Raw genomic sequence first — 72,089 nt, forward strand, 5'->3', positions numbered from 1 at the left:
CTCTTTAAGGGCACAGTAATTAATGATGTTTGCTAAGGCACGTATTACTATCACTCCTGCTAATTATTAAACTTCTGTGCATAACTCATCCACACTGTTTGTGCTACAGACATGAATGATGACTCAAATCATGTGACTTAGCTGTGCTATTACTTTTAGCAAGCTGATCAACAATAAAATGGATGGATAAAAATCCCACAGATTTACATTGAATAAGAGACCCAGGCCATATCTAGAGACTTTTAACTATCAAAAAATAAATAAATCAAATCACTTTTATTGTCACACAACCATATACACAAGTGCAATAGTGTGTGAAATTCTTGGGTGCAGTTCCGAGCAACATAGTAGTCGTGACAGTGATGAGACATATACCAATTTACAATAAACATCAGATTTACACATCACAATTTACTTATCTAATATACACATAATTAAACACAACACAATATACAAATAATAATATACAATGTACAGTATACAATACACACAATATAGAATATTGTACAGTATACAATATACACAATATAGAATACACATTTTACAATAAAAATAGTATATATAGTATATATAAAATCTACAGTAGGTTGTATTGTACTGTATTGATATTCAGGCTGTCGGTTGATAGTCAGCTGCCAGTGTGTTGTTAAGAGAAAATGTAATTTATGACAGTCCAGTGTGAGATAATAAGATTAATAAAGTGCAGTGCTGATGTATATTGATTGTGAGAAATCAAGAGTTCAAAAGTCTGATTGCTTGGGGGAAGAAGCTGCCATGAAGTCGGCTGGTGCGACTAGTAAGCAATACCTAGCAACCATCTCGTAACTGTGTAGCAATGCATTAAAAACATCTCAGGACACCTTAACATCTACAGAGCAGTTCCTTGGCAACTAACGGTAACCAGCTGGTATGTGATAGCTGTGCAGTGTGTAAACCTCACTAACGACAAGGCTAGATGTCATGGCTTTTATAGCATCCTTGTTAAAGCGTCTGATGGCAAGTTTTGGATGGGTAAGTAAAGGTCACATTTTCTTTACAAAATGTAAAAATCTTAGTGCTTAGGTTGCTACTTTTGGAATTTATCCCAGTTTACTATGGTAACTACATTTACAGTGAAAAAATAATACAGAAGGCATCAAAAGAATAGTGTTAAAAGTTTTAAGTAAAATTAGGTTTTCGGCTTTTGGCTCTTTGTAAATAAAATGCCACATCACAGCTGCTTTGCCGTTGTCATTACACTCAAACTTTTTAGTTTCTGGTGGCTGTGCAATGATTTTCAAACTGTAATCTTAAATTTGTTAATTTAAAAAATTTCAGTACAGCGCTTGCCTTAATACCAAATGATGAAAGCTGTTCAATCATGACGTCAATTTGTAGGCGAATGGGGTTTAATAATGTTTTTTTTTTTTTTTTTAGTTTTCAATTTATGAGTAAAAGTTTTGGTAACACTTTATAATAACAGTACATGAATAATCATGAATTAATACCTGAAATAATAGTTACTTCTGCATAAATTAATGATGAGTTAAGGAATGGACTAATCAGGAACTAATGAAGAGCTAACATTAACCACAACATGAGTCATTTGAATTCATGCATTAATAACGGTCACCTTAATTCCATGTTAGTACATGTTTTATAGTTAATGCATTAATTAACATTAGGAAATAAACTAAATCAAACAGACTTTATAGAAAGAATATGAAGTACTTCAACCTTGAATTAAATGTGCATAATTCAATATGGTCATAATAAAAAAATAAAAAAATAAAAATTATACTGCATCATTCAGTGACGTTTGTGGCAAAACTGCAGACAGCTAAAAGTATAAAATATTTTAATTATGACAATATTAAATATGAGGGCCGGCCCCTTTCATGGCCGGCCCACCGGGAAAAGTCCCGGTTCTCCCAATGGCCAGTCCGCCACTTACCGTGGCCATTCTTATGGGAGATATTCTAGAATTATGGACAGGTGCCCAGGGGCGTATTAAACTCCAGAAATTACTCCAGCAATTACTCCAGCAATTTTACAAGCACCATCCATGTGTGCTAACAGATCAGGCCAGTCATATTTGTGAATAAAGGTAACAACAGCTAAAAAAAATTATCAAAAGTTACCACAAAAGCAAAAGTGCATTCATTTTTGAAGCAGAGTACAAAATAAATTTGCGAAACTAAAACGATCTGCGTAACTCTACAGCACTACTGGAGTTTGTTAGATATGTAATGTAAAGTTTAGAAAACATGCAAGCATACCTCTAAATGCTGTCAAATATAGATTCGACATGGAATCGTTTACTGGATATTAAGTTTTGGAAGGCAGAGTTTACATTGCACAGTCATGTTTTTGCCCTTTGTCTCCTTAAAAGTGAAATGATTTTTGTAAATCCAGAGGCCAAATGTTGAGTGAGACTGCTCCATCTTTAGTGTAATTATAGTCACCTGGCCAGTGGCTAGTATCAGGTGTGTGTGTGCAATTCAACAACCTTCCTGTCCCCCCCTCTTCCGAAAACACTCGAAGACTTGGCTGATTTATAATAAAAAAAATGTAAAGATCAAAAAAAAGTAAAATTCGGTGGGATCAATAAATTATGAACAATTTACTGCTTTTTCCTGATTAATATGTAATCATGTACTCCATAAAAAAGTAACTGTAATCCGATTATGAGTATTTTAAAATGTAATTTAATCTGTTTGCAAGTACATGATTTTTGGAATCTGTTACGTAATCCAGATTAAATGTAATCTGTTACTACCCAGCACTGATTATGCAACACTACCCTTACAAAAAATCTAGAGTTCTGGCAAACTAGCCACAAACTTGCCACAAATTTGCCACACAAATTTCAGACGCAAATATGCTGGTGTTTTGCCGTAAATGTTTGCCAGACGTTTGCAGCTCTTCACCAGTAATGGTGAACTTGCAGCAAACCTTTGGCAATAAAGGACAATTTGCTGCAAATTTGCCGCAAAGCTCATTTGCATGTGAAAATGATCAGTGGCAAATTAGCAATGAACTCTTGATTTTTGTAAGGGCACACATCATATGGCATGTTTTAATTCAGTGAGTGCTGTCCAATTATCATTTCTTTAATAAAAACTATTATTTTACATTTTTAATCCAATGTTGTGCGGAAATGTCTTAACAGGTTGGTTCACCCAACAAAATGTTCTGTTCTCATGCTGTTCTGAACCTGTATGACTTTCTTGCTTAAAATAATGAACATAAATATCACCCTGAAAGTGTTTATTTTGGATAATGACTGGCTAATTGTACATTATCCTGCTTATTACAGAGCTACTAATCAAACAAATCAATAAATGGACATGAAATATTGATTTGTGTTGAAATTGTGTTATTATGAGAGGAGAGAGAAATTGTGGAGTCAGCTGGATTCCACCTCTGCTGTGCATTAGAGTACTGTTGGTGTTTATTTTTTGAAAATGACAGTCCGACTACTCATTTCTCATCTTATAACATGACTACTTGCCAAATGGACATGAAACATTGATATGAGCTGCAGTTGAATTTTTAGTTAAAATAATTTTATTAGCTTACTTGAAGAGAATGCAGAGTGATACAAGGAGTAGGAAAGATAACTGTCAATACCCGGATGACTGGTCTGATATCACTTCATCCCAGATGTGCAGTTGTTTTTCAGAAATATCAGACTGCTGGATGGTGCAATTGACCAATCAGAAAAGAGTATTCTAGAAATCTGTTTATTATTATTTATTACATGCTGCATGGAGAGACTTCTCTGCCTCTATTGAACCTTATTCACAGCAGTGCCATATTTTATTTTTTTACGGGAATTAAAACAAGGCTGTGAGGGATAGATCTACCGTCTTCTCAATGGCATCTGCTGTAGTCTATAAAGCTATCAAAAGCTCCTAGATCACATCTAATTGAGTTTTATGTCTTCTGAAAATTTTGGATAGAAGTTTTTTTTTTTTTTTTTCAATCTTTTGTCAGCGGAAAGAGCCAAAAACTCTTTAAACAACAACCCATTAAAGAGACAGCATATATCCCTCACAGCTTCGTTATTATTACCGTCAAAAATTAAAGAAGGTGCTGCTGTGAATAAGGTCTATGGTCAAAAAAACTAACAGGGAAGCTCTTCATATTCCTTACAAGAACCTTTGGTTAAGTGTTACTGGGATTTAACATGACAAAATGCTTCCTTATGTGGAGGTTGGGTGAGAATGAAGTGTGGGGATGTATTTGATGTCAAGAAAGATCTGCCATGGGTGATACTCTGAGGCCTTAAGATCAAGTCAGACATCATAAAGCAGTTGACTGTAACCTGTTGAATCTCAAACCGTGCTCAAATAAGAAAATTCTATCATTATTTAATCACTCACACATTTTGTTCCAAACCAACTTGACGTTTTTCTTCAGTGGAACACAAAAGAGAATGTTAAAACGTTCAGTCTCAGTTACTATGCACTTTCATTGTATGGAAGAAAAAAAAAAATGCAATGGTGAATGAGGCTGATGGTCCGTCGCTAACAGGGGCGGATTTAGGCATGGGCGACATGGGCAGCTGCCCAGGGCGGCATCTTGTGGGGGGCGGCACAAGATGTAATTTTTGGATAACAATTCCTTTAACATGACTGTAGTGATTATTCCTCATATAGGAATAACCAATACGGTTGTCACACTTTTTACTTCAGTGAATATTTCTCAGGGTGTGTTTAATTTTGAAAGTTTCCCCAGATAGCACACATACATCTCCGAGATGTCTGTTTTAGATCTTTTCATCTGGAAAGCATTATAGTCTAATTAACATCTGCTAAACATCTTTAAAAGATCAGATTTACAAACATAATCAGAAATGATTCAAAGACATCTGCTGAATGTCTTATTGACATCTGAAATGAAACATCTTAAAGACGTAAGCAGAGATGTGCAAACAACTTAAAAACACACACATCAAATAGACGTCTGTGTGATGTATGTGTGCTGGCACATATCTTAATATAGTAAATAAAAATGTGTAATGCGATATATTTAACAGAACAAACATTTTACTCTTAAAAAAATAAACAAGTAGACTACATGTGCAGCATCTCTGTGTGTAACCCTAAAAGGGCAAAAACGTAAAGATAGCCTACTTCAGAAGAAAATCTTATTTATATTTCCAACACGGGCCCACATAATACATTTACATGTTGTTGTTTTTTTTTTGCTTTGTTTTTTCTCAAAATATTGCTTTTATTATCCATTTTACAGCTTGTAGAAACCATGAAAATGCCTCAGTGTTATGTTTTGATTGTGTGTTTTTTTACGGTTAAAATTTACAGATAGACCTTTTTCACAGACTGTGAGGACGCGTTTCCGCCTTATTTAGCAGCGTAAATCTAGCACCCTTTTTATATAATTTTTTTAAAGATTGAGTGTAATTTTATAACATTATGCTAATGTTATAAATTAGCATAATATTATAAAATAACAGCTGTCAGATGCTGTTATCCAATCAGATTTCGAAACGCCCTCGGGGGCGGAGCTTCATACTGGCGGGTTTGTTGCAAAAGAAAAGAGTCTTTAGCATTAATCAGTCTATCGCGAATTCATCGAGTTCATTTGTATTAATTAGAGTGCAGATCACGGTCAATTTCTAAAAGTTGGGTTGTTGACCACCAGTGACAGAAATTCAGCAAGAAAATCGGCGGCTTTCCCGGTAAATATTTGATATTTTGTGCGTGGTATGTGTGCTGTAGTTTAGCAACTGTAGCATGTTTAGCCTCGTTGTTAATAATACAACTCATATGTTGTTTTTACATGACATTAATGCTATTTAAACAACTGCATATAAAGCTAGAAGGTTCGGTGACATTTATGGTTTTATGATTATATCTAATAAACCACCTTATTAAATAACTAATCGATCTGGATTTTTAGAGCTCCAGATGTTCTCATATATATATATATATATATATATATATATATATATACACACACATACAGTGTAGTGTGATAACATATAGTTCATATTTTAATTTGTGATCTAGCAGGGCATTTTGCAAACTATTGTAATTCTCATAATAGCGGTACAACAGGTGCACGGATGTGTCCGTATTTCCTGTTTATTTTAACACTGTTTCTTGAGTAATTAACCCTTGTGCGTCAATTTAAAAAAGTAACTCCGAGGTCCAGTCAAAAAACTGCCATAAAAATATTATATATTAATATATTTTTCAATTTCACTGACTTGTATTTTTTTTAACCAACATCAGTCCTGATCATAACTACCAAATATTCATTTATTATCAGGATTTTAACCCTTTAAATGCCAGTTTCTTTACATAATGCCACTGTTGTTTTTTTATACACACACACACACACACACACACACACACACACACACAAACATTTCTCAATACACACATACAAAACACACTCTGGCATCCATACACACACATCCACACAATTTTAACTGCATCATTTATTCAATTGTCCTGCAGTGCTCTATAATACAGCAAACAGAAAATAGGAAAAAAGCATGTATTTGCTCCATAGGCTAAACATGAGAAAAAAGGCGCCATCTGGTGGAAAATATTAAAAATGTAAATTTTGAAGCCAGGGCTCCAGAATGAAAGCATAATATCATAGAATTCATGATTTTATGCTTTAATGGCACTAGGATCAAATATTGCAGTTTTAATGGGTTTCAATGGGGACATTTTTGTCCTGAAAGTCCTGAGTGTAACTATTTTGTGTACACAGTGTATTATAGATGTATTATAGGAACTGAGGTTGAAATATCAAAAGTTCCCCAAAAATACACACCTTTGGCAAAATTTATGCCATTGGCATTAACACAGCCAAAATGATCGAAAAAACAAAAATGAAAAAGACAAAAATGTCCCGAAGGTCGCACAAGGGTTAAGCTGACCAGCCGCAAGGATAAATCATATATAACAAATGAAACACAGTGCAATAATAAACACGCAAAGGCTTTAATTTTCACTGGAAGTAGCCTAGGATTCATCTAATAAATAACACTCCATTAAATTGTGTTGGATTATTGCAAATTATCTCACTTTTTTAAGGGTCAATTCATCCAAAAATCATTTACTCAACCCTCATTTTGTTCCAAACCCATATGACTGACTTGTGTCAAACACAAAATGAGGTGTTGGGCTAAATGTAGTGGTTGGTGACTGAGATTAACATACTGCCTAACATCACCTGACATTTTATGTTCCACAAAAGAAAGTCATATCAGTTTTGAATGACACAAGGGTGCGTGTATGATGACAGAATTGTTTTTTGTGAACTATTTAAGTCTTGCCTGCTGTGTCTCCCACAGAATATATTTGAAGATGGAGGAGATGGAGGTGGATTTGCACATCGAAATCTCTGAATCTGACAGCAGCACAGAGGTGGATGAAGATGAGGAAGAGGAGGATGATGTTGCCATGCAGACTGCAAGTCCCTTTGATCGCCTTAGGCGTCTGGCCTCTCGGGTGGGCAGGAGGAGACAGGCAACTGGGTGAGAGAATGCAAATGATGCACTGACAAATCATAGCACTTTTATAGATGTGTAAAACACCCTGGGTGCTTCTCATTTCTTAAATTGTACATCTTCCTTTCCTCGCTCCTCCGTCCTCGAGCCCATGTGCCGGAAAGCGATCAAAGTCCACTATCATGAAGAACGCACAAATTGTCTAAATGCACCGCAAGGACGAAGGAAGCTTAAAGAGGATGCACAGAAGCATCCTTTGCGGAAGACTTTAGCATTGAAACACCAGCGCACGCATAAGTTCTCCACCCCCTTTACATCTGACACAACGGTTTTAATACTTGTTTCACCTTTACGGTTCAAATGACCATAATTGTCACATTTCAACAGTGCATCTTGAATTATTAAGATTTATTATGAATACAGTACTGTGCAAATGTTTTAGACACTTGTGAAAAATGTTGCATAGTGAGGATGTCTTCAAAAATAATGACAAATAGTTTTCATTTATCACTTAATGTTATACAAAGTCCAGTAAACATAAAAACGCTAAAATCAATATTTGGTGTGACTACCTTTGCATTTAAAACTGCACCAATTCTCCTAGGTACACCTTTTTCTTGGTTGTTTTTTTTTTTCACCCAATTTGGAATGCCCAATTCCCAATGCGCTTTTAAGTCCTTGTGGTCACATAGTGGTTCGCCTCAGTCTGGGTGGCGGAGGATGAATCCCAGTTGCCTATGCGTCTGAGACCATCAACCCGCTCATCACGTGGCTTGTTGAGCGCGTTGCCATGGAGACATAGCGCGTGTGGAGGCTTCACGCCATCCACCGCAGCATCCACGCTCAACTCGCCACGTGCCCCACCGAGAACGAACCACATTATAGCGACCACGATGAGGTTACCCCATGTGACTTTACCCTCCCTAGCAACCGGGCCAATTTGGTTGCTTAGGAGACCTGGCTGGAGTCACTCAGCACGCCCTGGGATGCGAACTAGCAAACTCCAGGGGTGGTAGCCAGCGTATTTTACCACTGAGCTACCCAGGCCCAGTTTTTCTTCTTGGAGAATTCACCACAGTTCTTCTGTCTGTTTAGGCTGTCTCAATTGCTTCGGTCTATTTATATAGTCTCAGACTGACATGATGTTCAGTGGGGGCCATGACATCTGTTGCAGGGCTCCCTGTTCTTCTATTCTAATCTTTTCTATTTGCAAAAGTAATGTTTGGGAGTCTAACATTTATATTTCCTATTGACACACTAAAGCTGAAGATATAAATAACCGTCTTAAGACAAATGCTTTTGTGAAACATCTTATGTGCCTAAGATTTCTGAAGTGACGCTTGAGTGTACATTCCATTTACAATACATCTAGCTTAGATTCCTCTGTCCTCGTTTCCTTGTATCCTTTCCTCATTTCCTAAGAGGGTGGAGCTAGGATGCAAGGAAAGTAAATGAGGATGCACAATTTCAGAAATGAGAAGCACCCCGGTCTTCAATTGAAGCAAACCATGTGACATGATGCAACAAACCAAGATCTCTTTTGGTGAAGGTCTCTTACAGTATTTGCTCTGAATTGGATTAACAAGGGTTTTTTTTTTTTTTTTTTTTTTTTTGTCAAGAGGAATCATCTTCAGCCATTAATGTGTAAAAAAGCACATTCAAAATGTTGAAGCCAAGAAGTAAAAAAAACAAAGTTAAAACCAAATCTAGTTAAACATTTTTAATTCTGTTTTTCACCTAATGAACCCAAGGAAGAATTATATAGAATCCTTTTTATTTATATGCATGCACCAATGTAACAATCCATAGTAATAAACAACATTATACTTACATCTGTTCTAAATACAATATATAATTATAAAGAAAAATGTTTCAGACTTCCATGAACATTTGAGTCATGGCACAAGTAAATCAATTAATCAAACTGGTTTAAACTGATCCACCAAAATGGAACAAATGTAGTACCAACTCTAACAGTGTTTTAAAGTTTAAATTGAACACTATTAAAACATGTCTGTAGTAACACACTAAGTCTAATAATTGCTAGTCACAAGACAAGGAGACAACTATTCTTAGACCTGGGGCCTCATTTATAAAGTGTACGTACAATAAAATTTGATCCTAAATTCCTTGGATTTGATCCTACGTCAAAAGTGAGGAACAAATCGGGATTTTTATTTTTTGGGGGGATTTTTTCCCTTTTTCCTCCCAATTTGAAATGCCCAATTCCCAGTGTGCTTTTTAAGTCCTCATGGTCGCGTAGTGATTCACCTCAGTCCGGGTGGCAGAGGACGAATCCCAGTTGCTTCCGTGTCTGAGATCGTCAACCCGCGCATCTTATCACGTGACTTGTTGAGCGCGTTGCCACGGAGACATCACGCCATCCACCGCGGCAACCACGCTCAACTCACCACGCGCCCCACCGAGAACGAACCACGTTATAGTGACCACAAGGAGATTACCACATGTGACTCTACCCTACCTAGCAACTGGGCCAATTGGTTGCTTAGGAGACCTGGCTGGAGTCAACAAATCAACAGAAATTATAAAGGCAGAAACTGACTTGAAAATGTTTTTATGCATACGTCAACTGACAAGCATGCGTACAAAAGCTTTTTTGTGCTTATTTTCTGCTGTGCCAGTGCACACTGACTTGATTTGTTTTATTTTTAGTGATGCAAATACGAATAGTCTGTGACTCACTGAATTTATTAATAAATGATGTAGCATGTTTACATGAACAAGAATATTCCAATTATTAAATTATGGATGCAAAATGTAAATGCTTTATTTTAGATATCCGCTGTAACAGAATATTTTTTATAGCCCTATCTGCACATTTCTATAAATACATTTGCAAGAACACGGTCAATGAATGGATTTATTATTGATAATGAAAATGAATAACTGATGAGTTGTTGAATAGGCTGCATTATACGGGCAGAAACTGTTAGTTGCACTCACTTTTTTAGAACACCTTGCCATCCGCACAAGAACATTTCATAAATGAATGAAAAAATAACTTGTGCATGTGCTTTTATTGTATTATGTCTCACCATATTAGGATATTTGTGGCCGTTCTGTAGGTGGTGTCCATGCGCTCAATCACAAGCGTATGATTTTAAGATGAGTTGCGATTTTGTAAAGTTGGATGCATTTAGGAACACGAGGCCCCTGGTCGTTTGGACACACATAGCCCTTTTCCACTGACATGGTTTGGAGGGGAGTTTCTGGGCCAGTGCAAATTTTCAAACTGTACTGTGCATTTACTCTGCAGAAAAGGCCCCAAAAGCTTGCTGGTCTCAAACACAGGAACCAATTATGCCAGGGGGTGGAGGGCGGGATAATGTGTAGCCTATTATCCAGATGAAATCTTCCAAACAACAACAACAGTTTGTCTAGCTTCTGTTTGAAGTGAGGAGTACTTCACTCTATAACAACAATTAAAAAAAAAATGTCAGACATCAAAAGAGTGGATGAAAGGAGCTCATTAGTTTCACAAAGGGGAAAAAAAAAGTCTACAAGAAAATACGGCAAGAAATAATGCACGCCGGCATCAATCGGACGAATGACCTAATCATAAACAAATGAACACAACTTTGAGTACAGAGACCATAAGAAGGACCTAAACAAAAGCGACAGTAGAGGGAGCAACAATATCTTGGATTGTAGCCAGCTAAATAACCGGGGCATTGAGTTCAGTCATGTTTGAGACAAACGTAAAATCTTTCGGTGTCTTCTGCAGCTGAACTTGGCAAATTTTTACATTTGCCAACTTTGGTAGCTTTCCTTACACTCTTCTCATCTGATTGTGTACATTGTTTTGTTTACCAAAGGGACTACTCACTTAGATAGGAAGGTCGCAGCTATCTGTTTAGTCTTTAGTCATTTATATTTGTACAGCACTTTTCACAAAACACAGTTTCAAAGCAACTTTATAGAAAATCATGCCTTGTATGATAGGGTTGTAACGATCCATTGATCTGGATCGGTGCATCGATCCAATAACCAACGATCCAATGTTATTGATACAATGCATAAATATTGATGATAAATTTATTTTTAAGATGCACCTTTTCATGTCAGCCACATCCGTACGCATTTCCTTCAGGAGATGAAGCAACCTTATTACGTTCATTTCACTTTACGAGCGCTAGATACGCTTCATGTGGGACAAGTATGTGCGCAGTTCTGTGAAGCCAAATTGCACTCTGCTATCCGTGCGTGCGCATCAACCGGGTGCTCCTTAAAATGCGAGCTCTTGTGACAAAAACAGAGCGGCTCACATGCGTGATTAATTTGGGCTTCCATCGATATCATTGCGCATGCGACCCATTTGAATTATACATGAGAATTTGCTATTTTAAATCACCATGGAGCAGTTCAACCATCATGTGAAACATCTTGACAACGCCGACATTCTGAACAGCACTAATGAGGGAAAGAGAAATCACCTGCTGCCCAGTACCAACATCAGTTATAAGACTTAACACATCAACACCCCTACTAACATTTATCCCAGTTAACTGTAACAGAATTTTTTATTTCAACTGTGGAAGTTGTAGCCAAGAAAACAGCGGATAGCACGGATAGTTAGAAACAAGTCATGGGCATGTAAGTACTTTGAATTGGATTAAATTGAAAAATTAGCTGTCATCAAATGATTGATGATCACTTGTGTGTGACGTTATATTTTATATTATTATCTGTATAATTGTTTTCAACATCTGAAGTACCTTATTTTGTTGTAGATGTCCCAATGTGGATACTAAATTTGCACTTCAGAGGGAAAACTATTTTAATTGATTGTGTAAAATAGGCACATAATTTCTGAATATCGATCCCAGGGCCCTGAGTTGATCAAATCGGAATCGTATCGTGGCAGACTTTGAAGTATCTGCAAATATTGGATCGCAGGCCAAGAGAATCATTATAAGAACGTGTCGTGATGAAACGTCTGATTTACACTCCTATTGTCTGAAAGTCCCCTGTGAACAAGCTGAAGTGACTGTAGCAAGGAAAAAACTCCTTTAAATGTTATTTATTGGTGAAAAAAAAAAAAACTAGAGAGGAACCTGACCTCTACAATATATGTACATAATCCAATATTATTTAGTGGCTTGAGAAAAAACCGATCGGCACAATTTTTTTTGCTCTCTTTCCCCGTTCACTTTGCATGTAAACTTAACCAAAATTATAACTGGCTTATAACATGTGCGCAAGTGTTGTTCTCAAAGCTGTTTACATTTCGAAGTCAGAAAGCGGTTTCATGTAATCGTGGGTTTCTTAAGTTGTCATTTTTTTTTTTTTTTTTAAGTTGTTTTTGATAGTTATGATTCATAAATTACGAGCGCTTTGCTGTGCATGTCACGCTCTGTGTCGGCTGGGAGAGGCAGCTATTAAACTTGCTGCTGTTTCTGCCTCACAAATCCACCGATTTTCGGCAAGCTGTACCGCTACAGTACAATCTACTTGGCATTTGCCTTCGATCTTCTCGCCTATGTACTCCGAGTGTGTTGCTCTGTTTTCCTGTGAGCACTCAGCGCCACCTCTCCGGGGAGGAGACTGTTCCACAGCTCTCGTTGTGCTGCCTGGTTTTAATTACACTATAGTGTGTTTATGTATCGTACGATACATACAGTTGTGCTCAAAAGTTTGCATACCCTGGCAGAAATTGTGAAATTTTGGCATTGATTTTGAAAATATGACTGATCATGCAAAAAAACTGTCTTTTATTTAAGGATAGTGATCATATGAAGCCATTTATTATCACATAGTTGTTTGGCTCCTTTTTAAATCATAATGATAACAGAAATCACCCAGATGGCCCTGATCAAAAGTTTACATACCCATGAATGTTTGGCCTTGTTACAGACACGCAAGGTGGCACACACAGGTTTAAATGGCAATTAAAGGTTAATTTCCCACACCTGTGGCTTTTTAAATTGCAATTAGTGTCTGTGTATAAATAGTCAATGAGTTTGTTAGCGCTCACGTGGATGCACTGAGCAGGCTAGATACTGAGCCATGGGGAGCAGAAAAGAACTGTCAAAAGACCTGCGTAACAAGGTAATGGAACTTTATAAAGATGGAAAAGGATATAAAAAGATATCCAAAGCCTTGAAAATGCCAGTCAGTACTGTTCAATCACTTATTAAGAAGTGGAAAATTCGGGGATCTCTTGAAACCAAGCCAAGGTCAGGTAGACCAAGAAAGATTTCAGCCACAACTGCCAGAAGAATTGTTCGGGATACAAAGAAAAACCCACAGGTAACCTCAGGAGAAATACAGGCTGCTCTGGAAAAAGACGGTGTGGTTGTTTCAAGGAGCACAATACGACGATACTTGAACAAAAATGAGCTGCATGGTCGAGTTGCCAGAAAGAAGCCCTTACTGCGCCAATGCCACAAAAAAGCCCGGTTACAATATGCCCGACAACACCTTGACACGCCTCACAGCTTCTGGCACACTGTAATTTCGAGTGACAAGACCAAAATAGAGCTTTATGGTCACAACCATAAACGCTATGTGTGGAGAGGGGTCAACAAGTCCTATAGTGAAAATAATACCATCCCCACTGTGAAGCATGGTGGTGGCTCACTGATGTTTTGGGGATGTGTGAGCTCTGGGGAATCTTGCGAAAATTGATGGCAAGATGAATGCAGCATGTTATCAGAAAATACTGGCAGACAATTTGCATTCTTCTGCACGAAAGCTGCTCATGGAATGCTCTTGGACTTTCCAGCATGACAATGACCCTAAGCACAAGGCCAAGTTGACCCTCCAGTGATTACAGCAGAAATAGGTGAAGGTTCTGGAGTGGCCATCACAGTCTCCTGACCTTAATATCATCGAGCCACTCTGGGGAGATCTCAAACGTGCGGTTCATGCAAGACGACCAAAGACTTTGCATGACCTGGAGGCATTTTGCCAAGACAAATGGGCAGTTATACCACCTGCAAGAATTTGGGGCCTCATAAACAACTATTACAAAAGACTGCACACTATCATTGATGCTAAAGGGGGAAATACACAGTATTAAGAACTAAGGGTATGCAGACTTTTGAACAGGGGTCATTTCATTTTTTTTATTGTTGCCAAGTTTTGTTTTATGATTGCGCCATTCTGTTATAACCTACAGTTGAAAATGAATCCCATAAGAAATAAAAGATATGTGTTTTGCCTGCTCACTCATGTTTTCTTGAAAAATGGTACATATATTACCAATTCTCCAAGGGTATGCAAACTTTTGAGCACAACTGTATGGTATTGTATAGTGAGCATTGTATCGTACAATACAATATTTTTTTACACCCCTAATGTCCTCCTGAGCATAGATGTCATCTGTCATCTTGTTGAGCAATGTAATAACGTTGGATTGCATTTCTCTGTAAGTTTACATATGTCCTCAAAAACAGGATTAAAAGCTGTACACAAACACTTTGACACGTCATGTTTGTTTTAGGCAGGTGATGTAACCCATTACGTCATCATTCAGCTCTCAAGTTAGTGGAAAAGCTCAGCCAGTTTGTGATAGGCTCCAGATTGCCCTGGCCGTGAACCAACTGGGCACATGCTCTGCACGAGAACCATCGCCATTTCGTTGGAAAAGGGCTACATAATGGCCAAATAATGACCAGCTTTGTTGATTATAATAATGACCAGCTTTGTTGATTATAACGGGAGTGCTTTGGGTTTGTTGCAGTACTCGCTCAGAATGTATTCATGGTATTGGGCATATATAATTTGTACAATATTAATCAGTTACATTTTTTTACAATTTTCTTTGCTGATTTAACTGCTTTTCTGTCCCAAGTTTGCGTTTCCACAGCTTTCCAGTGGAAGAAAGAATGCAGATTTTACAGAGAAGTTTACAGGCTCTGGAAGAGCATGACAGGAACCGTGTAGACAACACAAATCCACAACCAGTGCAGTCTACGCCCAATTCCAGCCACACCGCTGCTGTGATCCCGACAATGTCAGAAGAGTCCACAACAACAGGTTATTTTATTTCTCCTGTCATCTGTCCTGTCATTCTTTATCTAACCATCATACACCTCAGCTGCCTCTTCCAAATATTTCAAAGGCGCTATATTGTACACTTTTATTTATTCTTTAATGGTTTATTTACTGAAGTCCACTTATGGTGTTAGTCAAGTTGCTTGTACCAAAACAGTCATAATTAGTTTATCATGACCATTTTCCACAGTAGATAATTTAATAAATTAAACAGTTAATCATATAAAAAGCTTTATTTCTTGTGTGTATGTGTGTATGTATATATATATATATATAAAAAAAAAAAACTATATTCCACATTTTGCCCAATGTTCTTCTTCAAATTTGCAAATTGAATGCTATACAACAATGATAAAATAAAAAGCTGTCCAAAGTTTGAAAGCCACAGGACTGTTTAAATCACTGGATTATAATCAGAGTTTTTCCTGCATTGACATTTTTAGGCGGTCGCCCAAGCGAAATTTCGGGCTGCCAAAACAAAATTAATGATATACCTTTCGCATTAGGTGCTTTATACATGCTAAATGTTATTCTCATCTGATACGTGCATTTGTGCAACACCATTAAAGCTTTATTTTCGTGCTAGTGTTCTCAGTGTGACGTGACTTGCATGAGCCATCACAGAACCACTCGCGCAAGGGATCCACTCTGTTGGATTATTTTGACATGCTCCAGACTAAAGGTTTTTCAAATACACAACGCCACCTTTAGTATCTGTGGGTGCATCTCAATCAGCTCCCTATGTCGTGAATCAGTATATCGTGAACACGAATTCAGGCACTGGAAAGGGTGTTCCTCCACTTAACACTGGGACATTTTTGACTCGATTATCTGAAACACGATAACAAGCTTGCGCAGTCAAGCGCAGCTGTTATCGATCAGCTCCATCGCTGTATAAATGACATTATCATTCCTTTTCCTTGAAGATATTAAAACGTACAGTGTTATAAAGAAATAAAAATGTAAAGGAATATATAATAAACCTACTTTTAACAACTCTAAAATGTAAAAGATTATTTCACTTTCATTGTTATTAGGGATGAAAGACATTACAACATCTCTTAAGGTGAAAATAAGGCTTTGACATCATACAGTTGAAGTCAGAAGTTTACATACACTTAGGTTGAAGTCATTAAAGCTCACTTTTTAACCACTCCACAGATTTAATATTAGCAAACTATAGTTTTGGCAAGTTGTTTAGGACATCTACTTTGTGCATGACACAAGTAATTTTTCCAACAATTGTTTGTTCCAACAACAGACAGATTGTTTTACTTTTAACTGACTATATCACAATTCCAGTGGGTCAGAAGTTTACATAACTGTGCCTTTAAGCAGCTTGGAAAATACAGAAAATGATGTCAAGCATTTAGACAATTAGCAAATTAGCTTCTGATAGGTGTACTGAATTGGAGGTGTACCTGTGGATGTATTTTAAGGCCTACCTTCAAACCCAGTGCCTCTTTGCTTGACATCATGGGAAAATCAAAAGAAATCAGCCAAGACCTCCGAAAAAAAATTGTGAAGTCTGGTTCATCCTTGGGAGCAATTTCCAAATGCCTGAATGTACCACGTACATCTGTACAAACAGTAGTACAAACACCATGGGACCACACAGCCATCAAACTGCTCGGGAAGGAGACACATTCTGTCTTCTAGAGATGAATGTAGTTTGGTGTGAAAAGTGCAAATCAATCCCAGAACAACAGCAAAGGACCTTGTGAAGATGCTGGAGGAAACAGGTAGACAAGTATCTATATCCACAGTAAAACGAGTCCTATATCGACATAACCTGAAAGGCTGCTCTGCAAGGAAGAATCCACTGCTCCAAAACCGCCATAAAAAAGCCAGACTACAGTTTGCAAGTGCACATGGGGACAAAGATCTTACTTTTTGGAGAAATGTCCTCTGGTCTAATAAAACAAAAATTGAACTGTTTGGCCATAATGACCATTGTTATGTTCGGAGGAAAAAAGGTGAGGCTTGCAAGCTGAAGAACACCATCCCAACCATGAAAAATGGGGGTGGCAGCATCATGTTCTGGGGCTGCTTTGCTGCAAAGGGACTGGTGCACTTCACAAAATAGATGACATAATGAGGAAGGAAAATTATGTGGATATATTGAAGCAACACCTCAAGACATCAGCCAGGAAGTTAAAGCTCTGTCACAAATGGGTCTTCCAAATGGGAAATGACCGCAAGCATACCATCAAAGTATTGGCAAAATGGCTTAAGGACAACAAAGTCAAGGTTTTGGAGTGACCATCACAAATCCCTGACCTCAAGCCGATAGAAAATTTGTGGGCAGAACCAAAAAAGCGTGTGCGAGCAAGGAGGCCTACAAACCTGACTCAGTTAAACCAGTTCTGTCTGAAAGAATGGGCCAAAATGCCAGCAACTTATTGTGAGAAGCTTGTGGAAGGCTACCCAAAACATTTGACCCAAGTTAAACAATATAAAGGCAGTGCTACCAAATACTAACAAAGTGCATGTAAACTTCTGACCCACTGGGAAAGTGATGAAAGAAATAAAAGCTGAAATAAATAATTCTCTCTACTATTATCCTGACATTTCACATTCTTAAAATAAAGTAGTGAACTGACCTAAGACAGGGAATGTTTTCTACGATTAAATGTCAGGAATTGTGAAAAACTGAGTTTAAATGTATTTGGCTAAGGTGTAAGGAATATATTCAACTGTATATTTACACATGTGGTCTTCTAACAACTTGAGAGACTTCAGAAGACATGACAACATTTCTGGTAAGGGAACATGGTGAGCAACGATGCTCCCTGGTTTTTACAGTGCATTGTGTGTAAAAACACACAATGCACTCCCTTTTTATAAGGGAGCGAATGTTTCAGTGCACTGGAACGATTTTGAGATTGAGAAAGCCCTAAAAATATCAGAGTCGCTGATCATTGCTCTGACTACTGAACTGGAGAGCTAATTGATACACCCCATGTAACTGTGGTATTTTGACCAAAATATGGCAGTTTCATATTAAAGATGCTAATCTATTAGGTGGAATCTATTAGCCTTTATTACAACTATGGCTGTGTCTCGTTTGGAAGGATGCGTCCTCCGGAGGTCACATTTGTCAGCCGCATACGTCATCTCGTTTCAGAAAAGCGAGTAGGACACTTCGAATGCAGCCTTCAAATGCGACCTTCTTTCACGGGAATTCGGAGGATGCATGAGGTGTATCCTTCGTGGGCACTCACAACCCATAATTCTTTGCTTCAACGGAAATGTCTAAAAAACATTACGCCAATTTGCCCGTAAATATGATGTTCAAACGCAAGTAATGGTAATTCCCAAGTTGAAGTACCTCAGTAGATAGGAGCAGAGTGTATAATTATGTTAATATATAATTAAAATATTAGACAAAGTACACCTGTAAAATCTATTTTCTTTTCTCTTTACATCATTATAACTCTCCTAAAATGTACCTCATACATTCCCTTCCAAAGCGACTTTGCTCCCTTCTCGCTTGAAGCGCTCGCGCTTGTCAAAGAGTGGCGTGCTGTCATAGCAACCATGTTACATTCCATTTCCGTTTGTCCTACGAAGGTCGTCTCGTTTAAACAAGATTTGTTTAAAGGAGGACGCTCGGTATACTGCAGCCTTCAAAGGATGCGTCCTACCTAGCATGCAGCCTTCCAAACGAGACACAGCCTATGGCAGTTGTAATTTAAGTTTCTAAATGTGTTTAAGCTGCTATTTTTCCATAAATATTTTTCAGCAAAATATATTTATCATTTAAAAACAAATCAGCTAGACTTACTATAATATTCTGATTAGTAGAACACTTTACTGAGTTGGGACTATGCTAGTGAAAATGTCTGTTTTCTATTCCATAACAGATATTGTTTAATTTTAATTTAAATTATTATTAAAGATAATAATTTAAGCAATCTTTAGGAATATCTGAAGGCAAACAAGGCCAGTTTATTTCCTAATATCAAACATCATTCAAAGAGAACATGTAAAAGACCGGAGGTCCAGAATTTAAACCCCTTTATATACTTCCCCTTATATTTACAGTGCAATGTCATAAGCATAGGTAAAACCATGGATGGTTCCTCATTTCTGTGTTTAGGTCCTGTTTTAATTATTTTTCCTGTGGAACTTTGTAGTAATCCCTTATACAGTTACTGCTTTTACAAAAATGTAATTGCTTGCTTTAGTCTACATCCACATTATTCTGAATTAATTTGAAAACTGTGTTATCGGGGGCCTGGGTAGCACAGCGAGTATTGACACTGACTACCACCCTGCAGTCGCGAGTTCGAATCCAGGGCGTGCTGAGTGACTCCAGCCAGGTCTCCTAAGCAACCAAATTGGCCCGGTTGCTAGGGAGGGTAGAGTCACATGGGGTAACCTCCTCATGGTCGCGATTAGCGGTTCTCGCTCTCAATGGGGCGTGTGGTAAGTTGTGCATGGATCGCGGAGAGTAGCATGAGCCTCCACATGCAGTGAGTCTCCGGTGTCATGCACGGCGAGCCACGTGATAAGATGCGCAGATTGACTGTTTCAGAAGCGGAGGCAACTGAGACTTGTACTCCACCACCCGGATTGAGATGGGTAACCACGCCACCACGAGGACCTACTGAGTAGTGGGAATTGAGCATTCCAAAAAGGGGATAAAATAAAAAATAAAATAAAAAATGAAAACTGTTATTTTCTAAATGCTCTCCGTCCATACTGCCGTTTTCAAATGTTTTCCAAAACTTGCTTGTCCACACTGAACCGTTTGAAAATGCTTAAATCCCCTTACTGCACATGAGTAAAAAAAAAAAAAATCAATTGTCCTTGTTCTGCCGCCGGACATCAATTCCGAGGAAACTTCCCGTCATCTTTGAAGGAATGCAATGTGAAGGTTGTACAAAGTAATATCTATCTTGAACAATGCTATCTAAGTGCATGCACAAAAATGCCACTACAACATGGGCCGCCATCTTGATTGTTTTGGGTTGAATGGCTCGCATGACAAGAAATATGTCTTTGAATATTTGTTTTTGAATGTATCCGTTTTCTCTGTCCACACTACAACGTGAAGACAGCATTTTAAAATGTACCCACTTGGGAGAGTGTTTTCGAAAAGCACCATTTTTGCTGGACAAAAACGGCATCTCAGTGTGGACGGAAGGCCAAAACGAAGCAAAATTAATGCATTTTCAAAAGAAAACGTATTAGTGTGGACGTGGCATCACATGTAGGATTAAGAATATTAGGGATGCACCGATCGATCGGCCACCGATCTAAATCAGCCAGTCTTCGTCTTTATTCTGTGATCAGCCGATCATGCCTAGAATCGGGCCTATCTTTTTTGCAGCACACAGGGAATCACACATACCCTGCTACTCTAATGAATGAGCGCTTTCTCAGCCCTTGATGCATGACAGTGTGGCCTCTGGAGAGTGAATTGTTGGCAATTCTAAGTTTTCACGAATTTAAACTTTCAGACATGCTGTTATTCAGATGAATATGCAAATTATGCACGTATGAATATTAAGTTGCCCATTTTCTAGGGTCATTACGGTAGTAATTCTGACTTGCTGTACTGTGAGCACGGAGAGGATACAGATACTGCAAACGGGTATAAAAACGAATTAAACAACAAATTAAGGCTGCACAATTAATCAAACTAATCACGATTACGGCTCTCACGATGATGTAATCGTGTAAACTGATGATTACAGCATTCAATTTAAGTCTACTCCTGTTGCGTTAATTGTTACTATTTAGAATGTGTGTTTTTGCAGCAGTTGAGTTTCTAACTAATCCCAGACTTGTGCGTTGAGCAATGAAAGGCAATGGCCAATCAGAGACGCAGTGTATCTATAGCATAGTCCCATCTGTAATGACAACCAATCCTTATGTGCAAGTTTTGAATAGTCAGATGTCCAGATACTTGCTTTAAAGTATATTTAATCTCGGTTTGCGATGGCACGTGAAAATTAGTGCTAAAGAAACATCACCTGATACTCAAAGAAGATGTAGAATAAAGGTGAGCAGTTTTGAATTTTTCAATTCGTTAAATGTCGCCCCGTTTTATTTATCATAGGTAAACAACTCGCAAACGAGCAACGTGACAAATCTAAAACGATCCCTGACCATTATAATCAAGGTACAGACAGGGTCTAAATAAGTGATTTATTGTGTTGTTTAAACAGCTATATTTATTAGAGCATTTGTGAGTGCAGAACAGGAGAGTTTTAATATTGTTGGGTTGCTCGATTTTTGTGTACAACTTAATAAAAAAAATAACAGTTGTATTTATGTACTAAATAGCTACAAAGTAGCTTTTTTTTTTTTTTTAAGTCGACTTGTTTTGGATGTTTTAGACATAGAAAAACTCTCGAACTTCAAATTTCATAGACCATCGTAATTGTTATCGCGTCTGCTCAAATGACTATTTGACCCACAACTGCTGTTGGTAGATTAAAATTTTAATGATCACACAAAATCACAAACGAGCTGATCTTACTTTCCAAAGTGCAACCGTTGTGACAGATTTGAGGCCAAATATGATTTAACGATGATCTTATGCAAACAAGATCATAATACGGGATTTTAAATGCAATAAGGAAGTTCAATCTAAATCGGCTGTTCAGTATGACTATTGAATAGGTCAAATATGATTATTTACTGTATGTGGACCAATAATTTAAGCAGTAAAGGCACATATTGCATGTCTGACGGTAGTTTTTGATTTTCATGCCACATTTTTCAGGCTTTGGAAGTGTTAAATGTGTGAAGATGTGTATACATCAACCTGTTACATGACACACAGGCATATTGACTAAAGTTAAAACTGGTTTTGTCAGTAGTTCAGAAAGAACCTACATACATTTCTTCACTGTAAACCATAGATATACCTTTATAATAACCTTTAGTAACATTAACAAACATTATTACAGCATTTAATGCTTAAAATAAACTGCAGCCCATAACCACCTGATGTTCTGAAGAACCTGCAAGCACAGTTGCCTGCTTAGTGACATCACAGTAATTTAATGTATTAATTGTCATTAATAATCGTGATTACAATATCAAGGGCAATAATCAACAATTAAGATTTTTGTTATAATTGTGCAGCCCTACAACAAATAAACACGCGTATATGTGATGTAACGTGAGTCGTAACATTCAGACGTTGTTTTGAGCGATAGAGACTGTTTAAGCGATCATGAGCACTTTCAGCTTCACTTCCTTCAAAATGCTCACTCGTGGTGTCAATCAAACATGTGCGCACTCCAGGTGCTCTCTATCTCATCAATCACTCATCTCGGCACTGTAGACCTTGTTCACACTCGGGTTTTGGGAACACGGAATTAAACGTTAGCAGGGTAAACTTTGACAGCGGTGAATGGGTGATCACATCAAATATTATTTTCACTTACCCATTTGTTCCAAGACCAAAAGAAAAAATCCACTATTACGATTGAACGACTTTCCAGAAGTTAAAAAAGAAATAGAGAAGGGTGGATTAAGACAGTCAGATGTGAGTAGATGCCAAATTTACTGTCACTCTCTCAGCAGCTGTAATAGAATCCCCCTCGCAGCTGTGGTAATTCGCTTTTTAAAACTAATTCCAGGATAATATTACAATAAGCATAATGTTACAAATTTACACTCAATATTTAAAAAATGTATAATATAAAAAAAAGAAAAAATTGGGAGATTTACGCTGCTAAATAAGCGGAAACGTCATCACAGTCTGTGAAAAAGGTCTATACTGTGAGGATCCCAATTTAAATCAGATTAATGTTGGTCACATTACCACTAATCACAGCAATTACATTTTAACCATAATGGCACTGCGTCTTCACGCATTTGCTTAATAATTAGTGATTTGTGTTACAGCAAAACGTCAAAGTCAGTAAACAAATCATAGATATTAATGATTTCTCACTGGAGCAGTTTTAGAGCTTGTAATGGATATATTTTTCTTATTTTTGAGAGTACAGTGCATCCGGAAAGTATTCACAGCACTTCACTTTTTCCACATTTTGTTATGTTACAGCCTTATTCCAAAATGGATTAAATTCATTTTCCTCAATTCTACAAACAATACCCCATAATGACAACGTGAAAGAAGTTTGTTTGAAATCTTTGCAAATTTAGTAAAATAAAAAATGAAAAAAAAGTCACATGTACATAAGTATTCACAGCCTTTGCTCAATACTTTGTTGAAGCACCTTTTTTGCAAACATTTTTGTGCCATATGATTACAAGCTTGGCACACCTATTTTTTGGCAGTTTCTCCCATTCTTCTTTGCAGGACCTCTCAAGCTCCATCAGGTTGGATGGGGAGCGTCGGTGCACAGCCATTTTCAGATCTCTCCAGAGATGTTCTATCGGGTTAAAGTCTGGGCTCTGGCTGGGCTACTCAAGGACATTCACAGAGTTGTCCCGTAGCCACTCCTTTGTTATCTTGGCTGTGTGCTTAGGGTCGTTGTCGTGTTGGAAGATGAACCTTCACCCCAGTCTGAAGTCCAGAGCGCTCTTGAGCAGGTTTTCATCAAGGATGTCTCTGTACATTGCTGCATTCATCTTTCCCTCGATCCTGACTAGTCTCCCAGTACCTGCCGCTGAAAAACATCCTCACAGCATGATGCTGCCACCACCAGGCTTCACTGTAGGGATGGTATTGGCCAGGTGATGAGCGGTGCCTGGTTTCCTCCAGACATGACGCTTGCCATTCAGGCTAAAAAGTTCAATCTTTGTTTCTCATGGTCTGAGAGTCCTTCAGGTGCCTTTTGGCAAACTCCAGGCGGGCTGTCATGTGCCTTTTACTGAGAAGTGGCTTCCGTCTGGCCACTCTACCAAACAGGCCTGATTGGTGGAGTGCTGCAGAGATGGTTGTTCTTCTGGAAGGTTCTCCTCTCTCCACAGAGAAATGCTGGAGCTCTGTCAGAGTGACCATTGGGTTCTTGATCACTTCCCTGACTAAGGCCCTTCTCCCCCGATCGCTCAGTTTGGCCAGGCGGCCAGCTCTAGGAAGAGTCCTGGTGGTTCCAAACTTCTTCCATTTACGGATGATGGAGGCCACTGTGCTCATTGGGAAATTTTTCTGTACCCTTCCCCAGATCTGTGCCTCGATACAATCCTGTCTCGGAGGTCTACAGACAATTCCTTGGGCTTCATGGCTTGGTTTGTGCTCTGACATGCACTGTTAACTGTGGGACCTTATATAGACAGGTGTGTGCCTTTCCAAATCATGTCCAATCAACTGAATTTATCACAGGTGGACTCCAATCAAGTTGTAGAAACATCTCAAGGATGATCAGTGGAAACGGGATGCACCTGAGCTCAATTTTGAGTGTCATGGCAATGGCTGTGAATACTTATGTACATGTGATTTTATTTTTTTAATTTTATTTTTTCCGTTTTTTATTTTTAATAAATTTGCGAAGATTTCAAACAAACTTCTTTCACGTTGTCATTATGGGGTATTGTTTGTAGAATTGAGGAAAAATAATGAATTTAATCAATTTTGGAATAAGGCCAAAACAAAATGTGGAAAAAGTGAAGCGCTGTGAATACTTTCTGGATGCACTGTATCTCTGCTGTGTGTGATGCTCTCATTGTTTTACTGCTTACCAGTATTGCTTACCTTTTGATATTGACAACGGAACTATTCATAACTGTTTCAAAACAAATAAATGTTAGCGATTCACAATTAATGTAATTTAAATGTAATTTAGGTAACTTTATAAAAAGGTTCCATTCGTTAACATTAGTTAATGCATTAGGCATTATGAACCATGAACAATATATTTTTACAGCCTTTATTAATTATAATGTTAGTTAATAAAATTATATTTGTGCATTGTTAGTTCATAGTGCATTAAATGTAATAGTATATGTTGTAATGGGGTATCCACGGGTCATAAATTTTTTTTAAAAGGTATTAAATCAATTTGGTTAAAGGCCATTAAAAAGTATTAAAAAGTCTTAAATTACAATACCTGAGTTTTTTGGGGGGGTCGTAAGGTTGAATGAACCTTACGAATGAAAATCTTTCACGCCTCGCAGATAGCAGAGAATAGAATGGGCGTGGTGTTTTCACATGTACGTTCAGTGCAAAAACTTTCTAGTAAGTCTGTCCACTGTCAGCCATCTTTGGAATGCTCCCGGGAGGCTATTTCCAGACATGCCAGTGCAGCTCCTGTGTACTTGGAGAAAGACCAAAATCTCAAAAACAGTTGGTCAAGATTAGGATCAAAGAACATATTTCAAATCAGCAATAAAATCTGACAATACTGGTATCATAAATTGTGATTCTTTACCTCATATTACGCTAAAAAACACAATTTTCCCAGCTTGTATAATTAATGCGCATACGCGTTTTAAAGGTGATTGACAGGTGATGTCTGTATCTAAAAGGTGATTGGCTCTTAACTGTAAGGCGGGACTTCCTTTCTACATCCGTTGACTGTTGGGCGCTCAGAGCTCCTTGGGTGAGCGTTACCATTTCTCCCTTTCATTTTAATAGAAGTGGCCCATCTCTGCTAAATAATCTCTGGTTCAGTGTACATGTGCGCTGGTCCCGTGAGTGCTGCTTCGGGGCCCAAGATATTACCCATTACTCCATTGTCATTTCAACATTAACATTTCAGTAAGTTGTACCATATCTTTCAACATACCCTCAGAGGTTCATTCATGTTTTTTTCATGCTATAAGTTGGAGAGTGAGAGCGCAGTGCTCACTCTGTTTGAATGGCCAGCTACCGCAATCTGTCACACGCACCATTAAAGAGTATAAATACAACATTTATTGTTTTTACAAAAAATTACATCTGACTCAAATGATGGAGCGTGACACAATTTGTGCATTTGTAGCTTTAACTGGCACTGTCCTGTGCTTTCACTCTGCGTTGGTGTGTGTGTAGATGAGACGAGATGCCGTGACACCATTTTTCAAAATAAAAGTCCTACATTGAAATAACTAATTTTGAAATTAATATGAACATGAATTAGTGGAAAAAGTTAGTAAAATATTTTACCACAGAATATTTTAGGATATCACACGATATGGTGAAATTACTTTATATTCAAAAGCTTTTTATATAAAAAAAATACAAATAATTGAAGGTGAGTATTAATATCTGCTACATAGATAATGGTAAAACTGTACATATTATACACAGTCTATATGCAATTTGGAACAAAAGACAGCTATGTTTGTGATATCTGGAGAATATATCTGATATCTGGTGGAAGCGCTTTTCACCACTGAGGAACAGACTACGTACCACTACCCCTGGGGTCGTCTCGATATGGTGTTCAATGAGATTCATACGACCGGGAAGAGGCAAGAACATGTCGGAGAATTCTCCTTGCAACCTGGCAACCTCCAATGATTTGGGATGATGAGAGATGGTCTCCACAAGTGACGGGTGACTCGATCAGTGACTTAAGTTCACCTCCAGTTCGAGCTCCTCCCTCTCTGGATCCACCGTCGTCAAAGTCACTGGGACCACCTCTATGCATTCGTTTCACCTTATAATCGATCTCCCCAACTCGCCGTGTGACCTCAAATGGTCCTTGCCACTTGGCGAGTAATTTAGAGCTCGATGTGGGGAGCAATACAAGGACTTCATCTCCCGGTTTAAATTCCCGTAGCCACGTACCCCTATTATACAGCCAGCTTTAAAATTCTTTATTTTTTTTATTTAATTTCTTTTATTCGTTTTATCCCCTTTTCTCCCAATTTGGAATGCCCAATTCCCACTACTTAGTAGGTCCTCGTTGTGGCACGGTTACTCACCTCAATCCTGGTGTCGGAGGACAAGTCTCAGTTGCTTCCATAGCTGAGACAGTCAGTCCGCGTATCTCATCACGTGGCTCATTGTGCATGACACCACAGAGACTCGCAGCATGTGGAGGCTCATGCTACTCTCCTCGATCCATGCACAACTTACCACGCACCCCACTGAGAGTGAGAACCACTAATCGTGACCACAAGGAGGTTACCCCATGTGACTCTACCCTCCCTAGTTACCGGGCTAATTTGGTTGCTTAGGAGACCTGGCTGGAGTCACTCAGCACGCCCTGGATTCGAACTCGTGACTCCAGGGGTGGTAGTCAGCATCAATACTCGCTGAGCTACCCAGGCCCCCCGGCTTTGACATTCTTGAGCCTGGAGCAAATTATCTTGTGTTAATTGCCCCAGTGTGTGGAGTTTTGCTCTCAGGTCAAGAACATATTGAATTTAATTTTTGCTGTTTGAAGGTCCCTCCTCCCAATTTTCCTGTAGGACATCGAGCACACTGCACAGTCAATGCCCGTACAGTAATTCAAATGGGGAGAACCCCGTGGAGGCTTGTGGGGCCTCTCATACTACAAATAATAGGGACTCGAGCCACTTGTCCCAATTTTGAGCGTATTTGTGCACAAATGTATTAATCATATTCTTTAGTGTCTGATTAAATCGTTCTACCAAGCCGTACGTTTGTGGGTGGTAAATGCTGGTCTGAATCAATTTAATTCCCTATAATTTGTACAGTTCATGTAGTGAACGTGACAAACGTAGTGCCCTGATCAGTGAGAATTTTTTTCGGAATCCCCACTCGGGAGATAATTCTGAAGAGTGCCTCTGCAACACTTCACACTGAAATGTTGCACAGAGGCACTGCTTCCAGATATTGCATTGCGTAGTCCACCAGAACCAAAACAAAGTGATGTCCGTGTGCTGTCCACTCTAATAGCCCGACGAGGTCCATACCAATTCTTTCGAAGGGGACCTCGTTGAAAGGAAGGAGGCGCAATGGCGCTCTTGGGGTGTCCGGTGGATTCACCAGCTGACATTCACGGCATGCCGCATACCACCTGCGAATATCCCCATGAATGCCCAGCCAATAGAAATGGGCCATTAGATGGTTCAGTGTCTTTTCCTGCCCTTAGTGACCCGCCATCGGATTACAATGAGCCGTCTGGAATAACATTTCCCGACGGCTCCGCGGTATTAAAAATTGGGTCGTATCCTCCTTTGTCTGTGTCCGGCATCACTCGATGCAACCGATCCTTGATAATTGAAAAATACTGATATGCGAGTGTAATGTCTGGCTGGAGGCGTTGACCATCAATCACTTTCACTTGGTCAAATGCGTGCCAAAGGGTATCGTCTCGCATCTGCTCCAGAGGAAAATCCCATGGTCCTGGAGATGCCCAGGTTCCCCGCAGCTCCAGCAGACCAGCCCAGACTTCAAGCCCACACCCGTGGCAGCAGATTCACCATTCTGTGGGGGAGAGCGCAGAGAGTTAGGGAAGACCGGCAGGTTGAACGGCCCACGGGACCATGGAACCAGGTTTTGGGTCTGTATCTCCCATTTTTGGGGAATAGGAACAGGAGGAAGGGAAGGAGAGGAGGAGGGAGGAGAGAGAGGGAGAAGAGGGCATGCCGGCCCCCAAATACGCCACCATATGGTCCTCAGCCAAGCTGGACCGCCCCATCCAGCGATGTCGGTTGGTGGCACTGGACACACTCTGCTGCCCCTTTCGGTAACCGAATGCAAACGGGTGGCAGAGCTCACAAATGGAAGTGTTGTCGTTGTTGCTCTGGGCTTCGGCCGACCCGTTGCAGGTTGGCTTTCTTCAGATCTTTGTACACCAGGAGGTTGGGCCGCGAGTTGGGTTTCTCTGGACAACAGCGGCATGAGACGGGCCGCCTACTGAGTTTTGGGCCTGCTCCATGCTCCTGCCATCCGCTCGAAGAGCTCAAGGAATGCCTCCGGGTCATCTTGAGGCCCCATCTTCGTCAGCGTGACATGCGGTACACACGTAGGTGGGTCCAGGGTCGTGGCGGAAGACTCCTACTGGTGTACCAAGCTCCATAGCACCTGCCGGTCCTCTGCTTATGCCTGGAAGAGCACCTGGAACTGCTGCTCCTGTTCCAGACGCAGCTTAAGCAGAGACTGATGTTGGGCTTGGGGGAAGTTGGCAAGGGTCTTAAATACTTCGGCCAGCTAAGACTCCATGATGGCATTTTCTTCCTCCTAATTCCCGGGTTTTGGCACCACTGTGATAAGTCACTTGTTCAGGCAGGAAGGAGGAAGCAGGAGCCGGATAAAACAATATATGCAAGTTTCCGTAAGTTTCTTTATTACACTACTTTTCAGTATGACACACACGGTTTGCTTTTCAGCAGGGCACACGCACACTCAGGTCTGTCTCTCTCTCTCCTCCGGCGGTCTGGACTGTCCTTTTAACCCCCTCCAGCTCTCACTGCAACACAAAATAGCTGTTAGAGGTGATTTCCCAGAGGTGTCAATCCTTACCGCTCATCCTCTCCCAGCCTTACTCTCCACAGGCGTCGCTCGGCCACACCTAGGCACTTAGATCCGCCGATCTTAGTGTTAAACAATTGGAGATTAGTATCGGCCTCAAATTTCCTGATTGGTGCACCACTAAAGAATATTGTTCAAAAAACAACTTTGATAATGTGAAAGTGCCATATGTGCAGTTTATATTGTTGCATTTACATGTTTCACTTTTCTTTTTTTTTTTCATTATTCTTTTTTTAATGCAGTTTAATTAGTTTATTGGGAGAGATGTGGAAAAACTTTTTCTATCTTTAAAATACAGATTTGTTTTTCCTTCTTTAGCTTTAAGACGTATGTAAATGACCTCCGTTACGACTGGCTGACCTCTTTGCTAAGTAAGAAGACATGTTTTTGTTTGTGTAATGCAGAACCCAGTCTTCCAGCAGAGGCTGAGGGGATGGGGGCTGTAGCTCAGCCAGTAACACAGATGGAACATCCAACCCCAGAGACTGAGGTGATTGACATGTCTCATTACATCCTGAACTGTTTTGCTTTATAATGAAATTTAAAAAGTCCAGTGGTCCTGGATGCTGATTGGTAAATACAGCTTTGCAGCCACGCTAAAATGCACTGAATAGTAACGGTTATGATGCAAACACCTGAAATTTACTGTGCAGCACCCATAGATTTATGTTGTTATTCAAATATCGGACTATGTGTTCTAGCAAAGGTATAGCAGTTAATTAATTTGATTCATATAAAGAAATGTTTGTAAGGAATAGTTCACCCAAAAATGAAAGTTGTCATTTACTCCATGTTGTTCCACACCTACACAAAAGTGTACATTTTAAAAGAATTTCAGTTTTTTTTTCCTTGCATTGAAAAATACATGGGTAGTTAGGCTGTCAAGCTTTAAAAATGGATACAAAAGCACAATAAAGTGGTCCATATGACATGCACGCTATATTCGAAGTCTTCTAAAGTCATATAAAAGTGTTTTATGAGGAACGCGCCAAGGAGAGCCAGGACAGAGATACATTTTTGATCTGTTCCTCATACAAAATGTTCTGTTATGCTGCTTTTGCGTCTCTTTTTTTTTTTTTTTTTTTAAGCTTCAGTCCCCGTTCTTTGTTGCAGAATAAAAGTACTTGTAATTTTTTTATGATGTAATTACAAAGTAGTACGGGTTTGGAATGACATGAGATTTAATAATGACAGAATTTTTTATTTCTAGGTGAACGAACCCTTCCAGGAAATTTTGTATTCTTAATATTTTTTTTTAAATATGGTAATTGCCGGTTAACAGGTCATGGGATTGCAGGTACTCTACTGATCTCAAGGACTTTTTAATGGCATCTCTGCCTTTTATAGGTTGTCTCAGAGGCTGTAGAGGACACTGCAGCTGCTGCACCTACTGCTACACAGGAGGAAGCAGATGATGGGGAGGGGGAGACCTGCTCCATCTGTTTTGAGCCGTGGACCACAGCAGGTGACCACCGCCTGGCTGCTCTTCGCTGCGGACACCTATTTGGCCACATCTGCATCAAGCGCTGGTTGATAAGTGGGGGGAAAAAATGTCCACAGGTGGGTTTCCCTGTTTTGGTGAATGAACATCATGCTTGAATGAGGAATAGGCACAGGTACTCAAAAGTGACAGCTGTGAGTAATATACAGGGGGGTTCTTGATACATAACTTGTGCATGTGATTGTTTTGAATCAACAATCTATATATTCAAATTAATTGACAATATTGATAAGAAAAAGAACCACTCACTGCTCATTGCAGGAAAGTTTAAGTAGGTTTATTAAGCTTCCTGCAATCAAACAGTAACTCTTTAAGCTCTGAGGGTGTGCCATCTTAAGCCAACATTTTTTTTTTTTTTGTTCCCAATCGCGTCAACTAAAACTGAGTAAAATTGTGTTGATACAGCAAAGCAATCAAAAGTTGTACCATAACAAACAAAATTTATCCTAGTGTCCAAAATGTCTCCAAAAAACATAATAATTGCACATAAGAACTACTTACACATGCAAACACAACAATGACTAAAGTTTTGCATAGCATGTAGACATGATTTTAGTAATATAATTAGGGATGTCCCGATTAGGGATGTCAAATAAAAATTAGAATATTCGGGGCCTGGATAGCTCAGCGAGTAAAGACGCAGACTACCACCACTGGAGTCTTGAGTTTGAATCCAGGGCGTGCTGAGTGACTCCAGCCAGGTCTCCTAAGCAACCAAATTGGCCCGGTTGCTAGGGAGGGTAGAGTCACATGGGGTAACCTCCTCGTGGTTGCTATAATGTAGTTCTCGCTCTTGGTGGGGCGCGTGGTGAGTTGTGCGTGGATGCCACGGAGAATAGTGTGAAGCCTCCACATGCTATGTCTCCACAATAAAGCGTTCAGCAAGCCATGTGATAAGATGCTTGGATTGGCGGTCTCAGACGCGGAGGCAACTGAGGTTCGTCCTCTGCCACCCGGATTGAGGCGAGCCACTACGCCACCACGAGGACTTAGAGCACATTGGGAATTGGGCATTCCAAATTGGGGAGAAAAGGGAGAAAATCCCCCCCAATTTTTTTTAATATTAGTCGAATTTATGGAAAAAAAAATGTCAGGGGCAGCCCTAGCTAAAGATTTTCCTAGTCGACTAGTAGGCGTTAATTTAAGCCATTAGTCGGCTAGTCGCACGTTTATGATATTAATTTAATTACTTAAATATTTTTGGGGGCATCAGAAAATGGTTTGAGGGCTGAGAAATAATATTCTAAGTAACACTGCTAACACTTCTACATTACAGAGAAATACTAAACTGTAATAATGAGCCTTTAAAATATAAATTTTTCAAGCGCATGCACGAAGCGAGCCGCAGCGACACCGGCAAAAGCGGTAATGATTGTGAATGTGTCAGAAAAAACCAGCAAGGAGACTGTCTGAACATCTTGTTAATTTATAGAGAGAAATGCACATTAGGGTTGTGCCGACAGGCGATGATCTCAGGGATCGACGATGGTCAGAGTGATCGCCAATAGGTGATGCCTTTGACCATGTCAAGACGATATTTGGCTCGTTTCCACATTAATGTATAAAATTATTATTATTAGGCTATTATTATTATTATCAAATTAATATTACAAATAATTTGCCTGTAGACACGCAGACACGCTTGAAGATACACATTTTATTATATTAAGAACAGATGACAGAAAACCCATCTAAGCGCATGTATGTTTGTACAGAGGTGTGCAGTCTCGTGGAATACGTGCATGTAAAAGGTTCTCACTTTGTCATGAAAGGAGGTCAAATAGGAAATGTGTCTCGAGATCCTTGCGTTCGGTTCCATTCTGTTGTGTTCCATCTCTTTGAACAGCCCCTGGCCTGTGCTCATAGTCTGAGCCACCTCACCGCTGAGTTCATCCGAATACCACGGCTATCTGGTAAATTTGCTACCCAACATACAACTGTAATGAATAAAAAAACAATGTGGAATCAGTGCACCCTCTTGTGGACTAAGGAAACCACGTCAATTTAAAAATCAAATTCTAATTTCATTCGAGTTTAATTTCTCTGGCCAGTTGACAGCCCTAGTCCTGATACCATTTTTTTGAGAACAAGTAAAAGTACCGATACTGAGTCCGATACCCGTTTTCTTTTTTTTCTTTTTTGTTTACTGAACTCCATATCAACAGATCATTTTAAATTTTATCACCAAAATGGTGTTTAAAAATTTTTATGAATAAAACTTTAATCAAATAAAAATATAACATTTAATTTTCAACATTGTTGTAATATGATTTATCAAATGAAGTGCTTGTATACAGAACCTCACAGCACAATCCAAAATACAGCATTGGAGTTATATTTTGTCAAATAATGTGCCGCATAACAGAGCATCACAGATATGTGATGAATGAATGAATGTATGAATGTTACATTTATGTAGCACTTTTCTGACACTACACTCCAAGTGCTTTATACAGTGAACAGGGGACTCTCCTCAACCACCACCAGTGTGCAGCATCCACCTGGATGATGCGACGGCAGCCATAGTGCACCAGTACACTCACCACACACCAGCTATTGGTGGAGAGGAGAGAGTGGAGTGATGGAGCCAATCCATGAAAGGGGATTATTAGGAGGCCATGATTGATAAGGGCCAATGGGGGGAATTTGGCCAGGACACCAGAGTTATACCCCTACTCTTTTCAAGAAGTGTCCTGGGATTTTTTTTTAATGACCACAGAGAGTCAAGACCTCTGTTTAACATCTCATCCAAAGGACGGTGCCGTTTTTTACAGTATAGTGTCCCCATCATCATACTGGGGCATTAGGACCCACACAGACCACAGGGTGAGCACCCCCTGCTGGCCTCACTAATACCTCTTTCAGCAGCAACCTTAGTTTTCCCCAGGAGGTCTCCCATCCAGGTATTGACCAGGCTCAACTCTGCTTAGCTTCAGTGGGCTACTAGTCTTGAGCTACAGGGTGATATTTCTTAAATCTACTACTACGGTAATTGTAGTAGTAGTAGTAGCAATAACAACAACGTGATTAGAATTTGTACGCTGCTTGTTTATGTAATGACATTCCTACATCAGATGGTATCGGTTTTTGGTATCGGAGCATTTTTACGAGTATGAATACATGAGTGTGGTATCGGACCTGATTCCAATACCAATATTGGTATCGAGACATCCCTAAATATGATTTCACAGAATGAGTTTCATTCTGTGCCATTTGAGTAATCATTTGAGTCTGTATCATGTACTTGGTGCCATGTAATTAGTGATTGATCACATGACTCTCTGCCCAAAAAAATAAGAGATGGACCCCTCACCCCCACCCAATGCAAAATGCCCATCCCTATCTTGAATTATAGGCCTGACATTTACTGTTAAACTTGTTGTGAGATAGAAATTTACCTAAATTTAATATGCCATCATTTGATAAACATATTTGTGATGTTTAAAAGATTCTCTCTTGTCTCCTCAGTGTAATAAACCAGCAAAACGTGATCATATCATCTTACTTTATGCACGGAAACTGCAAGCACTGGACAACTCTGAGGTGGAGCAACTGAAGAGGTGCTTTTTTGAGAGTTTATTATTTGTTGTATTTTGGTTCATTTGCAGAATGTGGATGTGTGGACTATGTGTGATCTTTCCCGTGTGTTTGTGTAGATCTTTAGAAAAAGAGCAGGGTTTGCGCAGAAAGTATGAACTGGAAGCTGCTCAGTGTCGTCTACAGGTGCAGATCATGACAGACGAAAGCATAAAACTACGTAGAGAGGCCGAGGTTTGTATCTTTTTCAGGGAAGGCCCTGTACACTTACAAGTATTTTAACTGTCATGTGTATTACTTTCAGTTCAGGTAGATAAAGTCAAATTGAGCTATAACTGCTGAAGTAGTCTTGATCTCTCTCTCTCTCTCCCTCCCCCCCCCCCCCCCCCCCACCTGTAGGAGTTTAGGAGGTGGAAAGCTCAGGTGGCCTCTAGTTCCTCTCAGGGAGCTGGTCTCTCTCAGTCTCAGAGGCAGGACTCCTCCAGTGGGGGGCATTATGTGTTCTCAAAGGCTGTTCTGATTTCTCAAGCAGGAGGCAGTAGGGTTTTGTCTTACTGTGAGCCTCTTGGCTGCCTGCTTGCATCCCAGCCCTCCCCACATGCAACATTAGTACCAGGTAGGTATTTGGACCCAAAGACTATTTACAGTGGCCCCTATAATATTTGAGCACTTAAACTAACTTCATTTTTCTAATCCATTATTGCAGTTTTTTAACTTGTGTCAAGGTTTACTGTTAGTAGATGAACAGGTGTAGCTCATCACATTATCTATGGGCATGTTCTGCAGAGTTTTATAATCAGAAATGGTCAAACGTTTATAAAATATATATCTCTTGTTTCATAATTTGAAATGTAACAAAATTATTTGTGAAATGTTTTGTTTAAAGTGTTTTTTTCAATGTATTTCTTGAGCATGAATGCCACTTGGTTTGATATTCATTACATTCACATTCTTACATTTTAATTTGTTGCTTACTGTGTCCAAACACTTTTTGGGGCCACTGCAGGTGCCATTCTGCAGACTTCCTTTCCATTTGTCTTTTTTAAGCGCTGTTTATATAATCTTATTTGTTTCTTTTTCAGGCTTTGGGGTGAAGAAGATCAGCACTGTGAATCTTAGAGCTAGTCAGTATGTCCCCATCCACACCAAACAGATCAGAGGTCTTGCCTTCAGCCGACAGCAAGACAGCTTACTGCTGTCTGCGGCCCTCGATAACACAATCAAGCTCACTAGGTGAGAAATGTACTAAGTAGCACTTTTCTTTGTGTACTAAATGGTCCCCATGAAGTGCTTTGACGAGCATGATTTGATTTAGTGTTTTGACGTATTCCTACTGAAACAGGAAGTGGGGGCAGGAAATGCGACTCGTGCCATTTTTTTAAAATAACCAATATCGGTCAACTTTTCTGAAGACTTGAGAACAGAATGATGATCTAACTAAACCCTGACTAACTAAATTACTGGATAACAAGCCCACAAATCAAAACAGCACATCGTGGTCTTTGTTTACAACAAGGCTGGATCCAGTGCCAATGCTAATGAATAAGAAACAAGTGGATAAAATATATATCCATGTTTTGAATCACAATACACAAAGCATAAAGAATAAAGAACTCTTATGCGAACTGAACATCCCAAGAAACCTTGAGTTTATATAAATAAACTCAAGTAATTTTCCTCCGTCCAGCTCACACGTTGGTGCACCCCATTCTAAAGTAATCATCCCTATGCCCTATTCCATTCGAAGACAGTTACCCTCTACTGTGAGAGCTCCAGATGGCTGAATGGTGGTAACGGTCAGTTAGCACTCACTTTTTAAGGGATTGTTATTGGAAAATCTGTTTGGAATGACCCTACATCATGGATTGTGTTTCCTTCAAAGTGCCCTGCGAAGGCATGATCAGCGCCAGTTAGAACACAGCCAGGCACGCTGAACAGTTGTAGGGGGAGGCGTTTAGAAAGATGTTTGTTTGGACAAGGTTTCTGCATCTCTGTGAAGTCATGGATGTTCATGAGTCTTTTAAGCTGGAAGAGAGAGACTGCAGAATTTAAATGCTTATATCATCTGATAACAAATTTTGTCAACATTTAGATGTACACTTGCATATACACATGTAGATGAACTTAGTTAATAGATAGGGACCGAGCAAAACTTTGTGCCGCAAGAAATGCAAATCACACGCAAAAATCACAAAAAAATTTTTAAACCATATTATAGTCCACATTTTCACTAGCCCTTAAAAAGTTAGCACAGAGTGAAACATGGTCTGGTAATTCACATGCCTTAATGATAATTATAAAATGGTTAGTTCCAGTCATGGATGCTGATTGGTTTATAGCCGTGCTTTATTCACAATAAATTAAAACCAAGACCTCTTCACTGAGCTGCTGTTTGTATCACTGCATAGCACCTATAGCTAATCATTATTATTTTTTATTTTTTTGCATAGCAGCGTTTTCTTTACCGTTTACTGTCAGGTATTGTATTTCATAATGTAAGGATGGCATTTTAATTTTCTTAAAAATATTAAGGACACAAATGTTAACTAATGTTTTTTTTTTTATTATTATTATTATTTTTTTTTTTTTTATGTGGTAGGGAATGAAAATTAACTTTTTTTTTTTTTTTTGAATGTCCAATTTTACCAGCCAGTTTTATTTTATATTTTATATATATTTTAATACACACACTGCCGCCAGCATTTTTATATATATACATACATAGTTGAAGTTTACATTACACTTAGGTTGAAGTCATTAAAACTAATTTTTTAACCACTCCACAGATTTAATATTAGCAAACTATAGTTTTGGCAAGTCGTTTAGGGTATCTACTTTGTGCATGACACAAGTAATTTTTCCAGTTGTTTACAGACAGATTGTTTCACTTTTAATTGACTATATCACAATTCCAGTGGGTCAGAAGTTTACATACACTACGTTAACTGTGCCTTTTAAGCAGCTTGGAAAATTCCAGAAAATGATGTCAAGCCTTTAGGCAATTAGTCAATTAGCTTCTGATAGGAGGTGTACTGAATTGGAAGTGTACGTGGATGTACAGTTGTGCTCAAAAGTTTGCATACCCTGGCAGAAATTGTGAAATTTTGGCATTGATTTTGAAAATATGACTGATCATGCAAAAAAACTGTCTTTTATTTAAGGATAGTGATCATATGAAGCCATTTATTATCACATAGTTGTCTGGCTCCTTTTTAAATCATAATGATAACAGAAATCGCCCAAATGGCCCTGATCAAAAGTTTACATACCCTTGAATGTTTTGCCTTGTTACAGACACACAAGGTGACACACACAGGTTTAAATGGTAATTAAAGGTTAATTTCCCACACCTGCGGCTTTTTAAATTGCAGTTAGTGTCTGTGTATAAATAGTCAATGAGTTTGTTAGCTCTCACGTTGATGCACTGAGCAGGCTAGATACTGAGCCATGGGGAGCAGAAAAGAACTGTTAAAAGACCTGCGTAACAAGGTAATGGAACTTTATAAAGATGGAAATTAGTGTCTGTGTATAAATAGTCAATGAGATTGTTAGCTCTTGGATGCACTGAGCAAGCGCTTATGGTTGTGACCATAAAGCTCTATTTTGTTCTCATCACTCCAAATTACAGCATGCCAGAAGCTGTGAGGCGTGTCAAGGTGTTGTCGGGCATATTGTAACCGGGCTTTTTTGTGGCAACTCGACCATGCAGCTCATTTTTGTTCAAGTATCGTTGTATTGTGCTCCTTGAAACAACCACACCGTCTTTTTCCAGAGCAGCCTGTATTTCTCCTGAGGTTACCTGTGGGTTTTTCTTTGTATCCCGAACAATTCTTCTGGCAGTTGTGGCTGAAATCTTTCTTGGTCTACCTGACCTTGGCTTGGTTTCAAGAGATCCCCGAATTTTCCACTTCTTAAGTGATTGAACAGTACTGACTGGCATTTTCAAGGCTTTGGATATCTTTGTAAATCCTTTTCCATCTTTATAAAGTTCCATTACCTTGTTACACAGGTCTTTTGACAGTTCTTTTCTGCTCCCCATGGCTCAGTATCTAGCCTGCTCAGTGCATCCACGTGATAGCTAACAAACTCATTGACTATTTATACACAGACACTAATTGCAATTTAAAAAGCCACAGGTGTGGGAAATTAACCTTTAATTGCCATTTTAAACCTGTGTGTCACCTTGTGTGTCTGTAACAAGGCCAAACATTCAAGGGTATGTAAACTTTTGATCAGGGCCATTTGATTTCTGTTACCATTATGATTTAAAAAGGAGCCAAACAACTATGTGATAATAAATGGCTTCATATGATCACTATCCTTAAATAAAAGACAGTTTTTTTTGCATGATCAGTCATATTTTCAAAATCAATGCCAAAATTTCACAATTTCTGCCAGGGTATGCAAACTTTTGAGCACAACTTTATTTTAAGGCCTACCTTCAAACTCAGTGCCTCTTTTGTTGACATCCTGGGAAAATCAAAAGAAATCAGCCAAGACCTCAGAAAAAAATTTTGTGGACCTCCTTAAAGTCCAGATCATCCTTGGGAGCAATTTCCAAACACATGAAGGTACCACGTTCATCTGTACAAACAACAGTACACAAGTATAAACACCATGGGACCATGCAGCCGTCATACTACTCAGGAAGGAGATGCATTCTGTCTCCTAGAGTTGAACGTAGGTTGGTGCAAGCACAACAGCAAAGGACCTTGTGAAGATGCTGGAGGAAACAGGGAGACATGTACAGGTGCATCTCAATAAATTAGAATGTCGTGGAAAAGTTCATTTATTTCAGTAATTCAACTCAAATTGTGAAACTCGTGTATTAAATAAATTCAATGCACACAGACTGAAGTAGTTTAAGTCTTTGGTTCTTTTAATTGTGATGATTTTGGCTAACATTTAACAAAAACCCACCAATTCACTATCTCAAAAAATTAGAATATGGTGATATGCCAATCAGCTAATCAACTCAAAACACCTGCAAAGGTTTCCTGAGCCTTCAAAATGGTCTCTCAGTTTGGTTCACTAGGCTACACTATCATGGGGAAGACTGCTGATCTGACAGTTGTCCAGAAGACAATCATTGACACCCTTCACAAGGAGGGTAAGCCACAAACATTCATTGCCAAAGAAGCTGGCTGTTCACAGAGTGCTGTATCCAAGCATGTTAACAGAAAGTTGAGTGGAAGGAAAAAGTGTGGAAGAAAAAGATGCACAACCAACCGAGAGAACCGCAGCCTTATGAGGATTGTCAAGCAAAATCGATTCAAGAATTTGGGTGAACTTCACAAGGAATGGACTGAGGCTGGGGTCAAGGCATCAAGAGCCACCACACACAGACGTGTCAAGGAATTTGGCTATAGTTGTCGTATTCCTCTTGTTAAGCCACTCCTGAACCACAGACAACGTCAGAGGCGTCTTACCTGGGCTAAGGAGAAGAAGAACTGGACTGTTGCCCAGTGGTCCAAAGTCCTCTTTTCAGATGAGAGCAAGTTTTGTATTTCATTTGGAAACCAAGGTCCTAGAGTCTGGAGGAAGGGTGGAGAAGCTCATAGCCCAAGTTGCTTGAAGTCCAGTGTTAAGTTTCCACAGTCTGTGATGATTTGGGGTGCAATGTCATCTGTTGGTGTTGGTCTATTGTGTTTTTTGAAAACCAAAGTCACTGCACCCGTTTACCAAGAAATTTTGGAGCACTTCATGCTTCCTTCTGCTGACCAGCTTTTTAAAGATGCTGATTTCATTTTCCAGCAGGATTTGGCACCTGCCCACACTGCCAAAAGCACCAAAAGTTGGTTAAATGACCATGGTGTTGGTGTGCTTGACTGGCCAGCAAACTCACCAGACCTGAACCCCATAGAGAATCTATGGGGTATTGTCAAGAGGAAAATGAGAAACAAGAGACCAAAAAATGCAGATGAGCTGAAGGCCACTGTCAACGAAACCTGGGCTTCCATACCACCTCAGCAGTGCCACAAACTGATCGCCTCCATGCCACGCCGAATTGAGGCAGTAATTAAAGCAAAAGGAGCCCCTACCAAGTACTGAGTACATATACAGTAAATGAACATACTTTCCAGAAGGCCAACAATTCACTAAAAATGTTTTTTTTATTGGTCTTATGATGTATTCTAATTTTTTGAGATAGTGAATTGGTGGGTTTTTGTTAAATGTGAGCCAAAATCATCACAATTAAAAGAACCAAAGACTTAAACTACTTCAGTCTGTGTGCATTGAATTTATTTAATACACGAGTTTCACAATTTGAGTTGAATTACTGAAATAAATGAACTTTTCCACGACATTCTAATTTATTGAGATGCACCTGTATTTATATCCACAGTAAAACGAGTCTAATATCGACATAACCTGAAAGGCTGTTCTGCAAGGAAAAAGCCACTGCTGCAAAACCGCCATAAAAAAGCCAGACTACAGTTTGCAAGGGCACATGCGGACAAATATATTACTTTTTGTCCTGTAGTCTAATGAAACAAATATTGAACTGTTTAGCCATTATGTCCATCGTTATGTTTGGAGGAAAAAGGGTGAGGCCTGCAAGTTGAAGAACACCATCCCAACCGTGAAGCATGGGGGTGGCAGCATCATGTTGTGGGGATGCTTTGCTGCAGGAGGGACTGGTGCATTTCACAAAATAGATGACATCATGAGGAAGGAAAATTATGTGGATATATTGAAGCAAATTCTAAAGACATAAGCCAGGAAGTTAAAGCTCAGTCACAAATGGGTCTTCGAAATGGACAATGACCCCAAGCATACCTCCAAAGTTGTGGCAAAATGGTTTAAGGACAAAAAAGTCAAGGTATTGGAGTGGCCAACACAAAGCCCTGACCTCAGTCCAATAAATAATTTGTGGGCAGAACTGAAAAAGCGTGTGCGAGCAAGGAGGCCTACAAACCTGACTCAGTTACAACAGTTCTTTTTGGAGGAATGGGCCAAAATTCCAGCAACTTATTGTGAGAAGCTTGCAAACCAAAAAGTTTGCACGATTTTTGGTATACTTCTATGACTTTTTGTAAACAACAAAATGACGTCAATGTGATGTCATTGTGGGCAACAATTTACTACAAATAAGTAAAGTCAGTCGTTTACCTAAGTTTTCAGTGGCAGAAAACTTAGGCACTTCTCTTTCGCCATGAGGCCCCATTTCATTGTTTTTTGTTTTCACCCTATAATTGTTTTCTTTTTTTTCCACATTTTAGAATAATAGTAAAGTCATCAAAACTATGGAAATAACATAAATGGAACTATGGGAATTATGTTGTGACTAAACAAAATCCAAAATAAATCAAAAGTCATCAATTTCAAAAACTTTTTTATTATTATTAAATTTTAGTTTTATAATGAAATAAATTAATATGGTAGCACAATTATGTTTTTGTCTACAAAACTAATTTCAAACATTTAAGCATACGCCTTCAGATCAAAAGATTTTTAAGATCATGAGAAACATTTCAGTCAAGTGTTTCGAAACTTCTGACCGGTAGTGTATATAGTAGAAATGAACATGTATTAAACATATCTAATTGTAAATCAGGTATGCAGTCCCCAGTGCAGAGAAGAGAAACCTCGTTTAAGCACCATTTCTTAGGCTGTACTGAATTATCACTACACATGACAATGTACCTATAGTCCCAATGTCGCTGCATGTCCTTTGCTTTGTACTTTAACTTATACATCCACAAATATCTGGAATAATTTGAATGTCAAAATACAGTGTACATTCAGAGTAGTGTTCACAGTGCATGTAAAACAAGAATCTCGGTGAAAAAGTGAACTAAATTCTGAGCACGTGCATGTTCTGTGAGAACGCTAGAGCACCACTGAACACAAAGCAAATCAGACGTGAACCGACGGCTTTTCTTGCGTCTGTTCTTCAAAATATAATCAGCTGTTTTTCTTCATTTGCACGTTGGTGTGTCTACAGGCTGTTCACCACAGTGGCAGGCAGATGACCCAAATTACCTGCCACTGCACAAAAAGTACTCGTATTTGGTGTCTAAGCAGTGCTATTTTCATACCCTGGTTGTAACCATTTAATTTAAGCAAGGCCTTTTGTACTTTTGCTCAAGTACAACCCATTGCTAAAATATATTTCCTATATTTTAAATGGAAAATGTTACTTTAGTTAAAAGCATAGCAATTTCATCAACAGTTCGTCAACACACTTCAGTAAACTAGTGAGCATTCGTGACTTTCAGGAGTTCTGCTTCATGACGTTTTTTTTTTTCTTTACAGCTTGATGACCAACACAGTGGTCCAGGCTTACAACACGGGCAGACCTGTGTGGAGCTGCTGCTGGTGCCGTGACAACAATAACTACATTTATGCCGGTCTTAGCAACGGCTCCGTGTTAGTGTACGACACACGGGACACAAGCACTTTTGTTCAGGAGTTGGCGTCACTTCGCTCCAGGTCAGTTTTTTTTTTTTTTTTTTTAAGGTGAAACGGTAGCATGATGTTAAAGAATAATTCACCAAATTTAAATTATATCATTTTTGCTACATTTAGACAGTTTGTGAATGCTTGTATGTTCCAATCTGATTAGTATGTTGATATTATCCTTCATTGTAGCTGTCCAGTGGTATCTTTGTCCTACATCCCCCGCGCTGCCTCCAGTTCGTTCCCATGTGGTGGTCTTATCGCTGGCACGCTGGAGGGGGGCTGCTTCTGGGAGCATGTGGATGGAACCACGTACACGCCTCACATTCTGCCTCTAGAATCCGGCAATTGCACAGACATACAGGTGGAGCCGGACAGCAGACATTGCCTTGTCACATACAGACCAGGTACATATCCAGTTAGTATTTTATTAGATAAGAATCAGACTTACTTGATACATTTTTGCCATAAAACAGTGTAATTCCAATGAATGAGACATACACAAAGCTGATGAATTGAAACACTACACAATTTTTATTCAAAATTCACTGATATATATATATGGTATGAAATATAAGGACATGCATTATCAATTCACAGAGTTGTCTGTAGATTTTTGAACTGTTACACAAGTGAAATAACTGATAAAGGGATAGTTCACCTAAAAATGGATTTCATCATTTACTCACCCCGATGCCATCCCAAACTCGTATAACTTTCTTTCTTCTGCGAAACCAGGAACATCAAGGCAATCCATATGACTCGAATGGTTTCATCCATGTCTTCTAAAGCGATATAATTTAAACAGACCAAAATTATTCACTCGTTCACTATAAATCTTGACATCCGCAGTCTCCTTGGCGCAAAAGGCTGCGATTTAATTATATAAATATTAGAGCTGTCAGAATTAACACATTTATCGTTAATACTGCATAAAATCTTGTGTGAAGTGTGGAACCTTTGTAATGTGTCCACAGTGTAATGTGTCATTACACTGATGCACACGCCACAGCACCAAAGCCCTCCTACCAAGTAGAGCCTACAAGCTTAGCATACACGGTGGTCCAATTGACATTCTATGGGCGGAACTGTCTTAACACGTTAAAATGGACCGTTACGCTCTCTCCTACGATAGAGCCACAGAGGTTGTTATCTCATTAAATAAAAGAATATCTGACAGCACTTCCCTGTCAGTGATAAAATGGAGAAAGGAGCTCTTAGTGCTATTTGATGTACAAAACAAGCACAGATGGGACTTGTGATAGAAATCAAGTATTTTTCAGCCTTTAGCGCTCGACGCTGGTGTTGCCGCCCTGACACGAATCATGAATGCAGCTTCACATTTGCTGTAGGAAAGTGGATAGCCACAGTCTACCGCCAGATTAATAATGTGGAGGATGAGAGTTTAAGAGATTTAATGCCCATTGCAATGAATATACATCCTATGTGGGGACAAGTTTTTACAGTTAGTCAAACTCCCACTTAGACTTCAGGACTTGAATGTGTGTTGTTTTTTTAGTCATTTCTATGTTTATATTGTGGAAGGCTTTGTTTGGAAAATGTTAATAAAGCATTATATTGCTACATATTGTTTTATTTTCTTCCTAAGATGGAAATTAATACAGTTTGACAAGAAAAGAAATATATACAGTTGAAGTCAGAAGTTTACATACACTTAGGTTGAAATCATTAAAACAAATTTTTTAACCACTCAACAAATGTAATATTAGTAAACTATAGTTTTGGCAAGTCGTTTAGGACATCTACTTTGTGCATGACACGGGTAATTTTTCCAACAATTGTTTACAGACAGATTGTCACTTTTAATTGACTATATCACAATTACAGTGGGTCAGAAATGTACATAGAATAAGTTAACTGTGCAAGCAGCTTGGAAAATTCCAGAAAATGATGTCAAGCCTTTAGACAATTAGCTTCTGATAGGAGGTGTACCTGTGGATGTATTTTAAGACCTACCTTCAAACTCTGTGCCTCTTTGCTTGATATCATGGGAAAATCAATTCTGTCTCCTAGAGATGAACATAGTTTGGTGCGAAAAGTGGAAATCAATCACAGAATAACAGCAAAGGATCTTGTGAAGATGCTGGAGGAAACAGGTGGACAAGTATCTATATCCACAGTAAAACGAGTCCTATATCGACATAACCTGAAAGGCTGCTCTGTAAGGAAGAAGCCACTGCTCCAAAACCGCCATAAAAAAGCCAGACCACAGTTTGCAAGTGCACATGGGGACAAAGATTTTACTTTCTGGAGAAATGTCCTCTGGTCTGATGAAACAAAAATTGAACTGTTTGGCCATAATGACCATCGTTATGTTTGGAGGAAAAAGGGTGAGGCTTGCAAGCCAAAGATCACCATCCCAACCGTGAAGCATAGGGGTGGCAGCATCATGTTGTGGGGTGCTTTGCTGCAGGAGGGACTGGTGCACTTCACAAAATAGATGGCATCATGAGGAAGGAAAATGATGTGGATATATTGAAGCAACATCTCAAGACATCAGCCAGAAAGTTAAAGCTCGGTCGCAAATGGGTCTTCCAAATGGACAATGACCCTAAGCATACCTCCAAAGTATTGGCAAAATGGTTTAAGGACAACAAAGTCAAGGTATTGGAGTGGCCATCACAAAGCCCTGACCTCAATCCAATAGAAAATTTGTGGGCAGAACTGAAAAAGTGTGTGCAAGCAAAGAGGCCTACAAACCTATCTCGGTTACACCAGTTCTGCCAAAATTCCAGCAACTTATTTTGAGAAGCTTGTGGAAGGCCACCCAAAATGTTGTGTAGAGTTAAACAATTTAAAGGCAATGCTAACAAATACTAACTAAGTGTATGTAAACTTCTGACCCACTGGGAAAAGTGATGAAAGAAATGAAAGCTGAAATAAATAATTCTCTCTACTCAGGGCTCCAGACTGCGACTAAAATTGTCGCAAATGCGACCAAAAGTAATTGATTGCGACAATCATTTAAATTCTAGTCGCCACTGGCGACAGTCGGGTTGTGTGCGCTCATATGCGGTTTTGTCAGATATCATCTTGTGAGTTATTGAATACATCTATAGAGCACCAGTGTGTCTCGCACCTCTTTTCTCCCATTCTGTTGTGCAAGCTCGCTGCACCGCATGCAACAACAAACCCAGTGCAAGAGAGTTGTGACCAAATGACTCTTTTAAACCAGATCTTTTTCATGAATCACCCGAAAAGAATTGAGGGTTTGAACTCAGGAGCTCAGGTTAGCAGTTTGAATCAGATTCACTTTCTCCACGAATCAGTTTTGAGCTCACAACTGGGAGTGCAGACATTTCAAAATAAGAGTCCCATGTGTATTTGGGGCTTCTTGATAATTAAAAGTCCCATATTTACCACTTTTTTTCCTTCTGGTAATTATTGATTGGAATTGGAGTAGCACAATAAACTGCATCTGAGATTTCAATTTGCACTCTTGTTGTGTCTGGGCCATCCGGTAACAGTAAAGAAAGACTAAGGCAATATTTTAAAACATTATATATATATATATATATATATAATCACACATACATACACACACCGATCAGTCACAACATTAAAACCACCTGTCTAATATTGTGTAGGTACCCCTCATGCCGCCAAAACAGCGCCAACCCGCATCTCAGAATAGCATTCTAAGATGATATTTTTCTCACCACAATTGTACAGAGCGGTTATCTGAGTTACCGTAGACTTTGTCAGTTCGAACCAGTCTGGCCATTCTCTGTTGACCTCTCTCATCAGCAAGGCATTTCCATCCACAGAACTGGATTTGGCACCATTCAGAGTAAATTCTAGAGACTGTTGTGTGTGGAAAATCCCAGGAGATCAGCAGTTACAGAAATACTCAAACCAGCCCGTATGGTACCAACAATCATCCATGCGATGATCTAATCAGCCAATCGTGTGGCTGCAGTGTATAAAATCATGCAGATTCGGGTCAGGAGCTTCAGTTAATGTTCACATCAACCATCAGAATGGGGAAAAAATCTCAGTGATTTGGACCGTGGCATGATTGTTGGTGCCAGATGGGCTGGTTTGAGTATTTCTGTAACTGTTGATCTCCTGGGATTTTCACGCACAGTAGTCTCTAGAGTTTATTTTATTTATGGTTCGAACTGACAAATTCTACAGTAACTCAGATAACCGCTCTGTACAATTGTGGTGAGAAGAATATCATCTTAGAATGCTATTCTGAGATGCGGGTTGGCACTGTTTTGGCGGCACGAGGGGGACCTACATAATATTAGGCAGGTGGTTTTAATGTTGTGACTGAACTGTGTATATATAAAATCAAGCTTTTGACACTTAGGACAATTGAGGGACTTGCACACTATTACACAAGGTGCAAAAATTAATTGATGCTCAAGAAGACAACACACTACTATATGCATACTATACTATATGTAAATATCTGTAATGTAGATTCTGAAGAGCAGTAAAAAATATTGTATCTTATATAAATTATGAAAGGGGTGTGAACATTTATGAGACAAAAGGGAATGCAAACTTATCTTCTCAACTATGTTTACTGTTTATTAAACCTTTGATTAATGGGTTATCGGCTGTCTTTGGCTCTCTATCTTTTTTCTGAACAGCAATCTAAATCGAGGCTTTCTGTGATTTGGCAACTAAAAACAGCCATTTGACTCCTTAATGTTTCAGTTTAGGAGCCAATCTATGCTGAGTCTAAGTCATTTTTTTTAGTCTGGAGTCCTGCTGCTATTATTCTGACATTTCATATTCTTAAAATAAAGTAGTGATCCTAACTGACTTAAGACAGAGAATGTTTTCTACGATTAAATGTCAGGAATTGTGAAAAACTGTTTAAACGTATTTGGCTAAGGTGTATGTAAACTTCTGACTTCAGCTGTGTAGTCTCAGATTTCAGCACTTTCAAAATCTGCAATTAATTGTGATAAAAATAATTATGCAATTAATTGCAATTTTATAAATTTTAATCGACTGACAGCACTAATAATTATATCGTCTACATGTGCTGCATGCTTAGTGCACGCTTTGCTGTCTAATCTCTTAAAAACACAGAGCACAAGTGATATTTATGATAAGGTGTTATCAGTGTATGAGTGGCCGGCTTCACGTATTCCCTTTGAAGCGTGCAGCACATTCAGACTGTATATTTAATTAAATCTCAGCCTTTTGTGGTTTATTCATCACACTAGGATATATCACAATTGTAATTTGTCTTCCGCATCGCATATGGCCCCTATGGCAACTGCGTGCAGCATCATCATCTTAAAGCTTGCATTGTGTTCCAGTCGGGTAGTATATCAAGATTTATAGTGAATAAGGACTTACATTTTGGTCTGCTTCTCACAAAAGGAGATGTTAGGTGGAACATTAATCTCGTTCACCATTCACTTTCATTGTATAGAAAAAAGATGCTGTAAAAGTGACTGGTGAATGAGATAAACATTCAGCCTAATGTCTCCTTTTATGATTTGTATTCCACAGAAGAAAGTAAGTCACATGGGTTTGTAACAACATGGGGAGGAGTAAATGATGACAGAATTTATATTATTTGGTGAGCTATCCCTTTAATTGGCTAGGAGGGCATAGTTATGCAGTAATCTCAAAATGGCCTATTAATCGGCCATTACCTGTAGATGTAATGGGTTTTGTTCCTCATGTTCTCATTTCTCTCTGGTTCTGAACGGTCCAGGTCGTGCAAACCCGTCACTGCGCTCAGTGTTAATGGAGCTTAGCCGAAGCCCTCAGTCAGACTGCAGCCAGCCTCCTGTCTGCTCATGTTCCCCAGTCCAGACCTTCATTGCTGGCTCCTCTGGCAAGCTACTCACCAAGAATGCTGTCTTTAAAAGTCCATCTGGGGAAGGCTCTTCTCTAGTGTGTGCTGGAGATGAGGGGACCAACTCAACCATGGTGAGGGACCTTTCTTTTCTCAACCTCTGGTTTAGATAATATTCTACACAGGAGCATTCCTGCAAAATATATAAACTTTTGAGTATCTGTATTTCAAAATTCAGTGCATAAAGGCGTAGTCACATAGCTTTACATGGCAAAATTCAGCTGTCAAAGAAGGCGTGGAAGGACGTTGAACGTGTGTGAAACCAGCAAAAATAATTGCCGAGCAGCCTCTTTTTATTGCTGTGGTTTATACTCTGGGAGAGTAAAGTTATTAAGAAACTCGCCGCTAACATGATATCCTCGTCCATGTGAATATTCAGTGTAGCTGCGTACAAAGAACCGCCAACACAGAGGTCACTGCCAAACCAAGTGACTTCCTATTGGTCAACATGGTGAATTCGCCTGTCATAGGTTACCAAACTTAAACTCGACACAAAATCCGCGAGGGAATTTATTCGCCACCGGAAGTCCATCGTGCAAAATTAACGATCACACGGATTCGCATTGGGATGACTGTATTTTGCCAGCTGAATTTCACTGTGCGAAGTTAAACGTGACCACACCTTTATACGTTTTTTTTTTTAACCAAGTGTAACGCAATAGTGTCAGCAAGTGACGTGCAACATTTGGTCGTTTGCGTAAAAAAAAAATTTTTTAGTTTTTTTTTTTTATGGGTTGGTCAAAAGTCCTACTTCACAGCTATATAATAAACATGTGGACCAAAAGTTTACTTGGTACTGGAAAACGTGTCATGCTTGATTAGGAGAAACGCTGTGAATGGTCCTATTGTATATACTTGAAATATAGCAAAGACTAAAGTACTCAAGGGGGTGATAGAGTTAAAAAAAAAAATTGTCTCCATGGTCTTTCATCAAAGTATAAAAACTTGCTCTTATGATGCACTATTGGCAGCCAATGTTATTGGCTGATAACCTGGAAAATCAAAATGTTATTGTGCCGATAGTGGAATTACCATGGATAATTTGTTATGGTTTAAGTCGCTGCCACACTAGTGCTGCGTCCGAATATCCATACTTCCTTACTATATAATATGCCAATGGAGTATTATGTCAGAATCCACAGTATTCATGAAGCAGTAAGCGAGAAACACCCGGATGATATACTATTTCCGGCAAGATTTTGAAGTGCGGATCGACTGGACACTTAACGATCCCATAATCCCTCGGGAGCTGAGACGACATCACGTTCAAAACAACTGAAAAACGCTTCTCAACTGAAAGTGCTTTATATACCAAGATAATTGTTGCTTGTGCTTAAATGGTGCTTCTTTAACAAAACCAGAGCAGATAGTTTTCGTGGTTGTTGTTGTGACCCAAATATATGATGTAACAAGACAATGCCCACGTCCCCGGATAAGTATGTCCGAAATCTATTCATACTACTTGCATGCAAACCTAAAAGAATGTACTGTTTTACCGGCCGAGAAGTGCATCCTTTTTCTTTTTTTTTTTAGGTGTAAGCTTCATTTACACAATCGTCAGTTGGATGAGGCGATATGGCTACAAAATATACAGTTGTGCTCAAAAGTTTGCATACCCTGGCAGAAACTGTGAAATTTTGGCATTGATTTTGAAAATGTGACTGATCATGCAAAAAAACTGTCTTTTTATTTAAGGATAGTGATCATATGAAGCCATTTATTATCACATAGTTGTTTGGCTCCTTTTTAAATCATAATGATAACAGAAATCACCCAAATGGCCCTGATCAAAAGTTTACATACCCTTGAATGTTTGGCCTTTTTACAGACACACAAGGTGACACACACAGGTTTAAATGGCAATTAAGGTTAATTTCCCACACCTGTGGCTTTTTAAATTGCAGTTAGTGTCTGTGTATAAAAAGTCGAGGAGTTTGTTAGCTCTCACGTGGATGCCCTGAGCAGGCTAGATACTGAGCCATGGGGAGCAGAAAAGAACTGTTAAAAGACCTGCGTAACAAAGTAATGGAACTTTATAAAGATGGAAAAAGATATAAAAAGATATATCCAAAGCCTTGAAAATGCCAGTCAGTACTGTTCAATCACTTATTAAGAAGTGGAAAATTCGGGGATCTCTTGATACCAAGCCACGGTCAGGTAGACCAAGAAAGATTTCGGCCACAAATGCCAGAAGAATTGTTCGGGATACAAAGAAAAACCCACAGGTAACCTCAGGAGAAATACAGGCTGCTCTGGAAAAAGACTGTGTGGTTGTTTCAAGGAGCACAATACGACGATACTTGAACAAAAATGAGCTGCATGGTCGAGTTGCCAGAAAGAAGCCTTTACTGCGCCAATGCCACAAAAAAACACCTTGACATGCCTCACAGCTTCTGGCACACTGTAATTTGGAATGACGAGACCAAAATAGAGCTTTATGGTCACAACCATAAGCGCTATGTTTGGAGAGGGGTCAACAAGGCCTATAGTGAAAAGAATACCATCCCCACTGTGAAGCATGGTGGTGGCTCACTGATGTTTTGGGGGGTGTGAGCTCTAAAGGCACGGGGAAATCTTGTGAAAATTGATGGCAAGATGAATGCAGCATGTTATCAGAAAATACTGGCAGACAATTTGCATTCTTCTGCACGAAAGCTGCACATGGGACGCTCTTGGACTTTCCAGCATGACAATGACCCCAAGCACAAGGCCAAGTTGACCCTCCAGTGGTTACAGCAGAAATAGGTGAAGGTTCTGGAGTGGCCATCACAGTCTCCTGACCTTAATATCATCGAGCCACTCTGGAGAGATCTCAAATGTGCGGTTCATGCAAGAAGACCAAATACTTTGCATGACCTGGAGGCATTTTGCCAAGACGAATGGGCAGCTATACCACCTGCAAGAATTTGGGGCCTCATAGACAACTATTACAAAAGATTGCACACTATCATTGATGCTAAAGGGAATTAATACACAGTATTAAGAACTAAGGGTATGCAGACTTTTGAACGGGTCATTTCATTTTTTTCTTTGTTGCCATGTTTTGTTTTAAGATTGTACCATTCTGTTATAACCTACAGTTGAATATGAATCCCATAAGAAATAAAAGAAATGTGTTTTGCCTGCTCACTCATGTTTTCTTTAAAAATGGTACATATATTACCAATTCTCCAAGGGTATGCAAACTTTTGAGCACAACTGTATATAATTATATATCTGTCTGTCTATCTGTCTGTATATACCCTCCACCACCCCCCTCGTCAGGGGACCATAACTGTATTAAGTTAATTATTGTTAAGAGCATTTGTCTGTCTGTCTGTCTGTTCTGAAATGGCTTATTTTATTTTAATCAGTGGAACCATCATTTAATCCCACAGCCACTGTAGCCAAATAGAGTCAATATTTGAAAGGCATTGAATAAAAGTCTATTTAAAAATAATAAAGGCATGTTTCACACAGTTTTTCACAAAATTAACACAAGGGTATGCATTTTTATTTTCATATTTATATAAATGGGTGACGCATTGTTCTGCGCACGAATGGGCTCATGTTTTTAGCGCTTCTAGAGCAGTTCACAAGCATTGTGAAAGTACTTGCAGGTTCAAGCTTTTGCGCGTTTCCAAACATTAGAAACCGCTACAAGTCATTATACAAATCTTCAAATGCATACATTATAACAGAAAAGGAGAGGACAGCGTTTTACCAGATGTGGAACATTTGTAAACAGTCAAAACACAGTACTTTCAGTGTCAAAATAAAAGCTCCAGGGGAAGGGAAAGTAAATAGGACAGAAATGTATTACTTTTATGTAAAACAAAATGAATCCTCAAAGTGATACATTTAATATGTAATAATATACATCAATTATAATAAAGGTTATAACATTTTCATAATATATCTTTTAATATAATACTATATTATCCATTTTCAAAATATATCATAACTGATCATGCAGCAAGGTTCCTCAGTGGTTTTGTATTGACTTGCTAATTAATTATTGAACGTCCTTTTAAAACCATTTGTTTCTTTGCGAAAGTGGTCTTATTTTTATTTTTTAAAGTCTTGCATTTAATTCCTTCAAACCTGCAGATACCATGACTTCGCTTTAATGCAGTCTTGATAGTGCACACATTCACCATGTTTTCTGTGTTCTGTCTGCAGGTATGGGATTCTGGCACTGGTGCTCTGCTTCAGAAACTACCAGCAGACCTTCCTGTGCTGGACATCTGCCCCTTTGAGGTGAACCAGAGCAGCTATCTGGCCTCTCTCACTGAGAAGATGCTAAAGGTCTATAAATGGGAGTGACATTTAAGAATGCTGCTCGCAGTATTTACCACGCACTATAACAGCTGCTGTATTTGTATTGACTCGAGTTAAATTTCATATTCAATACTTTATATTTTGTGTATTATGTTTGGTTTATATGTTTGGTTTTCTCATTTGGTATTCTATCTCTATTAAAGTGCAAATAAGTAGTTTTTACATTGTTTCACTTCATTATTGGTGATGTTTGTTTTGAGAGCAATCAGTGTTCATTGTACATTTATATAAATTTTTTATTGCTTTATTGAAACAATAAATGCTTTTATACTTTTGTGACAGTTTGTGAAAGCTTTTTAAAAAACTTTTAGAGGAGATGTACATTTTAAAATGATGAATCAAATAAAAAGAATAAAACTGTCGATTTAACGTTTATTACGTGCAATTATTTATACAAAAAAATAACGCATTACATTTTTTTTACTTAATCATGCACCCTAACCATACGTAACTTCTGCAATAAGGAATTGTCCTACTTGCAGAACAATTCAAGCTATAACAGCCACCTTCATGTTCTTGCATTTCACACTTTGCAGGCGCCGTCAGTGCGACTCCAGCTGTACAGGTATCAAACCGACCATGGTGGACAAAGAACACTAATCGAGTAGTTAAGTAAAAGTACAGATACTCTGATGAAATATTGTTACAGTAAAAGTACTTGTTTTCAAATGTACTCAAGTTTCAAAAGTAAAAAGGTACTGGTCTGTAAGGGCTATTGTTTAATATTGTTTTGCAATTCAATTTGCTGTATCCTCCCGCTCATATACAGTATATTTAAAGAGAGAGTGGTCTAATGTTACAGACAGATAGTTCAGAGCTTTTTACACTGTGTGTGGTTTACGAGGACATTTGTTTAGGTTACAAACTGGTAATTACAAGGGTATTATGCTATAAATGTGGTTTATGAGGACATTTCTAGTGTCCCCATAAAACATAAGACTGCAGGAAGTTTTTTTTGATGGTTAGGTTTAGGGGTAGGGGTAGGGTTAGGGTTAGGAGATAGAATCTAGTTCATACAGTATAAAAATTATGTCCATGGAGAGTCCTCATAAGGATAGCTGCACCAACGTGTGTGTGTCCTGAAAGCATAGTATATAAGCATCCTATATGCTTGAAAAAAAACTGGCCACACATGAGGCAAAATTGTAACATTAGACAAAAACAGGAGAACTAAGAAAACTCTGCAGTAGTTCATGTTTAAACAAAGTTGCATATTTTTTTAAATGACTAGTCTCTCACAATTTTGAAAACTGAGGACTGAAAATAAGTATAGCTGTGCTAAAACAGCCTCTCACAAGCAGCGGAAGACAATATTAACCCTCAGAGATAGTGTATACAAAGCTGGGAACTTTTAAAAATGTTTCCTTATTATCAACTTTGCAAGCAAAGTATCCCTCCAACTGTCTTGCACATTCCTGACAGTACAGTATACAACAGTAGTCTTTTTCATACTTGCAAAGAAGTCTTCATTGTCACCTGGTGACCGGGACATGATCTCTTCTCACAGATGGTCTCTGATGTAGTCCTGACCTGAAATGGAATGATCTTTGTGATGCATAGACTGATGCAATTATGCATTTGTTAAATGTTTATTAAGAGACCAAAATATATAAATAAAATACATTAAATGTGTATTCAAATAAACTCAGCAAAAAAGAAACGTCCTCTCACTTTCAACTGCTTTTATTTTCAGCAAACTTAATGTGTAAATATTTGTATGAACATAAAGATTCAACATCTAAGACATAAACTGAACAAGTTTCACAGACATGTGACTAACAGAAATGGAATAATGTGTCCCTGAACAAAGGGGGGGTCAAAATCAAAAGTAACAGTCAGTATCTGGTGTGGCCACCAGCTGCATTAAGTACTGCAGTGCATCTCCTCCTCATAGACTGCACCAAATTTGCCAGTTCTTGCTGTGAGATGTTACCCCACTCTTCCACCAAGACACTTGCAAGTTCCCGGACATTTCTGGGGGGAATGGCCCTAGCCCTCACCCTCCGATCCAACAGGTCCCAGATGTGCTCAATGGGATTGAGATCTGGGCTCTTCGCTGGCCATGGCAGAACACTGACATTTCTGTCTTGCAGGAAATCACGCACAGAACGAGCAGTATGGCTGGTGGCATTGTCATGCTGGAGGGTCGTGTCAGGATGAGCCTGCAGGAAGGGTACCACATGAGGGAGGAGGATGTCTTCCCTGTTACGCACAGCATTGAGATTGCCTGCAATGTCAAAAAGCTCAGTCCAATGATGTTGTGACACACCGCCCCAGGCCATGACGGACCCTCCACCTCCAAATCGATCCCGCTCCAGAGAACAGGCCTCTATCGTTCATTCCTTCGACAATAAACGCCCGACCATCACCCCTGGTGAGACAAAACCGCGACTCGTCAGTGAAGAGCACTTTTTGCCAGTCATGTCTGGTCCAGCGAAGGTGGGTTTGTGCCCATAGGTGACGATGTTGCCGGTGATGTCTGGTAAGGACCTGCCTTACAACAGGCCTACAAGCCCTCAGTCCAGCCTCTCTCAGCCTATTGTGGACAGTCTGAGCACTGATGGAGGGATTGTGCGTTCCTGGTGTAACTTGGGCAGTTGTTGTTGTCATCCTGTTCCTGTCCCGCAGGTGTGATATTCGGATTTACCGATCCTGTGCAGGTGTTGTTACACGTTGTCTGCCACTGCGAGGACGATCAGCTGTCCTTCCTGTCTCCCTGTAGTGCTGTCTTAGGCGCTGTCTCACAGTACGGATATTGCAATTTATTGCCCTGGCCACATCTGCTGTCCTCATGCCTCCATGCAGCATGCCTAAGGCACTTTCACGCAGATGAGCAGGGACTCTGGGCATCTTTCTTTTGGTGTTTTTCAGAGTCAGTAGAAAGGTCTCTTTAGTGTCCTAAGTTTTTATAACTGTGACCTTAATTGCCTACGTCTGTAAGCTGTTAGTGTCTTAACGACCATTCCACAGGTGCATGTTCATTAATTGTTAATGGTTCATTGAACAAGCATGGAAAACATTGTATAAACCCTTTACAATAAAGATCTGTAAAGTTATTTGGATTTTTACAAATTTATCTTTAAAATACAGTGTCCTGAAAAAGGGACGTTTCTTTTTGTGCTGAGTTTATATACATTTTACAAAAATATTAATATAACAAGTACTTATTTTTCTTAATACAATTCCCATGTCATATTTGGTCTAATAACCAAGATAAGATGTTGTATTTTATCTTAAAAACAAATGGGGAAGATAGTTGTTACATGGGGAAATTTTCACAAAGGATATTTCTCAGTAACTTTAAGCTTTTGAAGCAAAATTCCAATAAGACAAACGTGTTCTATGGCAGTGGTTTTTGTACTGTATGTTGGTCTCAAACACCTAACGAAAACTGTTAAACTGTTATGCATTCTACCCTCCAAACTACAATCTAGCCATATCTATATGGCAAAATGATAAAGCTGTTTTAATTTTATAAAACCATACTGGCATACATTAAAGCAAAGGTTACCAATAATGAAGACATTACCAAAAGGTTGACCTGTGTTTTCAGGACGAATATTCTTCATAAATGTCAGGTCAGTGCAGACTAGTTATTATGATGACTGTTGGCCAAACAATGGTTTAGTACGGTGGCCCAGAGATGCAAAACACAACGAAATTTACAAAGAAAAGTTCTTTGTAAACACAAAGAACACAACACAAAGAAATTAAGACACATCAATATACAAATCAAACATAAGTTCACAACACAATGAAATTAAGCCACAACACAAAATTTAAGCCAAAACACAATGGAATTAGGCTACAAAGAAATTAAGCTACAACACAAATAAATTAAGCTATAACACATTAAGCCAAAACACAAATAAATTAAGCCACAACATAAATAAATTAAGCCACAACACAAAAGAATTAAGCTACAACACAAAGATTAAGAAAGGACTCATGAATCTGGTGTTTTATTTGTATTATCATGTCCTATCCTCCTCATGTGAGCATGTAATACTGCCAATAATATTTAAAAAAATCTAAACATTATTCACCATCGATGTTGCCCCCTAGTGGCTGGGAGTATTTCAGTTGTGTTTGGCTTAATTTATTTGTGTTGTGGCTTAATGTCTTTGTGTTGTGACTTCATTTATTTGTGTTGTGGCTTGATTTTGTTGTGCTGTGGCTTGGTTTCTTTGTGTTGTGGCTTGATTTCTTTGTGTTGTGAACTTTTGTTTGCTTTGTACATTTTGTTGTGTTGTGCACCTATGGGCCACCATAGTTTAGCCTATATATTTTTTTTAATTACCAGTTAGTAAATGTTTGCAATTTTATCAATCATTTTGTGCTTCACAGTTGTTTAACTGTTTAATTTTCCCCAAACTTGGCATACTATTTTTTATGGTTTGGGAATTTCTGACAGTCACAGACATTAATATATTTTCTTAGATATCAAATGAAATAGGCCTAATCAACCGTTCTCTGCTCTTTACACATTTATACCTCTCTCTATACTGTATATATCCAATATTACCATGCAAACTAATTTGCATTGACAATAGTGCATTTATGGGCCTACTGATAGCTAGCAAGTGCATTCGTTGTAGTTCAATAAATATAATATTAAAAATTACTTACCTTGATGTGTTTTTTTTAAGTTTGACGGTGAGTTCTTGAAAGTCGATATCATGTGGTGGCAAGCACAACTACTGAGCTATCGAAAGCATAGCCAAGCTGGGGACAGCCTTAGTCTGCTGGACAGTTGTTGGTCTGACAAGTGGCATAGAGAAGTGAATGCATGGGACATCGTCCCATTAGGAATGAAGAGACATGGCTTGTTCAAAATACACTTTGCACCCAAGACATGTCTGGTGGTTCAGTATGGGGCCTGTAACACACTGAGGTTTTTCAAGAAAGAAAACCAACAAAGATGTCATAAGCTTCCCATACCAGGAGTCAAACCCGGGCCACCTGGGTGAAACCCAGGAATCCTGACCACTAGACAATGCAGGAGCACATGGATAAAAGCTTCTTTGTCACATGAGTTACACTACCGTTCAAAAGTTTAGGGTCACTTACTCATTCTTTATTTATTTATTATTTTATTTTATTTTTTCACATTTTTGGAATAATAGTAAAGTCATCACAACTATGGAATAATAGAAATGGAAATATGGAAATTATGTTGTGAAAAAATCCAAAATAAATTAATTCTATGTTATATTTCAGCATCTTCAAAGTGGCCACACTTTGCCTAGAATTTGCAGACATGTACTCTTGACATTTTCTCAACCAACTTCTTGAGGTATCACCCTGGGATGCTTTTTAAACAGTACTGAAGGAGTTCCCATCTATGTTGGGCACTTATTGGCTGCTTTTCTTTATTATTTGGTCCAAGTCATCCATTTCAAAAACCTTTTTTTTTTTCATACAATTTTAGTTTTGTAATTATGGGAAAGTATAGACAGGCTCCAGTCTGAGTGGCTGGGGCCCTGCAAAATTGGTGGAGCCTCTTCTTGGCAATTTACAAGCTCTTTTCTTGATCTTGAGAGACAATTATTATGAGACAATCAGAATGAGGAAGCTTTGGATCCATATTCTGAAACGTTCAGGCTTCGTGTCTGTGTCTCACAAGCAAGCAAGTTTTTTCCCTGATGTCAGGTGTGTGCATAAATGCAAGGTAAAGTCACACACAAATGCCAAGACATGGAAGCACATTTGCAAAAACATATAGTATTAACAAACATCCCCACTCACAACCAGAATCTGAATGAGCTATATTACCAAGTGTTCTCACGTACACAAGGATTATTATTTTTATTTTATTTTTTGTGATAGGAGAAACAAGTGCTCACAGAACATTACAGTGAGACAAAGAATATAAAACATGTTAGGTGTATAAATAGACATACAAATAATAGGACATATAACAGAATGGCGCATGTACAGGTGCAAGTTGTAATGTATGTGCAAGTTTATATAATATGAACAGTTATATAATTAAATATGTGAATTTACATATGTACATGAGATATGTATTTACATTATTGCACTATGGGGGAGTCCTGAGGCAGTTTAATTGTTCATGAGGAAAATGGCCTGAGGGAAAAACTGTTCTTGTGCCTGAATATACTTGCGCTCAGTGTTCTATAGCGCTGGCCAGAGGGCAACAGTTTAAAGAGGGAGTGGGCAGGGTGTGTGTGGTCCAGATTGATTCTACCTGCATGTTTCTTCACTCTGGAGACATACAGGTCTTGGAGGGTGGGCAGAGGGGCACCAATAATCCTCTCAGCAGTCCTAACTGTCTGTTGTAGTTTCCTTCTGTCTGATTTGGTGGCTGAACCAAACCAGACAGTTATAGATGTACACAGGACAGACTCAATGACGGCCGAGTAGAACTGTGTCAGCAGCTCCTGTGGCAGGTTGAACGTCCTCAGCTGGTGAAGGAAGTACAACCTCTGCTGAGCCTTCTTCACAATGGAGTCTATGTGGGTGTCCCACTTCAGGTCCTCAGAGATGGTAGAGCCCAGGAACCTGAATGACTCCACTGCTGCCACAGTGCTGTTCAGGATGGTGAGGGGGGGGCTGGGTTACTTCTCCTGAAGTCCACTATCATCTCCACTGTTTTGAGCATGTTCAGCTCAAGGTTGTTGTGACTGCACCAGACAGCCAGCTGATCAACCTCCTGATAAAGTCTTGTACAATCAGGCCAGGAGCACACTGAAAAAGGGAATCAGAGTGGCTAAAAGAAGATACTCTGAGAAGCTGAAAATGTTTTTTTAGCTAACAACCCTGCATCAGTGTGGAGTGGCATGAAACAACTTATGAATTACAGGACTCCTACCCCCAACCCTGTAGGGAACCAACAACTGGCTGATGACCTTAATGTGTTCTACTGCAGATTTGAAAGGCCCAATCTCACACCACACACCCACTCTGAACTTCACTTCACACAAACACCAACACCTCCTGCAACCCCCCCTCCTCCCCCCTCCTGCTACTCAACCTGCACTTAAGATCTGTGAAGATGATGTGAGCCACGTCTTTCGAAAAAAAAGGATAAGGAAAGCACAGGGCCCAGATGGCGTTTCATCTGCATGTCTTAGATCCTGTACTAACCAGCTGGCCCCCATCTTCACACAGATCTTCAATAGATCACTGGAGCAGTGTGAAGTCCCATGCTGCTTCAAACATTCCACTATCATCTCCATCCCAAAGAAACCAAAAATCACAAGACTTAATGACTACAGACCTGTCGCCCTGACATCTGTGGTCATGAAGTCATTTGAGAGACTGGTGTTGGCCCACCTGAAGGACATCACTGGACCCTTTCTAGATCCCCTTCAATTTGCTTATCGAGCAAACAGGTCTGTGGATGATGCAGTCAACATGGGATTGCATCATATCCTGCAACATCTGGACAGACCAGGGGCATATGCAAGGATCGTTTTTGTGGACTTCAGTTCGGCTTTCAACACCATCATCCCAGCTATTCTCCAGACTAAATTACACCAACTCTCTGTTCTCACGTCTATCTGTCAGTGGATTATCAGCTTTCTGACAGACAGGCAGAAGCTTGTGAGACAGGGGAAATTCACTTCCAGCACCTGTACAATCAGCACTGGTGCCCCCCCAAGGATGTGTGCTCTCCCCACTACTCTTCTCCCTCTACACCAATGACTGCATCGTCAAGGACCCCTCTGTCAAGCTCCTGAAATTTGCAGATGACACCACTGTCATCGGCCTCATCCGAGATGATGATGAGTCTGCATACAGAAGGGAGGTTAAACAGCTGACTGTCTGGTGCAGTCAAAACAACCTGGAGCTGAACACGCTCAAAACAGTGGAGATGATAGTGGACTTTAGGAGGAACACCCCAACACTGACCCCCCTCACCATTCTAAACAGCACTGTGGCAGCAGTGGAGTCATTCAGGTTCCTGGGCACTACCATCTCACAGGACCTGAAGTGGGAGACCCACATTGACTCCATTGTGAAAAAGGCCCAGCAGAGGTTGTACTTCCTTCACAGTTGAGGAAGTTCAACCTGCCACAGGACCTGCTGATACAGTTCTACTCAGCGGTCATTGAGTTTGTCCTCTGCACTTCAATAACTGTCTGGTTTGGTTCAGCTACGAAATCAGACATCAGAAGACTACAAAGGACAGTTCGGACTGCTGAGAGGATTATTGGTTATCTTTTCAATATTTATCTATTTTTAATTCAATTTTAATTATTTTTTAAAAGTCTTGTTGCTGTTTTTGTATTGTTGTGTACTGGAAGCTCCTGTCACCAAGACAAATTCCTTGTATGTGTAAGCATACTTGGCAATAAAGCTCATTCTGATTCTGATTCTGATTCAAATGACCACAATGCAAAAGGTTCAGATTCAGTATGACTGACAGCAAGGCCATTTGTGCCACTAATATCAAAAAGCAACCTCCTTTGAGCTGGAATCAAACCAGCTACTTAAGGATTGCCAGTGTTCCAACTACAGTCCTCTCTTCTACCAGCTGAACAATTGAAGGCACAGCAAAGCTGGTACAACCTTAGTCTTCTGGACAGTTGTTGGTCTGGCATGTTGCATGCTGAAGTGGATTCATGGGACATCATCCCATGAGGAATGAAGAGACATGACTTGTGCCAACTACACTTTGCAACCGAGACATGCACGGTAGTTCAGGCGCTGTGGGGAGAGGTATGGGGTCCTGTAACACACTGAGGTTTTTCAAGAAGGAAAATCAGCAAAGATGTTGTAAGCTTCCCATACTGGGAGTCAAACCCAAGCCACCTGGGTGAAAACATGGAACCGTAACCACAAGACCATATGATTGCCCCAGGGTAAAAGCTCCTGTCTCACACAAGTAATGAACTGCATCATTTTATTTAGTTAATGAGTAACTTTGAATATTCAGTGTATTTTGAAAAAGCCCCCTTCCAAAAAGTTTCCACAAATGGCTCCACTGAAAGAATCCAGGCCTTGTGGTGCAACAGTAGTGCATCTGACTCCAGATCAGAAGGTTGCTTGTTTAAATTATGTCAGGGTCATGTGCTATCTTTATTCCAGCCTATCACCCTGCTTATGAGGTGGCGTATGCCCAAAGTTCACTCCCTGCATGTCCTGCAGGATAAGGGCCACAAACAATAAGGAGAGTTTAGCCAGGCTCCAGTTGGCATGGCTGGGACCCTGCAAAATTGGATGAGCCTTTACATGGTGATTTACAAGCTCTTTTTTTGGATCTTGAGAGAAGATTGTTATAAGAAATAAAGTTCAGGCTTCATATCTGCATCACACAAACAAGCGAGCTTCTTTCCCAGAAGTCAGGTGTGTGTGCATGTATGCAAGCTAAAGTCACACACAGCATTCCCTCTCACAACCACAAACAATTTGTGGAAAAACCCACCAAAGAGCAGTCCAATAAAGATGGCTTTAAATACAATGGTCTTTTTCTCCGTATGCTCAGGTTCTATTTACAACCAGCTCAGCAATATTGTAACTGCACAGTTTTCAAACAGAGGACCTCTCTGTGATAACTTTATCCATAATTCTAATCCCTAAATGTATTTCACGGAGGAATACTATAAAAGTCTCTTAAGCTTCCCCATAATGGGAGTCAAACCCAAGCAGCCTGGGTTAAAACCATGAAACCTGACCACTAGGACATGTGGGACCCCCCTGGTTAGAAAGCTCCTTTGCCACATGAGTTATATATTGCATTTTTTATCGACCAAGGACATTCGGTTCCTGTACAAGGCTGAATGAAACATGACCTCCCTTGGTGGTCTAGTGGTTAGGATTCAGTGCTCTCACTGCCATGGCCTGGGATTGATTCCTGGTCAAGGAACATGCTTCAGTTGTCCACAAATGACCACAATGCAAAAGGTTCAGATTCAGTGTGATTGACAGCAAGGACATTTGTGTGACTAGAATCTAAAAGAAACCTCCTTTAAGCCAGTGTCATGATAAACTGAGTCTGCCCAGTAATTGAATCCCATATGACATCACTGCAATTCCACTGGCTCAAAGAGCTAGTAATGGGTACTCTACTCAGTGCCTGATTAAAAACCTTAAACATTAACTTTATGGTATGTGCAGTTTTAACTATGTAAATACGACATTTAATGTCTTTTAAATCATATGTTACACACACTAATATATAATTGAAGTTATAGACTGTGAAATTAAAGTTGTGTCATTGTTTGTGTTTTTCAACTAGCCTAGACTTCAATGACATGCTATCACAATCATTTTTGCTCAGGCATTACAAACTTTTACCCCCATGGGGACTTGATTTAACAGGTGGACTCAAATGACCATGACACCAGAATCAAACCAGCAAACTAAGGATGACCAATGCTCCAACAACAGTCCTCCACTCTACCAGCTGAGCTATTGAAGGCAAATCAAAGCTGGCACAACCTTAGTACTCTGGACAGATGCCGGTTTGGCATGTTGCACGGAGAAGTGGATGCATGGGACATCATTCCATGTGGAATAAAGAGACATGGCTTGTGCCAACTACACTTTGTAACCAAGACATGTACGGTGGTTCAGGCACCATGGGGAGAGGTATAGGGCCTGTAACACATTGAGGTTTTTCAAAAAGGAAAATCAGTAAAGATGTCATAAGCTTCCCATACCAGGAGTTGAACACAGGCCACATGGGTGAACATCAGGAATGCTGAACGCTAGACCATATGGGAGCACATGGTCATGGATAAAAGCTCCTGTGTCACACCAGTAATGAACTGCATCATTTTATTTATTTAACTACTGACTTTAAATATTCAGTGCATTTTGAAAAAGCCCTCCTCCAAGAAGGTACCATAAATGGCTCCACCAACAGAATCCAGGCCTTGTGGTGCAAAAGTAGCACATCTGTCTCCAAGTTAGAAGGTTGCCTGTTCAAATTATGTTGTGGTCATGTGGGTTTTTTCACCAGCCTATCACCCTGCTTACGAGGTGGTGTATGCCCAAAGTTCACTTGCCATATGTCATGCAGGTTGAAGGCCGCAGACAATACAGAGAGTTTAGCCAGGCTCCAGTCAGCATGGCTGGGACCTTGCAAAACTGGATGAGGCTCTACATGGTGATTTACAAGCTTTTTTTTTTTTTTGGATCCTGAGAGAAGATTGTTATAAGACAATCTGAACAAGCAAGCTTTGGATCCATATTCTGTAAAGTTCAAGCTTCATATCTGTGTCACACAAACAAGCGAGCTTCTTTCCATAATGTCAGGTATGTGCGCATGCATGCAAGCTAAAGTCACACACAAATGCCAAAACATAGAAGCGCATTTGCAAAAACAAGCAGTATTAACAAGCATCCCCTCTCACAACCACATACAATTTGTGCATAAACCCACCAAAGAGCAGTCCAATAAAGATGGCCTTAAATGCAAACGTCTTTTCCTACATCTGCTCAGGTTCTATTTACAACCAGCTCAGCAATTGTGTAATTGCACAGTTTTCAAACAGTGGGCTGCTCTGTGGTAACTTTATCTGCAAGTCTAATCCCTAAATGTATTTCAAGGAGGAATACCATAAATGTCATAAACAGCAGCCTGGGTTAAAACCATGAAACCTGACCGCTAGTCCATGTGGGACCCCCTGGTTAGAATGCTCCTTTGCCACATGGGTTATGTATTGCATTTTTTATAGACCAAGAACATTCGGTTCCTGTACAGGGCCAAACAACACAGGACCTTCCCTGGTGGTATAGTGGTTAGGATTAGGCGCTCTCGCGGCCGGGGTTGGATTCCCGGTCAGGGAAGGTGCTTTTGTCGTCTACAAATGACCACAATGCAAAAAGTTCAGATGCAGTGTTATTGACAGCAAGGCCATTTGTGCCACTACCATTTAAAAGCAACCTCCTTTGAGCCAGAATAAAACCAGCGACCTAAGGATAACCAGTGCTCCAACTACAGTCTTCCACTCTACCAGCTGAGCAATCGAAGGCGCAGCAAAGCTGGCACAACCTTAGTCTGCTGGACAGTTGTCTGTCTGGCATGTTGCGTGGAGAAGTGGATGCATGGAACATCATCACATGTATGGACATACCAGCTGAGCTATCAAAGGCACATCAAAGACATTAAAAATTCTAAGAATGTTTGAGTGTTAAGCTTGCACAACATGTAGAGGAACTCACACTGAAAACAGTTTGCCTGGTCATTTTTAAAAAACCCTCCTCCAAGCAGGTACCACAATTGGCTTCTCTGAAATAAGGCAGGCCTTGTGCGCAATGGTAGCACAGCTGACTCTGGAGTGCTTGTATTCAAGCTAAAGTCACACACAAATGCCAAGACATGGAAGTGCATTTGCTAAAACAAATAATGTATACAAACATCCCCTCTCACAAGCACAACGGATATGTGCAGAAACCCAGCAAATGGTAGTCCAATAAAGATAGCTATACACAAAACAGACTTTTTCTCTTTTTTAAGTAATACCTTGCCTTTATTAGATATGTTAGTGGAGAGAGTGAGACAGAAAATGACTGGGGAGGGTGGATCAATATCCAGAGTGATGGTGGCATAGTGGACTAAAGCACATAATGGGTAATCAGAAGGTTGTCAGTTCAGTCCCCATAGCCACCACCATTGTGTCCTTGTGTGAGGCACTTAACTCCAGATTGCTCTGGGGGGGGGATTGTCCCTGTAATAAGTACACTGTAAGTTGCTTTGGATGAAAGCATCTGTCAAATACATAAATGAAAATCAGGATCTAGAAAAGATCTCTAGGCAGGACTCAAGCTCAGGCTGCAAGGTTGCTACTGCTACATATATTGCCCTTTCCCACAAGGCTATAGCACCAACATTTCCTTTTCTCTTTGCTAATGTGAAGTCACTTCACAGTCGCTCTTGCCATGGATTTCTTTTTTTCACCTTCATTGTCCAGATTGCATTTTGTAAAGAGAGATTTGTAAGTCTCAGACAGGAACACACAGGGGTTTTTCAGACCCTTGTATGCAGATAAATAAATAAATAAATAAATAAATAACAGTGGTTCCAAAAGATGTAGTTTATTTAATCATAATATGTGAAAATGTCTTATAGTGTCGTCTGTGCATATCAAATTAGTGTCATCTGTGTCTCAGTCAGTAAAACACTAAAAGGATGTTTCTGTATTAAAATACATATAACAAAAATAGCGCTGGATGAAGAGGATATTAACCTTTAATCCATTAAAACTGTAATTTGCCAGTGATGAAAAATGTGCATGTGTGTGCTGTGATTGACTCTGTAATGCAGAAAAAGCCTTTTTTCAACCAAAAGTTTATCAAAATACTAACATTACACGAAAACGCTCAAAAGTACCAAAAATTACAATAGCATTACCATGTTTGTTGGACATGTACCTTGGAGTACTATGTAAACAGCATGGTATATTATTAGGCTTGGGATTTATACCTTTTTTACGCATCGATAATCTAAAGATTTTCCTAATTATTTTTTTCAGATATAAATAGGGCTGCTCGTTGCACAAGTCTTTGTCTCTTCAGAAATATTTCTCAACACAACTTTGGTGAAGTGTGAGAGGCAGGGTAAATTAAAGGGAATCATACACTGGCGCTACTCGCATAGTTTTCCAATAAATTCGACCCAAATAATTATTAAAGGACAAAGATTATTTACTCTAGCATTCACTGGATAATCTATTGTGAACATGTATCTTTCATAGAGCCTACACAATGTATTTTCAATTACAAGTATGACGTTTTGTGGTTTGACAGCTTGAATGAAAGACCTATTCAAGGCTACATACAGAGAAATTGCATAATAAACAGTTTGCGCAGTTTCACCAGTTTCATAAACTAACCTGTAAAATCAAAGTCACTTTGTTCATTCTTTAAAAAGTAAACTTTCGTAACTCTGGACTGCCATTCCTGCCCCGCTTCAGCTCGTCCTGTGTGTGTGTGTGTATGTGTGGGATACATGTTATATCACCCTCTTGTGGTCTCCCAACGCATTTACACCAGACTGTTAAACAGAGGCCAACTGAGTGTATTGTAAAGCATGCAAATTGGGCTTCTTATTTAAATGTTGGCTAATGTTAATATATTGAAGCCTCAAAAATATATTGATAAAATAACGTGCCGATCAATAATCGATATATCAATATTTTATGACATCCCTATATATTATCAAAGTACCATTGTTTTACCATCTTTACCATTACTGTGGTACTGCCACAGCAGGCTACTTTTGTGAATGGTAATTTTGATCAAATATTGTGCAGTGTAGTGTGAAAAAATGTTAAAGATGTTTTAGCCTATAATGCTACATTAATGCTATTCATTATAGGCTACTCAGAAAACATGAAAACGATCCTCCAAAAGTCACCAGAACAGAATGTTTTGGTGTTGTTTTTGCAACAAAACAAAATACAAAAAAACACCAAAAAAAAACACCAAAAACAACAAGTGGTTCTCAACCCTGTTCCTGGAGGCCCCCCAACACTGCACATTTTGTATATCTCCCTTTTCTGACACACCCAATTCAGATCTTGGAGTCTCCACTAAAGAGCTGATGAGTTAAATCAGGTGTGTTTGATTATGGAGATATCCAAATGTGGGTTGAGAACCACTGTTCCAGGGGTATACCCCCGGACCCCCTAGACCATCATGGTAAACTACATAGTACATGTCTTTGAACTTTGTTTATCTTTAACACAAAATTGTGGAACCTAAAACCACAAAATGAAATTCCATATAGAGTATTCAAATAATACATTAATACAAGTGTTTGAAGGACTTCTAAAAAAAAAAACTCACCCAAAGTCTTCACAGGCACCATACTAACACTGTACACTGTCTCTACATGTGTATTAATTATTGCTCTGGGAAGGGCCACTCTTGATGAACGCATGTTGTGAACTCATGAATGTGGCCTTTTGTAGTTACTATAGTGACTAACAATACATTTTGAAGTGAAAAGCAAACTTTTATAGCTCCAGAAGTTTAGTATATTAAGTTTATATAATTTAATAATATAAATGGTAGAAATCAATAAAACATTGGGCATCAGAATTACCTGAAACATGATCACCGTGTTTTTTTATGGTAAATTTCTGTCAACCACAGCTGCCTTTTTTTATTATTTTTTTTTTATACTGTAAATTAATTTTATTTTATTTTTATTTTATTTTTTACAGTGTACAAACACCACCTCCTGCTACTCAACCTGCACTTATGGTCTGTGAGGAGGATGTGTGCCGGATCTTCTGGAAACAAAAGTCTAGGAATGCTTCAGGCCCAGACGGTGTCTCACTTGCCTGTCTGAAAATATGTGCTGACCAACAGGCCTCCATCTTCACACAGATCTTCAATAGATCACTGGGGCAGTGTGAAGTTCCCTGCTGCTTCAAATGCTCCACCATCATTCCGGTCCGCAAAAAAAACAAAATCAAAGGACTTAATTACTACAGACCTGTTGCCCTCAAATCTGTGGTCATGAAGTCATTTGAAAGACTGGTTTTGGCCTACCTGAAGGACATCACTGGACCCCTGCTAGACCCCCTTCAGTTTTCTTACTAAGCAAACAGGTCTGTAGATGATGCTGTCAACATGGCACTGCATTATATCTTGCAACACCTCAACAGACCTGGGACATATGCAAGGATCCTATTTGTGGACTTTAGTTCAGCATTCAATACCATCATGCCTGATCTTCTCTCAACCAAACTGACCCAGCTCTCCGTGCCAACCACAATCTGTCGGTGGATCAGCAGCTTTCTGACAGATAGGCAGCAGCTAGTGAAACTGGGGGAAATCACATCCGGAACCCTCACTATTAGCAATGGTGCTCCTTAGGGATGCGTTCTCTCTCCACTGCTCTTCTTCCTATACATGAATGACTGCACTGCAAAGGACCCCTCTGTCAAGCTCCTGAAGTTTGCAGATGCCCCCCCTGCCCAACCTCCAAGACCTGTACATCTCCAGAGTTAGGAAACATGCAGGTAGAATCACTCTGTACATACCCCTACCTTGCACATACAGTTGTTTTTTAAAAAAAACATGAGTGAGCAGGCAAAATACATTTATTTTATTTCTTATGGGATTCATATTCAACTGAAGGTTATAACAGAATGGCACAATCATAAAACAAAACATGGCAACAATGAAAAAAATAAAATTACCCCTGTTCAAAAGTCTTCATACCCTTAGTTCTTAATACTGTGTATTGCCCCCTTTAGCATCAATGACAGCGTGCAGCCTTTTGTAATAGTTGACTATGAGGCCCCAAATTCTTGCAGGTGGTATGGCTGCCCATTCATCTTGGCAAAATGCCTCCAGGTCATGCAAAGTCTTTAGTCATCTTGCATGAACCACATGTTTGAGATCTCCGAGTGCCTCGATGATAATAAGGTCAGGAGACTGTGATGGCCACTCCAGAACCTTCACCTTTTTCTGCTGTAACCACTGGAGGGTCAACTTGGCCTTGTGCTTAGGATCATTGTTGTGCTGGAAAGTCCAAGAGTGTCCCATGTGCAGCTTTCATGCAGAAGAATGCAAATTGTCTGCCAGTATTTTCTGATAACATGCTGCATTCATCTTGCCATCAATTTTCACAAGATTCCCTGTGCCTTTAGAGCTCACACACCCCCAAAACATCAGTGAGCCACCACCATGCTTCACAGTGGGGATGGTATTCTTTTCACTATAGGCCTTGTTGACCCCTCTCCAAACATAGCGCTTATGGTTGTGACCACGAAGCTCTATTTTGGTCTCGTCACTCCAAATTACAGTGTGCCAAGCTATGAGGCGTGTCAAGGTGTTGTCGGGCATATTGTGACTGGCTTTTTTGTGGCAATTGAGCAGTAAAGGCTTCTTTCTGGCAACTCGACCATGCAGCTCATTTTTGTTCAAGTATTGTCGTATTGTGCTCCTTGAAACAACCACACCGTATTTTTCCAGAGCAGCCTGTATTTCTCCTGAGGTTACCTGTGGGTTTTTCTTTGTATTCTGAACAATTCTTCTGGCAGTTGTGGCTGAAATTTTTCTTGGTCTAACTGACCTTGGCTTGGTATCAAGAGATCCCTGAATTTTCCACTTCTTAATAAGTGATTGAACAGTACTGACTGGCATTTTCTTTTTTATTATTATTAACATTTTTATTGATTCAAATAAACAGGATAACACAAACAGAGCATACACACACTGAATCAATTTATAAAATTATATGTCCCTTCCCCTGAACACCTCCCCCCCCCCCACCGCTACACACAACCAGTGGTTGAATGAAAATAACCACAAATATGTATTAAAAAAATATTTAAAAAAAGGAATTTAAAAGGAAACATTTAAGAATATATATATATATAAAACAATCTCATTTAACAAATATATATCCAAACCAAACAAAATGTCTCTCTCCACAGCCCGTCACCAAGCACCCCCCAAAAAGGCCAAAAACCTGCCCCATTTCCCATCATATGCAGCCGAATTGCCAAGCCGTCTATACGACACCTCTTCAAATGATGCCACCCTGCCCAACTCGGTGCACCATTCATAAAAAGAGGGAGTGCCCATCAACTTCCATCCCCTCACAATTATCTGTCTCCCGATCATCACGCCGGTGAGGACCCACCTCTTTACATACCCATCAGCTATATCCATAACCACCCCATCGCCCAACACACAAAGTCTGGGACAAAACAGAACCTGAGTGCCCAGGACCTCAGAAACAAAATTCTGGACTCTCAACCAAAACTCCTGAATCCTCAAACAAGACCAGAAGGCATGTAATAAATCTCCATCCTCCAACTGGCAACACCAACAGGTGGGTGTGTCTTTTAAACCCAGCCTATACAATCTAGAGGGGGTCCAATATAATCGATGCAAAATCTTAAATTGCATCAGACGGACCCTTGCATCTCTAGATGTAGACTTAATGTTTTTTAGAATCCTATTCCACACTGCCTCCTCCAATACAAAGTTCAAATCTTTCTCACCCAATCTCTTGAGAGAAGTCGAAGTTCCATCCCCCAGACTCTGAATTAACAGGGAGTAATACACTGATGCCTCATGACCTTTTCCAAAAGCAGAAATCACCTCTACTAGAGTATCTGCTGCTTTAGGGGGGTGTATGCTACTCCCAAAAATAGTACAGAGCAAGTGGCGTAACTGAAGATACCTAAAAAACTGAGATCTGGGGATCCCAAAATATTGAACCAAATTTTCAAAGGATCTCATCATCACACCACTCTCATAAAGATCACCGAGTGTATTAACCCCCCTCGCAATCCACTCTGACCAACAAAAAGGGGACTTATTAATGCATAGTTTGGGGTTTAGCCGTAGGCTCGAGGCAACATTTAGATAATTATCTGAGTTAAACACTCTGGACACTTTTGTCTATACTGAGTGCAAATGTGAAATGATGGGGTGTGATTTAACTTCTCTGGTTAGTTTGATGGAAAGGCTTTGCAATGGCAAAATAGGGGCAAGCAGTTCTTGTTCAATGCAGAACCAGGCAGGGGCTCTTTCAGGTGGAAGCGACCAATGAGCCAAATGTCTGAGACCGAATGCATAATAATAAAACAGAATCTTGGGTAGGCCTAGCCCACCTTTGTCCATCGGCCTATGTAACTTACTGAAGTGTAATCTGGGACATTTACCATTCCAAAAGAAGGACTTCGCTATGTTATCAAATTGCTTGAAATAAGAGAGGGGGACATCTACTGGGAGAGATTGT

At 39.4% G+C, this 72,089-nt stretch overlaps 1 protein-coding gene across 1 annotated transcript; it reads left to right on the forward strand.

Annotated features, from left to right (window-relative positions):
• Positions 1 to 5,515: 5,515 nt before the first annotated feature.
• Positions 5,516 to 53,561, forward strand: rfwd3 (ring finger and WD repeat domain 3). Its single transcript, XM_051690362.1, has 13 exons — positions 5,516 to 5,686; positions 7,319 to 7,501; positions 15,291 to 15,475; positions 30,197 to 30,282; positions 31,140 to 31,352; positions 34,762 to 34,853; positions 34,950 to 35,064; positions 35,230 to 35,446; positions 35,913 to 36,063; positions 43,090 to 43,266; positions 43,426 to 43,640; positions 48,941 to 49,158; positions 53,246 to 53,561. Exons 2-13 carry the CDS (start codon positions 7,332 to 7,334, stop codon positions 53,387 to 53,389), a joined length of 1,983 nt encoding a protein of 660 aa, XP_051546322.1. The 5' UTR covers positions 5,516 to 5,686; positions 7,319 to 7,331; the 3' UTR covers positions 53,390 to 53,561.
• Positions 53,562 to 72,089: the final 18,528 nt, after the last annotated feature.

This window comes from Myxocyprinus asiaticus, chromosome 46 (genome assembly GCF_019703515.2).
Source record: "Myxocyprinus asiaticus isolate MX2 ecotype Aquarium Trade chromosome 46, UBuf_Myxa_2, whole genome shotgun sequence".
In the NCBI taxonomy this organism is placed as follows: Eukaryota; Metazoa; Chordata; class Actinopteri; order Cypriniformes; family Catostomidae; genus Myxocyprinus; species Myxocyprinus asiaticus.

What these genes read in the sequence shown, in the direction of transcription:
- rfwd3 (XM_051690362.1), top strand. Translation starts at nt 7,332, where the DNA reads ATGGAGGAGATGGAGGTGGATTTGCACATCGAAATCTCTGAATCTGAC. An exon ending in AGGAGGAGACAGGCAACTGG is followed by an intron (nt 7,502 to 15,290) that starts GTGAGAGAATGC and finishes TTCTGTCCCAAG; the next exon opens with TTTGCGTTTCCACAGCTTTC. An exon ending in ATCCAACCCCAGAGACTGAG is followed by an intron (nt 30,283 to 31,139) that starts GTGATTGACATG and finishes TGCCTTTTATAG; the next exon opens with GTTGTCTCAGAGGCTGTAGA.